The sequence below is a fragment of the Felis catus genome, chromosome B2 (genome assembly GCF_018350175.1).
Source record: "Felis catus isolate Fca126 chromosome B2, F.catus_Fca126_mat1.0, whole genome shotgun sequence".
Taxonomy (NCBI): domain Eukaryota; kingdom Metazoa; phylum Chordata; class Mammalia; order Carnivora; family Felidae; genus Felis; species Felis catus.
The window spans coordinates 78,046,969-78,119,057 of record NC_058372.1 but is presented as its reverse complement, the minus strand read 5'-3'; the positions used below and the strand labels follow the sequence as shown (position 1 = coordinate 78,119,057).

Below are 72,089 nucleotides of genomic sequence, written 5' to 3'. Positions count from 1 at the left end.
CATGAGATCATGATCTGAGCCGAGGTCAGACGCTTAGACTGAACCAGCCAGGTGCCCCTCCTCATGACTTTTTATGAACAATCCCTTTTTTTTCTGTCATAAAGCTTTTTATGTTTATGGTGTTTTTTGTTTGTTTTGTTTTTTTTTTGTTTTTTTAAGTAAGCTCTATACCCAACATGTGGCTTGAACTCACTACCCTGAGATCAAGCGTTGTATGCTCTACTGACTGAGCCAGCCAGGAGCCCCAGGGCTTTTTTGTTTAAATAGAAATAAATGAAATACAAAATTGAGTGTAGGTAAAATAGGGACCAGAGAGGTGCAAGAGAGGTGGCTTGGCCCTGGGATTATGGGGGTGGGGGGAGGAATATGTACAGATGTGTCCATGATGGAGGAGAATAGCATTGTCACTTTTTCTGTCTTCTCAATCACCTTCTCCCTCTGCAGAAACCTGTGTCCCCAATGGCACTCCTAGTGACCCTCAAATGGACCCTAATGCCATCCTTTGAGATGAAAGAGGGGTAAGTGTTCATACTATTCCACAAGTTGAGTTCGAGGTCTCCCTGAAGGGATGAATCATAGGTTAACTCTTTAGAAACACAGTTTGTGAATAAGAGCTGATGGATCGGTTATTGATTAAAAGCCATGCCAGAGATCTTTTTTCTCCTCTTCATTTGCAGACTCTCAAAAACTGACCCTCTCTCAACTCTTGCCCAGCTCCTGGCACAAGTAAATAGCTAAGTGCACGTTTATGTTTTATCACAGCGTGAGGGGCATTTGGGGCGAAAACCATATATTTGAAGCAATTTAGAAACTCATCTTAGGCAACTTGCCAGAGAGTTAAAACATTAAACGATTCCTTCTAGGTGCTCCATATCATCACTTACTGTTTTAGCAATGAAGTCGATGGAGGATTGCAAGGCTCCCTCTGCTCCTATCCCCCACTTGCTCATTCTCTCTTTCAAAATAAATGAAATAAACTTTTAAAAAATTGCTATGATTTTACTTCTCTCTAGATAATAAAATGGTGACACGTATCAACATGGATAGATCTCAAAAACATAATGTGAGGTGAAAAAGGCAAGCGTCAGAATAATGTATTCAAAATAAGAGCATCTATTTAAAGTTTATCTCTTATTTCTGAGTACAAAAGTGTAGTAAAATGAAGACTGGGAGGGTGTGCACTCAGGAGAGTGACCATCTCTAAGGAGGGAAGAAAATGGAACTGAAAAGAGAACAGAAGACCTACATTTTATCTGTGCTATTTTATGTGTGTTATTAGAATATATAAAGCAAACATGACCATGCTATGGACTGAATGTGTTCCTCCAAATTCATATGTTGAGATTCTAATCCCCAGTGAGGTGATGTTAGGGGCTGGGGCCTTTGGCAGGTAGTGGGGTCATGAGGATGGAGCCCTTGTGGATGCAACTGGTGCCCTTATTAAACACACACACAGACTTGACTTTGCTTTCTCCCTCTGCTCCCTGCCGTGTGAGGACACAATGAACCAGACTGTCATCTGCAAGACTGTCATCACTCTGGGTCTGCTGGTGCCTTGATTCTGGATTTCCCGGCTTCATGACTGTGAGAAATAAATGTTTGTTGTTTAAGTTACCAGTCTGTGGCATTTTGTTATAGCACTTTGAGCTGATTAAGACAATGACCAAATGTTGACATTTGTTCATTCTGAGTAGTGGACTATATAGGAGCTTCTTATATGATTCTCTGTACTTTTCTGTATTAAAATAAAACAAAACAAACACACAGGAACCAGAAAGTATTGAGCAAGATTAGAAGAATGAATCAGGTATATATATTTTTTCTGTCTGATCACTATAATCTCCAGCTATTTCATTCAGTTTTAGATCATAAAATAATTCTGAATTTTTTCCAAGAGTCAGAATAGCCTTACGATAGATAACTACTTACTCTATTGTATTCAAAAAGCACAGCAGCTGGGCTTTATAAAATTAACAGCTTGTGGACCCATCTATTTGCGGTCTACAAGAGACTCATTTTAGATCTGAGGACACCTTTAGATTGAGAGTGAGGGTATGGAGAACTATTTATCATGTGACTGGAAGCCAAAAGAAAGCTGGAGTAGCCATACTTATATCAGACAAACTAGACTTTAAATTAAAGGCTGTAACAAGAGATGAAGAAGGACATTATATAATAATCATAGGGTCTCTCCATCAGGAAAAGCTAACAATTATAAATGTCTATGCGCCGAATACAGGAGCCCCCAGATATATAAAACAATTACTCATAAACATAAGCAACCTTATTGATAAGAATGTGGTAATTGCAGGGGACTTTAACACCCCACTTACAGAAATGGATAGATCATCTAGACACACGGTCAATAAAGAAACAAGGGCCCTGAATGATACATTGGATCAGATGGACTTGACAGATATATTTAGAACTCTGCATCCCAAAGCAACAGAATATACTTCCTTCTCCAGTGCACATGGAACATTCTCCAAGATAGATCATATACTGGGTCACAAAACAGCCCTTCATAAGTTTACAAGAATTGAAATTATACCATGCATACTTTCAGACCACAATGCTGTGAAGCTTGAAATCAACCACAGGAAAAAGTCTGGAAAACCTCCAAAAGCATAGAGGTTAAAGAACACCTTACTAAAGAATGAGTGGGTCAACCAGGCAATTAGAGAAGAAATTAAAAAATATATGGAAACAAACGAAAATGAAAATACAACAACCCAGACGCTTTGGGATGCAGCGAAGGCAGTCCTGAGAGGAAAATACATCGCAATCCAGGCCTATCTCCAGAAACAAGAAAAATTCCAAATACAAAATCTAACAGCACACCTAAAGGAACTAGAAGCAGAACAGCAAAGGCAGCCTAAACCCAGCAGAAGAAGAGAAATAATAAAGATCAGAGCAGAAATAAACAATATAGAATCTAAAAAAATGGTAGAGCAGATCAACGAAACCAAGAGTTGGTTTTTTGAAAAAATAAACAAAATTGACAAACCTCTAGCCAGGCTTCTCAAAAAGAAAAGGGAGACGACCCAAATAGATAAAATCATGAATGAAAATGGAATTATTACAACCAATCCCTCAGAGATACAAACAATTATCAGGGAATACTATGAAAAATTATATGCCAACAAATTGGACAACCTGGAAGAAATGGACAAATTCCTAAACACCCACACTCTTCCAAAACTCAATCAGGAGGAAATAGAAAGCTTGAACAGACCCATAACCAGCGAAGAAATTGAATCGGTTATCAAAAATCTCCCAAGAAATAAGAGTCCAGGACCAGATGGCTTCCCAGGGGAGTTCTACCAGACGTTTAAAGCAGAGATAATACCTATCCTTCTCAAGCTATTCCAAGAAATAGAAAGGGAAGGAAAACTTCCCGACTCATTCTATGAAGCCAGTATTACTTTGATTCCTAAACCAGACAGAGACCCAGTAAAAAAAGAGAACTACAGGCCAATATCCCTGATGAATATGGATGCAAAAATTCTCAATAAGATACTAACAAATAGAATTCAACAGCATATAAAAAGAATTATTCACCATGATCAAGTGGGATTCATTCCTGGGATGCAGGGCTGGTTCAACATTCGCAAATCAATCAACGTGATACATCACATTAATAAAAAAAAAGAGAAGAACCATATGATCCTGTCAATCGATGCAGAAAAGGCCTTTGACAAAATCCAGCACCCTTTCTTAATAAAAACCCTTGAGAAAGTCGGGATAGAAGGAACATACTTAAAGATCATAAAAGCCATTTATGAAAAGCCCACAGCTAACATCATCCTCAATGGGGAAAAACTGAGAGCTTTTTCCCTGAGATCAGGAACACGACAGGGATGTCCACTCTCACCGCTGTTGTTTAACACAGTGTTGGAAGTGCTAGCATCAGCAATCAGATAACAAAAGGAAATCAAAGGCATCCAAATTGGCAAAGATGAAGTTAAGCTTTCACTTTTTGCAGATGACATGATATTATACATGGAAAATCCTATAGACTCCACCAGAAGTCTGATAGAACTGATACATGAATTCAGCAAAGTTGCAGGATACAAAATCAATGTACAGAAATCAGTTGCATTCTTATACACTAACAATGAAGCAACAGAAAGACAAATAAAGAAACTGATCCCATTCACAATTGCACCAAGAAGCATAAAATGCCTAGGATTAAATCTAGCCAAAGATGTAAAAGATCTGTATGCTGAAAACTATAGAAAGCTTATGAAGGAAATTGAAGAAGATATAAAGAAATGGAAAAACATTCCATGCTCATGGATTGGAAGAACAAATATTGTCAAAATGTCAACACTACCCAAAGCTATCTACACATTCAATGCAATCCCAATCAAAATTGGACCAGCATTCTTCTCAAAACTAGAACAAGCAATCCTAAAATTCATATGGAACCACAAAAGGACCCGAATAGCCAAAGTAATCTTGAAGAAGAAGACCAAAGCAGGAGGCATCACAATCCCAGACTTTAGCCTCGACTACAAAGCTGTCATCATCAAGACAGCATGGTATTGGCACAAAAACAGACACATAGACAAAGGGAATAGAATAGAAACCCCAGAACTAGACCCACAAACGTATGGCCAACTCATCTTTGACAAAGCAGGAAAGAACATCCAATGGAAAAAAGACAGTCTCTTTAACAAATGGTGCTGGGAGAACCGGACAGCAACATGCAGAAGGTTGAAACTAGACCACTTTCTCACACCATTCACAAAAATAAATTCAAAATGGATAAAGGACCTGAATGTGAGACAGGAAACCATCAAAACCCTAGAGGAGAAAGCAGGAAAAGACCTCTCTGACCTCAGCCATAGCAATCTCTTACTCGACACATCCCCAAAGGCAAGGGAATTAAAAGCAAAAATGAACTACTGGGACCTTATGAAGATAAAGAGTTTCTGCACAGCAAAGGAAACAACCAACAAAACTAAAAGGCAACCAACGGAATGGGAAAAGATATTTGCAAATGACATATCGGACAAAGGGCTAGTATCCAAAATCTATAAAGAGCTCACCAAACTCCACACCCGAAAAACAAATAACCCAGTGAAGAAATGGGCAGAAAACATGAATAGACACTTCTCTAAAGAAGACATCCGGATGGCCAACAGGCACATGAAAAGATGTTCAACGTTGCTCCTCATCAGGGAAATACAAATCAAAACCACACTCAGATATCACCTCATGCCAGTCAGAGTGGCCCAAATGAACAAATCAGGAGACTATAGATGCTGGAGAGGATGTGGAGAAACGGGAACCCTCTTGCACTGTTGGTGGGAATGCAAATTGGTGCAGCCGCTCTGGAAAGCAGTGTGGAGGTTCCTCAGAAAATTAAAAATAGACCTACCCTATGACCCAGCAATAGCACTGCTAGGAATTTACCCAAGGGATACAGGAGTGCTGATGCATAGGGGCACTTGTACCCCAATGTTTATAGCAGCACTCTCAACAATAGCCAAATTGTGGAAAGAGCCTAAGTGTCCATCAACTGATGAATGGATAAAGAAATTGTGGTTTATATACACAATGGAATACTACATGGCAATGAGAAAGAATGAAATATGGCCCTTTGTAGCAACATGGATGGAACTGGAGAGTGTTATGCTAAGTGAAATAAGCCATACAGAGAAAGACAGATACCATATGTTTTCACTCTTATGTGGATCCTGAGAAACTTAACAGAAACCCATGGGGGAGGGGAAGGAAAAGAAAAAAAAAAAAAAAGAGGTTAGAGTGGGAGAGAGCCAAAGCATAAGAGACTGTTAAAAACTGAGAACAAACTGAGGGTTGATGGGGGGGTGGGAGGGAGGGGAGGGTGGGTGATGGGTAGTGAGGAGGGCACCTTTTGGGATGAGCACTGGGTGTTGTATGGAAACCAATTTGACAATAAATTTCACATATTGAAAAAAAATAAAAAAATAAAAATAAAAAAATAAAAATAAAATTAGCTGCTTGTTAATCCTAATAAGGTGTAACTTTTGCTACTCATTAGTTTCAGAAGACAGATTTGCATTCAAATTTAACACATTATTGTGTTAAAGAAGAGACCACATCTTGATAATTTTTTTAAATTTTAGTATCTTATATGTAGTAGATGTTCAATAAGTATCTTTGAAATCCATGAAACTAATTTTTTTTAAGTTTATTTATTTATTTTGAGAGAAACAGAGGGAGTGTGAGTAGGGGAGGGGCAGACAGAGAGGGAGAGAGGGAGAATCCCAAGCAGGCTCCCCACTGTTAGCACAGAGCCCAACTTGGGACTCAATCTTGTGAGTCCGACTTCGGCTCAGGTCATGATCTCGCAGTCTGTGAGTTCGAGCCCCATGTCAGGCTCTGTGCTGACAGCTCAGAGCCTGGAGCCTGCTTTGGATTCTGCGTCTCCCTCTCTCTCTCTCTGCTCTTCCCCCACTCATGCTCTGTCTCTCTCTCTCTCTCTCTGTCAAAAATAAATAAACATTAAAAAAAATTAAAAACAAACAAACAAAAAATTAGCAACAAGAAAAACTTCCAGGAACAGTTATGTAGCAGTTTTATAATGTGAGTTATAGTTATTATTTTTTTAATTTGATATATTCCCATGGCTCAAAATTAAAGGTTTAAAGTGATATGCAATGAAAACTAAAACTCCATTCAACTCTTGATCCCCAGACACTCACTTCTCTCCTAAATAAGCAACCAAAATGACCAGCTTTTTGCATATGTCTGGAAAAGAGATATTATATACATATATAAGCAAATGGATATATATCCTTTTTTTCTCTGTTTATACAAATAGTAACATATTCATGGCTCTAAATACCATCTACAGATGACATTGATTAGACAGTCATTTGGATGTCTAATAAATATTTCCGAGTCAACATTTTCAAAATCTGAATTCCCGATCTTTCCTCCAAACAGGTTCCATCAGCGGCTTCCCTTTCAGTCCATGGCACCCCCAGCCTTCAGGTTGCTCAGTCATCCTTGACCCTCCTGTTTACATGCCACGTCTAGTCTATCAGAAAAGCCTGTTGGCTACTATGAAAACATTTCCAGAATCTGATCACTGCTCACCACCCCTCTCTTGTCACCCAGGTGATGGACACCAGCCTGTCTTCTGAAGGTCCCTGTCTCCCCTGGCCTCCCAGGGCTCTCTCTGCTTCCACTGCTGTCTCCCACAGCCTATTCTCCACAAAGCACAGGATGAAGGCCTTTAAATTCGAGGTCATACAATGCCACTCAGTGCCTCAGATCCCTACAGGGCTCCTCATTCCTCAGAATAAAAGTCACCATCCTGACATGGCCCTGCCTTGATCTGTCTTCCACTGTCTTCCTCACTTTCTTCCTACTCTTTCCAGATCCCTCTTTCCAGATCTCTTTCCAGATCTACTCTTTCCAGATCTGCTCTTTCCAGATCCCTCAACTCAGCCTGGCCCACCTCTCTGCTGCTCCCACACCAGCAGACACATCCCCACCCTCGGGTCCTTTACTCTAGCCCCCATGCTAGGAACTCCTCTCTCAGAAACTTGATGGAAACAAAATCCATCAAGGCTTTGTTCAACTCTTGCCTTAGAAGGCCCAACCTGAGGGGTGCTTTGGTGGTTCAGTTGGTTAACCCTCCAACTCTTGATTTCAACTTAGGTCATTTTCAACTCAGATCATGATTTCGTGATGGTGAGATCAAACCTCGAGTTGAGCCTGGCTGAATGTGATGACTGCTTGGTCTCCCCCTCTCTCTGCCCCTCCCCCATTCTTGCTCTTTCTCTCAACATAAATTAATAAACATTAAAAAAAAAAAAAGAGGCCCAACCTGACCAAGGTATTTTTATTTTTTTTCAATATATGAAGTTTATTGTCAAATTGGTTTCCATACAACACCCAGTGCTCATCCCAAAAGGTGCCCTCCTCACTACCCATCACCCACCCTCCCCTCCCTCCCACCCCCCCATCAACCCTCAGTTTGTTCTCAGTTTTTAACAGTCTCTTATGCTTTGGCTCTCTTCCACTCTAACCTCTTTTTTTTTCCTTCCCCTCCCCCATGGGTTTCTGTTAAGTTTCTCAGGATCCACATAAGAGTGAAAACATATGGTATCTGTCTTTCTCTGTATGGCTTATTTCACTTAGCATAACACTCTCCAGTTCCATCCATGTTGCTACAAAGGGCCATATTTCATTCTTTCTCATTGCCATGTAGTACTCCATTGTGTATATAAACCACAATTTCTTTATCCATTCATCAGTTGATGGACATTTAGGCTATTTCCACAATTTGGCTATTGTTGAGAGTGCTTCTATAAATATTGGGGTACAAGTACCCCTATGCATCAGCACTCCTGTATCCCTTGGGTAAATTCCTAGCAGTGCTATTGCTGGGTCATAGGGTAGGTCTATTTTTAATTTTTTGAGGAACCTCCACACTGTTTTCCAGAGTGGCTGCACCAGTTTGCATTCCCACCAACAGTGCAAGAGGGTTCCTGTTTCTCCACATCCTCTCCAGCATCTATAGTCTCCTGATTTGTTCATTTGGGCCACTCTGACTGGCGTGAGGTGATATCTGAGTGTGGTTTTGATTTGTATTTCCCTGATGAGGAGCGACGTTGAGCATCTTTTCATGTGCCTGTTGGCCATCCGGATGTCTTCTTTAGAGAAGTGTCTATTCATGTTTTCTGCCCATTTCTTCACTGGGTTATTTGTTTTTCGGGTGTGGAGTTTGGTGAGCTCTTTATAGATTTTGGATACTAGCCCTTTGTCCGATATGTCATTTGCAAATATCTTTTCCCATTCCATTGGTTGCCTTTTAGTTTTGTTGGTTGTTTCCTTTGCTGTGCAGAAGCTTTTTATCTTCATAAGGTCCCAGTAGTTCATTTTTGCTTTTAATTCCCTTGCCTTTGGGGATATGTCAAGTAAGAAATTGCTACAGCTGACTGACCAAGGTATTTTTAGTGGTGCACATTATTTTCTTCTTCACCCCCAGCCCTCTGGATCTCCCATGCCTTGCTTTACTCTTTCACCCATAAAACCTACCAGTGTCTGATATACTATATAATGTTCATGTTTGTTATTTACTGATTGTCTCCTTTAACAGAATGCAAGCTCCACTACAGTTAAGATCTTCATCTATTTTATGGACATATCCCAAGTGTCTAGTGTGATGCCTGACACATAGCAGATGCTCAAGTGTATTTGACGAATACATGAATGTATAACTAGATTATACTATGCATATCATTGGCACCTTTTCATTAAATGATGTATTCATTTATCCAGCAAATATATTTTGGAGACCTTGGAATTTTTTTACCAGCACATACTTTTTTCTTACAGAAGCTTATTATTTCATTGGCATTACATTGTTGGAAAGATATATCATAATTTACATAATTCACCCAACCAGTTATTTTAGATTAATTCTAGTCTTTTATTTATACCGATAATACTGTAATGATAATCTGGTCCATGCTTATTTTACATATGTGAGAATATCTATAGGATCAACCCCTAGAAGTGCAATTACTGGATCAAAGAGTATATGCTTTTTAATTTTAATAGTACTGCCAAATTGAATTATATAGAACTTGTACCAATGTACATTCCTTCCAGCAATGTATGAGAATGTTTGCTCACACTTTCATCAAGGCAGTTTATAATCTTGTTATCTTTGCCAGTCTGATAGGTAGACAATGTAGCTTTAATTTGCATGCTCCTATTTTGAGCAATTGGAACATTTTTCCATAGGTTTAACTGACATTTGATTCTTTTCTATTTACTATTTATATTTTTGATCTATTTTTCTATAGGGTTGTTGATCTATTTCTTACTGCTTCCTAGAAGTCCTTTATATATAGCAGAAATATTTGCCCTTTGTCTGTGATAGGAAGTGCAAATAATTTTCTTTGGTTTGTGGTTTGTCTTTTGGCCTTCTTCTGATTTTTGGCCTAGCAGATTAAAAAAAATTTTTTTTAGAAGTTGGGTGCACTGCGTTTGTTTGTTTAATATTTTAGAGAGAGAGATTGTGAGCAGAGGGTGGGGGCAGGGGCAGAGGGAGAGAGAGAGATTCTTAAGCAGACTCCATGCTCAGCGTGGAGCCCCACCTGGGGCTTGATGCCGCAACTCTGGGATCATGACCTAAGCCAAAATCAAGAGTTGGACGCTCAACCGACTGAGCCACCCAGGTGCCCCTGCACCATGTTTATTCATGCTTTTTTCTTCTGGGTTTTGCATCAAATGTTGATGGCCATCCTCAATCTGATTTATTTGAACATTCTCAAGTGGCTTCTTCTAATACATTTGCAGTTTCATTTTTACTTTTCAACATTTGATCCACCTGGAACATCTTTTGATGTGCTATGAGATAAGAGTTGATAACTTGGCAATGGCTACCCACTTGCCTCCAAGCCATTAATTAATTGAATAAGTCATTTTTTTTCGCTACTTCAAAGTGCCATCTTTGACCTAAGCTAAATGAATAAATGATATTAAGAGGATTCAAAATCAAATATTCTGTCGTTTGAGACAGTATTCTTAAGTTTTCCCTATACTTTTATATTTTATTCTTTCATTTAATTTTTTTAGGTTTATTTATTATTTTGAGGGGGAGGAAGGGCAGAGAGAGAGGGGAAGAGAGAGAGAGAGAGAGAGAGAGAGAGAATCCCAAGCAGGCTCTGAGCCACCAAAGCAGAGCCCAACACGGGGCTTGAACCCACAAACTGTGAGATCATGACCTGAGCTGAAATCAAGAGTCCTACGCCTAACCGACTGAGCCACCCCAAGCACCCTCATTTTATTCTTAATTTCTATTCTGTGCCACTGATTCTTGCGTCTACTCGTGCCCAGGACTCCTGTTTCAAGTTTTAATGGCATATAGTGAAAAGGCCCGTCCTCATAGGTACTGTTGCAATTTCCCTAAATATTCTTGCTGCTTATTTTTTCACTTGAATTTAGAAGCAGCCTAATTACCTTCCAAAAACAATGCCAGGACCAAGCCCAAGATCAACAACAAAAGCAACAACAACAACCCTGAGGTATTTCTCTGGGTTTCTCTTACATTCATGCTCTCCAGCTCCAATCTTGACTATTTCCTGTAGCATATTGAAATCACCAGAAAACAAACTCTTTCCTGTTCTGTCTCTGAGCTAATTCTTTCTGGGGGTTTGGTTGCAGGGGCAAGCATAGTTTCACCCGCACGACTGCCTTAGGCTGTTGTCCTGGGCTCTGAGCTTCAGCAAGGCTGTTACCTTTCTATTCATTTTTTCCTTATCAGTTCATGCGATAGCATAGTTTAAAGTGGTTTGTTCAAAATCATAATTATAAGGGACTTACCACAATATGCTTTTTATTAACTTCTTTTAGACAGAAGTCTTAAAATCCTGAAACAATCTTGCAGTCATTCCAATTCAAACTGTATGTTACGATTCTGTCCTTTAAATTTCTAAGTGTACTTTCCACTTGAGTTCTTAAAGGTTCAGAGACATGGCTGGTTTCTATGCAACCACTCAGGTGAAGTACATATTCTATCTTGCTGCTTTCTATTCCTTAGTGAAGTGCTTAACATCTGTAGTCAATAAACATACTCCACAGGGTGAAAGAGAGAAAAAAAAAAAAGAATTGAGTAAAAGAATTTTAACTTTTAGCAGTCTTTCATAAGATTAAAAATTTAAAAGCTACAATAAAAGAAGTTCTACCCATCATAAACTAAATATACTTTAAAATCCACAAGCAGTCAATAAGCTATAATTCACACCACACACACACACACACACACACACACACACACACTGAGGAAATAAGATATAATGAAGTTGGTACATCCTACAATTTAGAATAAATGCTTTAGGATCTGCATGGGAAATGCAGAACCATATGTGTCCTGTGGTCTCATTTTTATAGGGATGAAAAATAACTAACATTTGGAGTACTTCCTTTGTCTCAGGAACTATGCTAAGTATTCTACTGATTCCTCAATAAGACCTTAAATGTCCGGGTACAATTTTTATCTATACTTTGTAGATAAAAAAATATTAGGATTAATAAACAATTTGCCTAAAGCCAGCAGCTACCAGCTGGTTGACCAGAATTTACCCCAGGAAGCTAGGCTCCAGATCTCTATGCTGCTACTAGACTTAAATGAGATGCTAAAATGGGAGCATTTGCAGGGTTTCTTCCTAGATGGGGTAATTATAAATGATTTTTTAAAAATCAGCTTTATGAAAGTTTAATATACATAATAAGATTCACTAATTGTGTATACTATTAGATACACGTTTTTAAATATGTATTCAGTGGTATTATCATCACCAAAATTGTAATATTGAACATTTTCATCATCCCAAGAAATTTCTCTGTGCATCTTCACCGTTGACCTCTTTGCCCCCATAATTCCTGGCTCCTGGGAACCCCACTGATCTCCTTTCTTTCATGAGAGTTTTGCCTCTTCTAAAATTTCATATAAATTAAATCATATAGTAGTTGTCTTTCGAGGATGAATTTTTAATTTTTTTTTTTAACTTTTATTTATTTTTGAGACAGAGAGAGAGCATGAACGGGGAAGGGGCAGAGAGAGGGAGACACAGAATCTGAAACAGGCTCCAGGTTCTGAGCTGTCAGCACAGAGCCTGACGTGGGGCTGGAACTCACAGACTGCAAGATCATGACCTGAGCCAAAGTCGGCCACTTAACCGACTGAGCCACCCAGGCGCCCCTTTTGAGGATGAATTTTTAAATTTACCATAATGCATTGGAAATTCATTATGTTGTTGCATGTATCAGTAAGTTATTACTTTTTAAAAATCTTTTTGAGTTTTTATTTATTTTGAGAGACAAAGCAGAGGAGGGGCAGAGAGAGAGGGAGAGAGAGAGAATCCCAGGCAGGCTCTGTGCTGTCAGCACAGAGACCGATGCGGGGTTCGAACTCACGAACCGTGAGATCACGACCTGAGCGGAAACCAAGAGTCCGATGCTTAACTCTAACAGCGTGATTCATCCAGGTGCCCCGGTAAGCTATTTCTTTTTATTGTTGAGTGATATTGCATCGTATGGGTACACCACAATTTGCTTATTTGCCAATCGATGGACATTTGGGTTATTTTCAGTTTGGGGCAACTACAAATAAAGCTGCTATGAACATTTGAATACAAATCCTTGTTTGACATATGTTTTAATTTCTTCTGAGTAAATACTACAAATAAGACTTCTGGGTCAAATGGTATCATGTAGTCATATGATAAAGCTGTATTTATCTTTATACAAAATTTCCAAATAATTTTTCGAAGTGTGTGAACTATTTTGTATTGCCCCCAGCAATGGGTAAATGTTGTAGTTACGCTATATCCTTGTCTACACTTGGTATTGTCCATATTTAAAGTTTAGGCATTAGTGTGGGGGTATGTGTATAGTGGTATTTCATTGTGGGGTTTTCTATCTACAAATATTTATTGAAGGCCTATTATTTATCACGTACCATGCTATACATAGGGAGTAAAATGGTTAGTAATACAGAGTTGATCCCCACCCTCATAGAGCTTAAAGACCTAAAGGGGAAGACAAATAAGCAATTACGACAGAGAATGCCTAAGCAGTGCTGTATTATGGTGCCTCCTAACACAAAATATCTGCAATTTTGTACCCACCAAGACTTCTTTTCCATAATCGAAACATTTACATGCAAAGTTGCTCAGAGAAATAAGAAGAAGAAAAAAAAAAGACTTCCATAGAGGTGATTTTAAACTCCATATTAACAACATTCTTAAACATACTAGCTGTTTTGTCAGTATTTACATCCTGAAAATCAGTTTGAAAATACACAATCTTTTAGAACTCTGGAGACAGGGAACCTGGTATTTTTTAGAGCAAAGAAGCAAAAATATAAACACAGCATCAATCCTGATTTGTGCTTCTAGAATCCTATAGAATTAATTCTTTGTAAGCTGATGTTACTTGTGGAAAGTCTTTGAAAAGACAAGAGAAGTGTGGCCAATTTTCCAAACACTCATAAAGTTCTATGTAATTAGGTTCTGAAGATACACAGGGAGATGTACAACTTTTCAGTCTGGAAGCGGATGAAGACACGCTGTCAGATCACTCCATGACAACAGTTAGTAGAGTACTACCTGAGCAGAGGTGACTGCAAAGCACAGCGCAAAACAAAACAATGGCATGTCTCCTAGTAATGGAGAGAGCTGGGGAAGGTTTCAACAGAAGTGGCATCAAGATCCTGAGTGATGAATTATCAAGTCCAGGGGTAGGATGGAAGAAAGTATCCAGGTGGAAGTAATGAGGTATACTGCTACTTCACCTTTGTAAGTCATGACTTTCCCAGAATAGCAGACCAGTGCCTCTCAGATGTCACACAAATGTATCTGAACCAATAAAATAACGACAAAAATCTGGAACCTAGAGATTCTTCCATTCAAGCAAAATTACAGGAGAGAAGCCCTCCCAGAAAATCTGGACTGGGTGCGGCCCCACAGCTTCTCAGTTTACCAAGGCTGATATTAATCAGTTGTGACAACTGGGTAGGAAACTAGTACATTGTTTAGTAGGAAGGGACCAAAAGAAAGCAATCAGTGTGAACAACAGTGTAATTGAGAAAAGTCAACTTGGCAAGGGTACTTGTTTTGTACTGAATTTGAAATTTACAAAGCTCTCCTTCCAATTTGGAGGACTACAAAAGGAAAGAAGGTAAGTTTTTGTCTTGAACAAAGGACCCTGGTTTAGGAAAGAAAGGGAGTAGCCTAATTTGGTAAGGAAACATAAGCTTTAAGCCAATTCTCCTAAAATTTCAACAGGAGCCAATGCAATGCATATTCCATTCCATTAAACTAACATCCATGATGCTTATGAACTGGGATTCACCAGAAAATCCACTGAAATGTCACTCCAAGTACCATTACTTCTTTGTGAAATGGCTTTTCTTTCACTCTTTAGCCCCAGGGAGGTCCTTAGGCTTGAAAGACTAGTTCTTGTCATTTTACAATTAGATGCTGTGTGATCTTAAGCATTTGCAAGAGACTAATTTTCTCTATCTGTAAAATTAAGCCAGTGATATCTACTTCATAGGATTTTTGTAAGGAAAGTATGTCGAGTTCTGAGCACAAAGCTGTACCTAATAAAAAAACAAAGAAACAAAAATATACTAATCATCCCATCTTTCTGGCCAGGGTACTGCAGGCCTATGACCTGTAAAGATACCCTTTAGCAGTTTGACTTATGTCAGAAAGCCTGTTCCCCTGAATGTGTCCTCTACAGAACCATCCCCCCCACCAATAACATATCTGTGCATCTCAAGATATCCTGAAGCATTATTTTCTCCTTACAGTAGGGGCTGGGACTCCTCAAGATAATTAGAGAAAGAAGGCACAAGGGAAGATAATTTAACTGGGAATAAAATTTGCACTATGAACAAAATAAAACACAAAATTCAAATCTTAATCAGTTTGGAAAAATCATTTCAACTGAATATCCCAAAGAGAAAAACTTGATGCATATTGTTCCTTTTATTCAAAGGCTGAATGGTAAGCCACCTAGGACTTCCAGGTTTTTTCTTTCTTTTTCCTGTGTAGTCTCTGGTTGTTCCCATTTTGAAATGGCCATTGCTGCTTTCCAAGGAAATGTTCAGGAGGGCAGCTGCCTTGGAGGTTGGTCACCAGGACTCTTCGGCATTAAAACGTGAATATAAAGGCCTGCTAGAGGCCTTGTCTAGCTCTTAGAGGTAGGCAGGTCCATGGCTGTGTGCTGCCCTCTCTCTTAGTCCCAAAGTCTATTTTTGCCTGTCTTTTAAAAAGAGACCTTCCAAAAATAAAAATAAAAAATAAAAATAAAAATAAAAGTAAAAATAAAAATAAAAGAGCCCCTCAACAGATGCTCTATTCAATAACTATAAAAAGGCAAACTGGGGCACCTGATTGGCTCAGTTGGTTGAGCGTCCCTCTTGATTTCAGCTCAGGTCATGATCCCAGGGTCATGGGATTGAGCCCTATGTGGGGTTCCAGCTGAGCATGGAGCCTGCTTGGGATTCTCTCTCTCTCTCTCTCTCTCTCTCTCTCTCTCTCTCTCTCTCTCCCCCCTCTGTCCCTCTCCCCCACTCATGTTCTCTCTCTCTCTCAACTAAAATTTAAAAAAAAGGCAAATCACTTGTAGTCATTTAACACCATCTCAAAGCCTTGATCGTAAATGGTGAAATGGCCAGCATAGCCACGCTATGTCCAAACTCTCAAGTGCACCACTACTTTTTCCTTCTGGTGGTCCCATAACCAAGCAACTGACATCATGCAGGGAACCGTCAGGGCCCACCTGGAAGACCCAGGTGCCCAGCAGCTCAGGGGCTAAGTGAAGTTGGCAAGTGTGTTGCGGTGTGCAGTGTGGACCCTGGAGAGGAGCAGCAAGAGGGTGGAGAGCAGCTAGTGGGATCAGGGACCCATGATGGCAGGGCCCCAGAAGAGAGAGGAGAGAGCAGGAGCCAGAGAGCAGCAGGCCAAGAGTCTCACTGTGCTTTTTATTTGTGTTTCCCCAATATTAATTTTGAATAGCTTTTCATGTATTTAATTGCCATTTAAAAAATGTTTACTTATTTGTTTTTGAGAGAGAGAGAGAGAGAGAGAGAGAGAGAGAATCCCAAGCAGGTTCCATGTTATTAGTGCAGAGCCTGATGTGGGGATCAAACTCACAAACCATGAGATCATGACCGGAGCCAAAATCAAGAGTCAGACACCTAACCAACTGAGCCACCTAGGCACCCCTAACTGCCATTTGTATAGCTTCTTTGGCAAAGGGTTCAAACTTTAGTGGGAAGGACTGTTTGACTTCTTATTGAACTGTGAATGTTCTTTATATATTCTGCACTAATGCTCTTAATCAGATATATATTTTCCAAATATTTTCCATTATTTTGTGGCTTGCTTTCTGAGTTCCAAATATTTTCTAAATTCACTTACACTTTGTTTTCTGATGTGTGGGTTCTTTAGAAGTTCTTTAATTTCCAAATATTTAGGGATTTTCACATATCTGTTATTTTTTTAATGTTTCTTTATTTTTGAGAGAGAGAGAAAGGGAGGGGCAGAGAGAGACGGGGACAGAAGATCGAAAGCAGGCTCTGCATTGACAGCAGTGAGCCCAAAGCAGGGCTCAAACTCATGAACAATGAGATGCCTAAGTTGGCCGCCTAACTGAGCCACCTAGGTGCCCCTTTTTCTGTATTTCTAATTTAATTCAGTTGTAATTAAAGAATATATTTCACATACTTTCAATCCTTTTAAGTTTGAGACTTGGTTTTGGCCCATTTTATGGTCCTTATTTATGAATACTCCATATTTATTTGAAATATTAATTAGGTCAATTTGCTTCATAGATTTGTTCATGTCTTCTAAGTCCTTGTTGATTTTCTGTCTTCTTGTTTCACCAATAACCAAGAGAGGATTGTTGAAGTTTCCAACTATAATTGAGGATTCATTTATTTTTCCTTTCTATTCTATCAGTTTTTGCATCATATAATTTGCAGCTGTGATATTGAGCGAATACACATTTGTGGTTGCATGATCTCTTGATGAATCAATCTCTTTATCATTTTGAAATGTCCCTCTTTTCCTCTGATAAGATTGCTTGTTCTTAAATCTACTTTGCCTATTATTAATATAGCCAATCGACTTTTCTTTTGACTAGTGTTTGTGTGGTGTTGTCATTTTTCATCCTTTTACTTTTAACCTGTGTGTCTTTATACCTAACTTGGATTTCTTGTGGGTGGCAAATGGTTGAGTCTTGCTTTTTTATCCAATCAGACAATCTCTACATTGTAATTAGAGTGTTTATACCACTTACCATTATACCATTTACACTGAATCCATTTACACTGAATACCATTTACACTGTATCCATATAGCTGGGTAAACCTGCCATACTGATACTTATTTTCTACTAATCTCCTCTCTTCTTTGTTCCATTTTTCTCTCATTTTTTTGCCTTCTTTTGGATTAATTGAATATATTTTGTGGTTCCATTCATACATTATTGGCTTAGTTGCTATAACTATTTGCCTTTTGTTCTAGTGGTTGCTCTAGGGCTTACATTGTACATCTTTAACTTATCATGGTCAAATATTATACTACCATTTAACACGGGTGTGTAAGAGTCTTACTACACTATGCTTCCATCTTCTTCCTCCCATGTGGTGTAATTGTTGCCATACATGGGAGTGGGGTTTTTTTTTTTTTTGGCATTTTTTAAAGTTTATTTATATTTATTTTTTATGTATAATTTATTGTCAAATTGGTCTCCATACAAGACCCAGTGCTCATCCCAACAGGTGCCCTCCTCAATGCCAATCACCCACTTTCCCCTCTCCCACCACCCCCCATCAACCCTCAGTTTGTTCTCAGTATTTAACAGTCTCTTATGATTTGCCTCCTTCCCTCTCTGTAACTGTTTTTCCCCCCTTCCCCTCCCTGCTGGTCTTCTGTTAAGTTTCCCAGGATCCACATATGAGTGAAAAAATATGGTATACGTCTTTCTCTGCCTGACTTATTTCATTTAGCATAACACTCTCCAGTTCCATCCACATTGCTACAAAAGGCCATATTTCATTCTTTCTCATTGCCACATAGTATTCCATTGTGTATATAAACCACAATTTCTTTATCCATTCATCAGTTGATGGATATTTAGGCTCTTTCCATAATTTGGCTATTGTTGAACGTGCTGCTATAAACATTGGGGTACAAGTGCCCCTATGCATCAGCACTCCTGTATCCCTTGGGTAAATTCCTAGCAGTGCTATTGCTGGGTCATAGGGTAGATCTATTTTTAATTTTTTGAGGAACCTCCACACTGTTTTCCAGAGTGGCTGCACCAGTTTGCATTCCCACCAACAGTGCAAGAGGGTTCCCGATTCTCCACATCCTCTCCAGCATCTATAGTCTCCCGATTTGTTCATTTTAACCACTCTGACTGGCGTGAGGTGGTATCTCAGTGTGGTTTTGATTTGTCCTGACATGTTACTTCTACATATGTTATAACCTCCACAACACATTATTTGTCTTCAAATAGTCAATTATAAAGAGGTGGAAATGAGGGAAGATATCTTTTACATTTACTCACGTATTTATCAATCCTAGTGTTCCTTATTCCTTTATGTATATCCAACTTCTTATCTGATATCACTTCCTGCTGCCAAAAGAATTTCCTTTCATATTGATTATATTGCAGATGTGCTAACAATAGGTTTTCTCAGCTTTTGTTTGTCTGATATTTTGCCTTCATTTTTGCAGAATGTTTTACTGAGTAGACCTAGTTTTGTTTTTCTCTCTCAGCACTTTAAAGATGTCGCTCCATTGTTTTCTGCCTTGTTTAGTTACTGATGAGAAACTTGAAGTCAGCTGTGGTTCTTTGTTCCTCCATAGGTAAAGTATCTTTTTTCCTCTGGTTGCATTGTAGCTTTTTTCTTGATCACTTACTTTTGACAGTTTGATTGATGTGCTTCAGTGTAGATTTCTTTTTACTTATTTTGTTTGGAGTTTATTAAGCTTCATAGATCTGTGGCTTTGTATTTTCCTCAAATTTAGAATATGTTCAGCTATCATTTCCTCAAATATTTTTTCTGCATCTCCCACTTTTTTTCCCCCTGCAACTCCAATTACATGTATGTTAAGCTTTTTTTTTTTTTTTAATGTTGTTACACAGGTCTTTGAGACTTTTAATATTTTAAGTCTGTTTTCTTTTTTGTGCTTTTCAGTTTGGATTTCTATTGCAATTAACTCCAAGTTTATCTTTCCCTCTTAATCCCACACAGGGTATTTTTCATTTCAGATGTCATATTTTTCATCTCTACATGATTCATTTCACACACACACACACACACACACACACACGCACCTGTACCACAAACTACTCTTTGAAAGTAGCTTTAGGTGGTACATGCACATGTCCTCTTAACTCAATGGACGTTGACCTGGACCACTGCAGTCTCAGGAGACCATACTGTAATGGTGGACATTTAATCCTTGTGTCCATTTCTCCAGGGTAAACAACTGCCTCCTCCCCATTTCAACAGACACTCTGGCTTCTGTTCCTCCTTAGTGCAACCTTGCCCTTTGCACTCACTCTGTACCCTTCTGCATCCTCTTCCTTAGCCTTCCTGGTACCTCCCTGCTCCCCAGTTCTCTGCTCTCACACTCCACTCTCAGGTCCTCTTTCTTCAACCCAACCTTAGGGTACTGTCTCAGTTTCCATCCTGATGCTTCCACTAGCTTCCTATTTCCTCAATTTCCATCAATACCTTCTTTTCACTCTTCTCCCAGCATTAAACACTCATTCCTCAGGTGTTCACAGCGTCAGTCAAACTTCAGTCTACTGCCCCAGTTCTTCCAAATCAATCCCCAAACCTCCTAACCGCCTACCTTCCAAATTCCATTCATACCTCTGGATCTAGTCTTTCTTTCTCAATTCATGGAATTGCGGGAATTCATGTTGCTGAGGTTCTGCCAATACCTGCCTCCTTCCCCATCCTTACCATATTCCTGCCCACTCTTGTTCTTAGCCCTTGGGGTCATTATTACCTGCTTAGTCCCTCTTCTCTCTGTCTGGTTTTAGCATTTCCACTCTGCCCTGCCAGTCTCCATGAGGCCATAATTCTTCCTACCTTCTCTCTTTCTTCCCAAAGCATGATGTTTGCTTAAGTAAAGATTTAAATCAAATATCAAATAAATAATACAGAGAAGAGTTCTTAGATATGGGGAAATTATGAAGATGGTATGCGATGATTGCCTTTTGTTATCTGATCCAAGGAGCCTACAAAACCATATTAATACAAAAGAGTATATTTCATTTTTAGTTAATTATTTCAATAATAACCTCTTTTATTGCTTATCTGGAAATAATGTTAAATTATTTTTTATTAATTATGCAGAAATTAAGGGATAAAATGCAAAACAAAATGAGTGATAGATGAGTCTAGGCATTTCCTTAACAATATATTGTGCATATTGTTATGTTGCAAAGTTAAGATGAGTGACAAAGTCAAGATCAGTCAAGATACACACTTCAAGGGGCGCCTGGGTGGCGCAGTCGGTTAAGCGTCCGACTTCAGCCAGGTCACGATCTCGCGGTCCGTGAGTTCGAGCCCCGCGTCAGGCTCTGGGCTGATGGCTCAGAGCCTGGAGCCTGTTTCCGATTCTGTGTCTCCCTCTTTCTCTGCCCCACCCCCGTTCATGCTCTGTCTCTCTCTGTCCCAAAAAAAAATAAATAAATAAACATTGAAGATACACACTTCAAGTAAATTGAATTACCAAATACTACCTGTTGGCCAAGAAGTCTTCTCAGGGTATCAGTGTCTTTATGGAGGCAGATAAAAGCCTAGAGATGAGACACAGGGAGTGATTGGACATACCCCTTGGAGAGTGGCTTGTCTAAATTTCTCAGCAATAAAATTGTGGAGTTTATTCTCACAACTCACCTGTTATGTTTGGGATGCTCCCTGGCCAGAGTCTACTGAGTGGATATGTAAGACCAGAGAGCATGAAGCCAGACTATGACCCTCTGCAGCTTCCTGGAACTGAGTTACCACAGTTGCAAGATTTTCTTTTGTATCTTCCTGAGGCCTTTCCCAAAGAGGCTGTGATTCTCCTTGACTTATAAAGAACCCAGAGATCATATTTAATCAGATAGAAGTCTGTTTGCCTCAACCAACAGACAAAATAACCATCTACTCTTGGCCACATGACAATTTTGAGAAGAACAAAATTCCGTGAGAACTAGGAAAAATTTCCCTTCAGATTGTAGAAGTCACTTTGCTGGGAACAAAATTTGCATCAAGCCATTCCTTCACTAATGTGGATAGGACTTAGCACTAAACAAAAATATCAGTTAGCCTAGAAGGCGACTCATGGTAAATTTTAACATCTGCCAGTACAGAATAAAAAACATGAATTAGGGAATGGGGTTGTGAGTACATTATTGTTGCTTCTCCAGCCCCTGACAATATTATAACACATGTATTCACTATCTGTCTATTCACTTGGCTGACTTCTCCAAGAGTAAAGACTACCACCTATTTCATGTACTAAGAACCCAAGCATCTAACCTAGTACCTGACATACAGTAGGTTGCTTCCTGATGCATGTTGAATAAACAAAAGTAATAGTTAATATCCCATGTGTCTCTATATATCCCATATGTTTCTAGAGATTGTATTCTCTGGATTGTAGAGATCCTAAAAATATGAGATTTCTAATTGAAATCTATAACTCAATGGATAATTCTATTGTGTAATTAAATGATAGTCCTTCAAATGGGTAAATGATACAAATAGGCCTGCTTGGGAGGAGGTCAGCCTTTCACTCTTTGCAGATGACATTATATTCTATATAGAAAACTCAAAAGATTCCACCAAAAAAACTGCTAGATTGATTCATGAATTCAGCAAAGTTGCAGGATATAAAATCAATGCACAGAAATCGGTTGCATTCCTATACACCAACAATGAAGTGACAGAAAGAGAAATCAAGGAATCAATCCCATTTACAGTTGCACAAAAACCCATAAAATACCTAGGAATAAATCTAACCAAAGAGGTGAAAAATCTATACCCTGAAAACTATAGAAAGCTGATGAAAGAAATTGAAGATGACACCAAAAAATGGAAAAAGATTCCATGCTCCTGGATAGGAAGAAAAAATATTGTTAAAATGTCGATACTACCCAAATCAATCTACATATTCAAGGCAATCCCTATCAAAATAACACCAGCATTCTTCACAGAGCTAGAACAAATAATGCTAAAATTTGTATGGAACCAGAAAAGACCCCAAATAGCCAAAGCGATCTTGAAAAAGAAAACCAAAGCAAGAGGCATCACAATCCCAGACTTCAAGCTATACTACAAAGCTGTAACCATCAAGACAGTATGGTACTGGCACAAGAACAGACACTCAGATCAGTGGAACAGAAGAGAGAACTCAGAAATGGACCCACAAACGTATGGCTAACTAATCTTTGACAAAGCAGGAAAGAATATCCAATGGAATAAAGACAGTCTCTTCAGCAAGTGGTGATGGGAAAACTGGACAGCAACATGCAGAAGAATGAACCTGGACCACTTTCTTACACCAGACACAAAAATAAACTCAAAATGGATGAAAGACCTCAATGTAAGACAGGAAGCCATCAAAATCCTCGAGGAGAAAACAGGCAAAAACCTCTTTGATCTTGCCTGCAGCAAATTCTTACTCAACACATCTCCAGAGGCAAGAGAAACAAAAGCAAAAATGATCTACTGGGACCTCACCAAAATAAAAGGCTCCCGCATGGAGAAGGAAACAATCAGCAAAACTAAAAGGCAACCAATGGAATGGGAGAAGATATTTTCAAATGACATATCAGATAAAGGGTTAGTATCCAAAATCTATAAAGAAATTATCAAACTCCACACCCAAAAAACAAATAATCCAGTGAAGAAAAGGGCAAAAGACATGAATAGACACTTCTCCAAAGAAGACATCCAGATGGTCAACCGACACATGAAAAAATGCTCAACATCACTCATCATCAGGGAAATACAAATCAAAACCACAATGAGATACCACCTTATACCTGTCAGAATGGCTAACATTAATAATTCAGGCAACAACAGATATTGGTGAGGATGCGGAGAAAGAGGATCTCTTTTGCATTGTTGGTGGCAATGCAAGCTGGTGCAGCCACTCTGGAAAACAGTATGGAGGTTCCTTAAAAAACTAAAAATAGCAGTACCCTACGACCCAGCAATTGCACTACTAGGCATTTATCCAAGGGATACAGGTGTGCTGTTTCGAAGGGACACATGCACCCCCATGTTTATAGCAGCACTATCAACAATAGCCAAAGTATGGAAGAGCCCAAATGTCCATCGATGGATGAATGGGCAAAGAAGATGTGGTGTATATATATACAATGGAGTATTACTTGGCAATCAAAAAGAGTGAAATCTTGCTATCTGCAACTGTGTGGATGGAACTGGAGGGTATTACGCTAAGTGAAATTAGTCAGAGAAAGACAAAAATCACATGACTTCACTCATATGAGAACTTTAAGAGACAAAACAGGTGAACATAAGAGAAGGGAAACAAAAATAATATAAAAACAGGGAGGGGGACAAAACAGAAGAGACTCATAAATATGGAGAACAAACTGAGGGTTACTGGAGGGGTTGTGGGAGGGGGGATGGGCTAAATGGGTAAATGGCACTAAGGAATCTACTCCTGAAATCATTGTTGCACTATATGCTAACTAATTTGGATGTAAATTTTAAAAAATTAAAAATAAAATTAAAAATAAATAAATAAATAAATAAATAAATAAATAAATAAATAAACAAACAAACAAACAAACAAACCCAAATAGCCCTGCTTGGGAACACTGAGTTGGGAGTGAGGGGATAGGAAATACTTGTGCAGTATAAAGTGATATATCAAGGATACTGACTGTCTCTGGAGTTTGTTATGGGTCCTCCGCAGAAAGGTCTCAAAGTTTAGTGGCGGGATATAGACACCCACATGGATAAGAGGGAAAGAGACTATGAGAAATAGGAAATATCACATATGGTCAAGATTAAAAAAAAAAAAAAGCAGACTGACAGACTTTGATCCTCGAAAACGTTAAGACCTAATATGAAGTCGCTATGTATAAAAGAGTAATTTTAAATTCATTCAACTCAATATTAAAGTGTGTTTATTTGGAACTAACTAGAGTAAAGCCCACTTATTATCAATCCTGCAATTTGGAATCAGATAGCAATGGGTTGAATGCATCCGAACTTCTCAGGTAGTGTGACCTTATGCAAAATACCTAACCTCAAAGTGCCTGAAATTCTTTGTCTGGTTGCTGTGAGGAAGAGGTGGAATACTGCAGGTGAAACACTCACACACACTGCCTGGCTTATAATAACTGGACCACAAACAGCAATGCTTTCTTCTTGCCTTTTCTGAGTGATGTCAGCCAAGCAAGAGGAGTTTATTAGTGGCAACTGAATGTCAAACTCCTCTGATCTGTAAGTGAACCTAAGTTTTGCCGAATAGTGACTATCTGGTGTCAGTGTAAATAAGGCCCCCAAAACTAGAATATGCAAGATTTAAATAGGTCAAGCGGAATCCAAGTTAGATAAAACATCAAAGTGACTTCTTTGTAACATAAAGGTCCACTGATTACTAAATAGCCCAACTCCTGTGCTTTCTGACAGGATGGGTGGGGTCTTCTCCATCTCTCCTAGGGGTACCATGCATCTGTTTCCCAGCTTGTGGATCTATTTTCTCTAAAAACAAGATTTCTTGTTGTTGGTGGTGGAATGACTTCTAGAAAATTAAACTGAAGTCATTTCTTAGAGTCCCCAGATTAAGTTCCCAGATGGCTTCCAGGAATTAATATAGCTTCCTATATATCAGAAACCATGGGAACTGCATGCACTTCTATTTTATAGGTAGCACCTAAGACAGCTGAAAAAAAATGTACTCTTTAAGGTATCCTTAAAAGAATTTTCCAAAATGTTTCCAATTTTAATAACTTACATTGGGCTTAGTCTCTAAGGTCTATAATGGTCTCTTTAGGTATTGTACTCAAAGTAAATGATATCAGGAAAGTTAAGTGTTCTCAACTCACATTATGCTAAAAAAAATGGTTCACTCAAGGAATCTTTCTTTTTGAAAATAGTCTGATTTAGTCTCAATCAAGTTTCCCCAGATAACCTTGGAGTGTGTCCCACTGAGATTTCAAAAACATACCTCATTATCAATTTTCACTTGACCTGGAGATTCTCACCTTTGAACTACAGGCGATTGATCTCTGTTCAGGACCCCAGGGGGAATCTGCCCTTCTAGACTTTGGAGTGGTGGGAGGGAGCTATTGGGTATGCCCCTCCATAAATTCACCCCTGGGGCTTGGTATCTGGGAGAGCTCATCAAGCACATTGGAGAAAGTTGTCCAGTTCTTCACCCCTTCATTCTTGGCTCCCAGCCACGACCACTGGAACAGCCAAGATTCTGCACAATAATTCAGACTTGCCCTGATACAATTGGCAGCTACTCAGTGTTTACACAGGCACTAAATTAGGCTGTCATGCTGTAATTGTGGGAAACACATGGGCTTGAAGTCAAACAAGTTCTGTGATCTTCAGCAAGTGACTTTGCTTCTCTGAGTCTCAGGCTGTTCATTTTCAAAGTGGGGATCCTCGTAGGAAGCTTACAGGGTTGCTATCAGATTTCATTAATACAAGATTTAGGGGGCGCCTGGGTGGCTTGGTCGGTTAATCGTCCAACTTCGGCTCAGGTCATGATCTCACGGTCCGTGAGTTCGAGCCCCATGTCGGGCTCTGTGCTGACAGCTCAGAGCCTGGAGCCTGTTTCAGATTCTGTGTCTTCCTCTCTCTCTGCTCCTCCCCTGTTCATGCTCTGTCTCTCTCTGTCTCAAAATAAATAAACGTTAAAAAGAAAATTTTATAAAAAAAAAAAGACAAGATTTAGTAAGGAACCTAGCACACAGTCTGATACCCAGCACATGCTCAGTTAAGTGGCCATTGCTATATTTTCCAGTGTATCATTTTTTAATCCATCAGGGTCATCCTTATCAGTGCCATAGAAACAAAAGACTACTGAGAGGTCCCATAGAATGTGGCACTGGAACGTGGATGGAACTGGAAAATGTTATGCTAAGTGAAATAAGCCATAGAGAGAAAGACAGATACCATATGTTTTCACTCTTATGTGGATCCTGAGAAACTTAACAGAAACCCATGGGAGAGGGGGAGGAAAAAAGAAAAAAAAGAGGTTAGAGTGGGAGAGAGCCAAAGCATAAGAGACTCTTAAAAAAACTGAGAACAAACTGAGGGTTGATGGGGGGTGGGAGGGAGGGGAGGGTGGGTGATGGGTATTGAGGAGGGCACCTTTTGGGATGAGCACTGGGTGTTGTATGGAAACCAATTTGACAATAAATTTCATATATTGAAAAAAAAAGAATGTGGCACTGGAAATATGAGTGACATCTCATTTTTAGTCTACCATCAGCCTTTCTTGCTTCTTAGGGCCATTATGTATCCACTGTGAACTGTTAATTCTCAGGGGTATACTATCTGGAAAACATTCAAACTAGGAAGAACTATGGATTGAGGTGATCAAATCAGGGTGAAGGATTTGGGTAAGGGCAAAGATGACGTTCCTTCGGTCTGGCCCTGGGAGAGGTAAAGCTGAGTGAGAACAAGAGAAATGAAAGAAGACCCTCCTGCCGTGGTTGGTGCTGACTCCAGACTCTGAGGTGAGTGGCAAATGGGGGCCTGGGATCAGGTCAGTCTGTCCTGATAGGACCTCCTGTGATCACCCCCTATGACAGGATGATGATTAGCATTTTGTGAGAGTGGGCAGGTAAGTCCTCTGATGGATCCAAATTACTTTGAAAACTCTAAGGAAGCTGTTGGTTGGGATTGAGGTGGGAGCAGGGACTGTAGTATGGACAAGGAAAATATTAAAAACACAGATAATTTCATTTCTTCCAATCTGGTTGAAGACTAAGAAGCTAGGTTCCTTTTTCCAAACCAAAAATACATTGCCTGCTTTCTTTTCACATTACCCACTGTGTCACTGATGGCAAAGGAGTCATACTTAAGTGCGGCCATAAAGTGAATCCCTTCAGAAGACAGTTTCCTTCTGTTCCCCTATGGTATGTGCTCATATTTGAATCTGGTAGATGACTCCAATAATTCAGATACCACAATGTTAGGTATGACTTCCTCTGACTTCTACAAGACAAAAATAATGTATGGCATAGAGAACATACCATGTTTTTCCTGTCCTCATCACACAATCCACAAAGACACGACACAGACTTGCAGAGTACCCAGCAGACACCAAAGCCTTGGCGTTCAGGCTGAACAAAATAATGACTAAAACCATGGACTGAAGACCTACACTCTGTGGCTGTGACTATTACAAGCTGCATGACTTAGAAAGTTAACCCATCTGTGCCTGTGTTACTGGTTTGTACCTTTCACAGACTGCTGTGAAAATGAATGAGTCCTCTTACGTGCCATGTTCAGCGTGCCTGGCACACACTAGCACTTCCTAGTGTTGACTGCTGTTATTATCCACTGGATTCTGAAAAACCTTAGGTCTCTCTCTCTGTCTCGCTGCATCCATGTGCCTGTGCCTTGTAATATTTTGAACCTTAGCTCTGTCGTTAGTTGTGTGCTCTGGGAAAAATTATTAAACCTCCCTAGCCTAAGTTTCCCTCTATAAATAGGGGACAATAATAATTAGTTTCAAAAGTCATTGTGAGGATTGAGTATCAATGGTTTTTTTTTATTTAAAAAAAAGGTTTTTTTCAACATTTATTTATTTTTGGGACAGAGAGAGACAGAGCATGAACAGGGGAGGGGCAGAGAGAGAGGGAGACACAGAATCGGAAACAGGCTCCAGGCTCTGAGCCATCAGCCCAGAGCCTGACGCGGGGCTCGAACTCACGGACCGCGAGATCTTGACCTGGCTGAAGTCAGACGCTTAACCGACCGCGCCACCCAGGCGCCCCTGAGTATCAATGTTTTTAAAGTGTTTCACATATGTAAATATATGAACACACAGTAGTTTTTACTTTGTTATCTGTAAAAAAATAGGGTAACAGATGCCTGTCCTGTCTTTCTCACGGATTGTTGTAAGAAGAAAGTAAATGAAAAAGCTGCAAAGAGCACTATATAAATGTTAGTACTTCCAGCAAGCAGGCAATCAGTTAGTAGGAATTGCTCTGGTCCTGCAATATCAGGAAGCTACATACTGAGGAGAGTGTAGTCCATTATGCAATTGTAAACAAATTGCCATTTTTACCATTCGGAAATTGAAGAATGGTCAATGTAAACAAATCTACTTAAGGCTTGCTCAAGAACAGTACTTGTTAATTTACTGAAAAATGCTTTCCAAGTTGTTATTTCAAAGCCACCAACATAAGTTGGTGATGAACAATTTAAGGATGTTACATTAGAGTGGATAGATTTTTAGAGAAGTTAGTATGGCTTGGGTTTTCTTTCATTCGAATTTAGTAGATGTTGACATGTATTGATCCTGAGCATTGTGGTACTTAAGTTTTCTGCATTTTAACCCAAAGAAGGTGGGTTCAAAGCACTCTTGGGCTTGAGTATAGATACAAGAAGACTTCCTATTCCTAAAGCAGGAGACTGACCTCTAAAGATGTATTTTTCGGGGTGCCTGGGTGATTGAGAGTCCAGCTCTTTATTTCGGCTCAGGTCATGATCCTAGGGTCCTGGGATTGAGCCCTGAACTGGGCTCCATACTGAGTGTGGAACGTGTTTATGATTCTGTCTCTCCCTCTGCCTCTCTGCCCCTCTGCCCCACTCACGTACTCTCTCTCTCTCTAAAACGTTTAAAGAAAGAAATAAATAAAGATATATTTTTCTTTCACAACTGACCAATATAAATGAGTCCTCTCTGAATTATTTTATATAGGGCTCCCAGAATTTAAATGTTACCTTACTGGATTTGAGGGAAATTGCTTTTTTTCCCTACAATGCTGTTGCAGTTCACCAAAAAACAGTCTTTACTGGACGTTAACACACCTCTCCACAATGGGAACAATCTAAAAGGATGATCTTAACTTGTTTTCAATGGCAACAATTTCTAAAATAGTTACATGTCTGATGTAGACATGAATAAAGCCAGTTAACGGAAGTTTCTTTGGACTTCTTCCAAGAAACCTTCTCCCCTCCTAAATAGTTTTGGTCCCTCTTACTTTTTTCTCTCCTCAATTAAATTTAGAACTCAGTGTAGCCTGGAATGTGCTTTTTGAGTATTTTGGTTTTCCATCAAAATGCCCACAGCCTGTTGTACCCTGCACGTAACTGGGAATCAATAAATGGTTTTTGAGTTCATTTATTTAGTCTTCGGAACAATGGCTTTGTAGTGAAATTTCAGTTAAAGACTTCTTCTAATCAAGAGTTGTTTCATTCTCCTCAATAATAAGATTGGAAGGTGTTTTCTTTCTTTCTGGCAGAATAAAATCTGCATGTCCTGGTGAAAGCTTAGGAAATGTATAATTGATGTATTTTTGAAATGCTGCCCTTGTTTCCTGCAATTCCTCCTCCAGGAAATCCTTCCAATTTGTCATGATGCCTAGTTGTTTCACTATGGACAGCAGCTCCCCCTGGGTGTTAACCAGCTTATCCATCACATTTCCAAGTGTGGCCTGATGTGTCTTCTCTGCCTCTTGGAGCACTTCCTGAACCTCTTCTTGCTTCTGCCTCTGAGCCATACAATAGTAGACGTTCATTTCATGTTCTTTTTCTTTTATCAGTTGGCTCACGTTCTTCTTTTGATCCTTCATAGCTGTTATACCAGTATTCAAAAGTTCCTCCATGGCCATTCTACAAAAGATATGGATTTATAAGTTAGATGGGTTAGCCGCTAAAAACAAAAAGATGTTGCCTTTCACCTAAGATGGATGAGACATTATTGCATTGTTTAGATGAGCCACCAGTCTGAGACAGGCAGGTAGAAATGAGCTTTTGGACTGCATTAACTGTCAACAATTCAAAAATATTTTTCAAGCAGGGAGGTCACTCACTGAGTTTCCTGCTGGAGGCTAAGGCGAGGCCTACTAGCCGAGTATCTGGTAGTTTTAGGGACCTGAGTCCTCTCTGGCTAGAAAAATATGAATGCAATGTGTAAAAATGAAGAAATGTAGGGTCAGAGTTCCAAACCCCTAGAGAAAGTATTTCTCTGTATCAGTCCAGCACTTCCCTTTAGCCAGAGGGGAGGAAATTGTACTCATAGTTTTATCTGAACAATACTCTATGATAGTCGCCTGAACCTTTTGGTCTCAAAACACCTTTTCACTCTTAAAATGATCAAAGAACCCAAACGACTTTTGTTTATATGGATTATATCTAGTGGCACTGATAGTATTATAATTAAAAGTGAGACATTTAAAAAATATTCATAAATTTATGTAAGGTATGATTAAATCTATTAAATGTAATTAACTTACCTTTTATGAAAAATGTATTTTCCAAAATAAAAAAAAATGGTGAAGGCGTGCCTGGGTGGCTCAGCTGGTTGAGCGTCTGACTCTGGTTTTGGCTCAGGTCATGATCTCATGGTTCATGAGTTCAAGCCCCACTTTGTGCTCTGTGCTAACAGTGTGGAGCCTGCTTGGCATTCTCTCTCTCTCCCTCTCTCTGCCCCTCCCCTGATTGCTCTGTGTCTCTCTCAAAATGAATAAATAAACTTAATTTTTTTTAATTGGTGAGAAAAGTGGCATAATTTCACATTTCTTTTTGTAAACTCTTTACTTGTCTAGCTTAAAAGCAAGGAAGATGGATTTTTCATATTGTTTCAATCTGTTGTGACATCACACATCATAAAACCATAGAAAATGCCACTATATACTTGTGAGGTAATGAGAGTGAAAAGGCAAATAACATCTTAGTATTATCAAGAAAATACTTTGACCTCAAGAACCCCCTGAAAGGGTGTTAGGGACACTGAGCAGTCCTGGGATCACACTTTGAGAACCACTGCTGAACGAGTTCACAGACCTCTGGTTGTTATGTGTTTAATTATATGAAATTTATAGCAGCCAACTGTTTTGAATTCTTACCGTGTCCAAGGCAAGGCAAGTAAATGAACATCCCATATATATATATATATATATATATATATATATATATATATATATATATATATATATATTTGCACAATATTTCCTCAGAACAAATCCCATGAGGTAGATCTATTATTACGCCTATTTTACTGATGAGGAAACAGGCTCGGAGAGGTCAAATAATTTGCCCAATTTCACTTAATTAGTAAAGTGGCAAAATGAGCAACCTAGGCAGTCTGAGTCCAGGTCGAAAGCTTTTAGCTGCTGCAATATACTCTGGTGGATGCCTTTGGTTAACCTAGTTTGAGTAGAACCTCTAAAGATTTGAGAATCAAGTAATTTACAGATGTGATTCAAATATTTAGGGTTGTTAATGAAAATCCTCCCCCCCCCCCACCTCCTAGTCTAACACAATCTTCCTAAGACTTGGCATCTGCCCTTCTTCTAACTGCTTTCTTCTAAGATACAATTCTCTCATTGTCTCCAATTCTTTCAACTTGACTTTCAAACGTGGCCAACTTCCCCAATCTTGAGGTAAACATCAGTTGTCCCCTCACCTCTCTAGCTGCAATGCTATGTCTCTCTTCTCCCTTTTCCCACCAGTCAGGCTGTATCTATGGTTAATAACAAGGGTTAACATTTACTAAGTACTTACTACCTGTCCTGCTTTAGATTCTCTCTCTCTCCCCCTCTGCCCCTCTCCCCTACTCACTCTCTCTCTTAAAAAAAAATTAAATTAAGTATTTTTTAATACAAATTACCCATAATTTTTTTTTCTCAAAAGAGGGCCTAGAAATCATATCATATGAGGAAAGACTAAAGTAACTGGCTTAGTACTTTTTGTTTTTTTTCTTTTCTCCTCCAAATGAAAGCTTGGACAATCTCTCTCTCTTCTCAAGTCTCTTAAGGATCACTACGCAGAGAGTGAGAAGCCAAGTGTGGATGTGAGGATGAGACTGAGCATATTTTGGATCCACATTAGGAAGCACATGACAAGAAGAGGCATTCGGCATTTTAACCAACCACTTCAACCACCTGCAAAATTCCTGTTACAGAAGCACTCGGGAGGCTCCCCAGTGCCTGGCAGGCATCCAACAAAAGGGATGGCAGGTTCAACTCGATGACCTCCAATGCCCCTCTGACATGATGTGAATGGTTCATGCTTCTTTCTGTAAGTGGTGGGGTCTATCTGTCATCTCTAATTTTATGAGGCTCTATTCTTGGAATTTCAGAATTACATACCATATTTACATGTAGTGCTGGCCAGAAATGAACTATTTTTGAATAGTTTTAGTATGTGTCCTATATGTGTGTGTGTGTGTGTGTGTGTGTGTGTGTGTATGTGTGTGTGTGTGTGTGTGTATGTATATGATTCAGTCTGATATTTTATAAAATGGGTTCTCAGAGAAGAAAAATAGATTATTGGGGTGCCTGGGTGTTTCAGTCAGTTAAGCGTCTGACTTTGGCTCAGGTCATGAACATGTTTTTGTGAGTTTGATTCCCACTTCAGGCTTTGTGCTGACAGCTCAGAACCTGGAACGTACTTTGGATTCTGTGTCTTCCTCTCTCTCTGCCCCTTCCCTGCTCGCAGTCTGTCTCTCAAAAATAAATAAAGATTAAAAAAACTTTAAAAACGTAGATTGCTAAATAAAAAATAGAGACTAATATATAATAATCCAACCTCATTAGACTCTTGGGGAAAAAATGAAGCATGGAAAAACCATACCAGCAATTAATTTGTGCTTTGCTCTTTAGGGCCTCTCTTAGCTCCTTCTCTCACTTTTTTGGGGACACTGTTGAAATGGTACAAGATATATAGCTCACAAGTTTAAAGAATAATATCTGTCCATTCCTTCCCTTCTACCTATTAAGTGAACTTTTCATTTTCCCCATATATTTTGCTAAGAGTACACTTTTCAACCTCCTTTCTATGTCTATCAGTAAAAATCCTGGCTCTCTTAAGACAGGATGAACCAATGCTTCATTTCCCCATTTCTTCAATTCCTAAATTATAAAGGGATTTGTTCCCCAAACTCATTTGTCATCAAGTATTTAGGGTGATGTTGAAAATTTGCCTGATGTGCCCACAATAAGCTATTAATCCATTTTTTCACTTGAACTATAGGACTGTTGGCACTATTTTAATCAGTTTTAACCATTGTGTTGTAAGGAAAATATATTCTGATTATCTGCCTGAGAAGCTGGGAACCAAAGGGCACCTGGGTGGCTCAGTTGGCTAAGCATCCAACTCTTGATTTCGGCTCAGGTCATGGTCTCATGGTTTGTAGGATTGAGCCCCACGTCAGCTCTGCACTGACAGCGTGGAGCCTATTTAGGATTCTCTCCCTCTCTCTCTGACCCTCCCCCACTCATTCTCTCTCTCTTTCTCTCTCTCTCTCTCTCTCTCTCTCTCTCTCTCTGCCTGTCTCTCTCTCTCTCTCAAAATAAATAAACATTAAAAATTAAAAAATAAAAGGAAATTGGAAAGCTGGTCTTTCAGGATTAGTGATACCCTCAAACTGAGGCGACAGGCATTATATAGGTTTGGTTGTGGGCACATCTCCAGAGACCACCCTTCAGCAGTGCATTTATATCTCAGGGTTATTTGCATTCTTAACCTTCCCTTGGTTCTACATCATTACACTACCCACTTTCCCCTCTACATGTTTGCTCATTCTGTCCTCACTCTTTTTAGTCTTTCACAAATGGGATCTCCTTCCTTCCAAGTCCCAACCTAAGATTAACTGCCTCCAACAAACCTACCTCACCACACAGCTTGCACCCTTGTTACTTGACCTTTCCAGGGCTTTCCCAGAACTTACATGTTCTTTGTACCTGCCCATCTAGCCTTGGTGTGTGGGGCAGCCATGCTTTAGTTACTTCACATGTTGAAGAAATACCCTTATTTCCTCACACTAGAACTCAGGACCATATCCACAGAAGACACTTTATAAGCTCTGGTGAAATGAGAAGGGTAGTATAATGGAAGGTCATAAGCTTTGGTATCATATAGACCAGGGTTCACATCAGGCTCTGTCACCTCTCCTCTACATGACCTTCTCTACATGACCTCTAAATGAGGTTGCTCAGTCTCTCTCTTAAGTCTCAGGGTTTTCATCTGAAGATATGGAGAATGATAGAATCCCTCAGGAAGGGATATAAGAATTCAGTGAGAAGCACACAAAGGGCCTTGCATGTGCTAGGTGTTAAATAAAAGGTAGATATCATTAGGAATTAGAGCCATGACCACAAAAATTCCTGAGCAGCCACTTCATTCATGCCTTTGTCTTGGACTAGAAAACACTTAGAAGAACTTTCCAGGCAAAGCTTGCCTGCCTGCTTGCTTGCTTTTTTTTCTTCCTCCCCTCCTTCCTTCCAGCAAAAGAGTGTGGTGTCTCCTAGATAATCTATTTAAAATCTAATCACCCCAGTCCACAAAAACGTTTTCTGTGAATTTAACATATTTGTCATAATATGTATGTGTTCGGAATACTTAAGTCTTGATAGTTTCTAGTCAAATAAAAGATCTACAGTTGAATTCTAAACACTTGTCCTTCTCCATGTATTGGTTTCTGCAAATACTCTAAGAAACACTGGAATCTAGCAATGTCTAGAAATAAGATCTGATGTACTGCAGAGTGAGTTCTACTAATTAGAACAAATTTGAAACTTTGTTTAATAAATATATTTTTTAATTTTATTTATTTTGAGAGACAGTAAGGGAGTGGGGAAGGAGCAGAGAGAGAGAGAGAGAGAGAGAGAGAGAGAGAGAGAATCCCAAGTAGGCTCCATGCTGCCAGTGAAGAGCCTGACTCTGGGCTTGAACTCATGAACTGTGAGATTATGACCTGGGCTGAAAACAAGAGTCAGATGTTTACCAACTGAGCCACCCAGGCCCCCATGTTTAATAAATATTTAAAGAATGCATACCCTGTGCCAAGCTCTCTTCCAGGCATTTGGAATACATTAATGAACAAAATGGACACTCCGGTTGGATACACGTAAACAACAGACATGGCAGTTCCCTAATTTTAGTCAACTGATTTAATAAAAGGCAGTCATCGAAAATATTCTATTCAAACCTCAGAGAAGAAAGGGCCGGGGCAGCGGCGGGGGGGGGGGGGGGGGGGGGGGGGGGGGTTGTGGTGGTGAAGGCAACAGAGTGAGGGAAGGAGCAGACACTGCAGGTACATGAGGAGTGGTTCCAGAAGCTCCTATAGGAGGAGAGGATTTCCTGTAGATGTAGGGTGGGGAGAAGGGAGAGGAGGATACAACCTTTCACCACATTGGACCACAACTCATTTGGGAGTTACCGCCTTCTCTACCTTTCTCCCAGAATCCTCTTTTACCTTTTTCTTCTGCCTCAATGATGATTTATAGCCTATGCATGAAGAAAGGTACCACTGAAACAGCCACAGCTGCAGCCCTCATTTTTACTTATCTGCAAAATAAGATTCTTAGAGGACTTTACCTTTGGCCCTGCTCTAAACAGTTCTAACAAAGAAGATTTTTACCCATTAACTACACACGAATCGATTTGTTCGTTAAGTCAAAGAGCAAAGCAAAAGAGACAAGTCCTAGACTAGATGGCAAACAGAGATTTCAGTCCTGGTTCTGCTGCTGCAGCCATGTGATCTTAGGCAAGTCACTTAACACTTGGAAACTGTGGTTTTTCTCTTGGTCCCAATAATCACTAGGGATCCTGACTGTTGTCCTGTTAAAACTGGCCAATTCCATCAAATGTTCATTGAATCCGTAATAATGGTTACTTTGGGGGCACATGGGTGGCTCAGTTGGTTAAGCATCCAACTCTTGATTTCAGCTCAGGTCATGATCTCACAGTCATGAGATTGAGCCCTGCATTTGGCCCTGTGCTGAGGGTGGCGCCTGCTTGGGATTCTCTCTCTCCCTCTCTCTTTACCTGTCTCCTGCTTGTGCTCATGTCTGCTCTCTCTCTCTTTCTGTCTCTCAAGATAAATAAATAAACGTTAATTTTTTTAATGTTTATTTATTTTTGATAGAGAGAGAGAGACAGAGCATAAGCAGGGTGGGGGTGGGGGTGGAGCAGAGAGAGAGGGAGACACAGAATCCAAAGCAGGCTTCAGGCTCCAAGCTGTCAGCACAGTGCCAATGCAGGGCTCAAACTCACCAACTGTGAGATCATGACCCGAGCCAAAGCCAGCTACTTAACCAACTGAGTTACTCAGATGCCCCAAGAAATAAACATTAAAAAAAAATGATTACTTCGGTACTCTTAAAAACAAGTAAAAAGTATTTGCGATTATGTAAAACATAAGGCTATAGTTCATCAAAAGGGCACGAATGAGACAGACCCATTATTTAAAATGAAGTCCTTGGGAGACAGAGAGGGTAGGAAAGCAGTAAGTCAGGGCTTAACAAGTTTTGCCCTATATATTTCCAAAGTGTCAATTTTATTTATAGCGTGTATTACTTGTGTAATAAGAAAAAGACCAAAAGTAACACATCCATGCTAGTGTATGATATCAGCTAGAGGATGTGAAGATTGCCTTTTATGTGTTTATGGGGAAATATTTGTTGATTTCTCTCCTTAGCCTCTTAAAACTGGAGAATCAGAATGAAAAACACATTATTTACGATGGTAGTTATCTCTTGAGAGTGTGGAGAGGAAGGAAAAATGATTGAGGAGCTTCACGTGGGAACTTCAGAAGTGTTAGCAATTTTCGGTCTCTTCGGATGAGTGGTAGGTCATTGAATATTCATGTTATTTTTGTTTAAACCACACACACATACACACACATTATACAATGTATTATGTATTGTTCTCTATGCTTGATATATTCCATAATAAAAATGTAAAAACACAGGGGCGCCTGGGTGGCTCAGTCGGTTAAACATCCAACTTCAGCCTGGGTCATGATCTCACAGTTCGTGAGTTTGAGACCTGCGTTGGGCTCTGTGCTGACAGCTCAGAGTCTCCTCGAGCACTCACTGTCTCGTGGAGGAAACCAGCAACTTAATCGTGCAATGAATGTTTTATGCAAAAAAGGATTCTCTGTCTTCCTCTCTCTCTGCACCTCCCCCACTCGTGCTTTTTCTCTCTCTCTCAAGCTAAATAAATAAACTTTAAAAAATGTAGAAACATAGGGGCATCTGGATGGCTCAGTTGGTTGAGTGTCTGACTTGGCACAGGTCATGATCCCGCGCTTTGTGTGTTCGGGTCCCGAGTTGGGCTCTGTCATGACAGCTCAGAGCCTGGAGCCTGCTTCAGATTCTGTGTCTCCCTCTCTCTATGCCCCTGGGAAATATGTGCCTCAACCTTATCCCTTTCACCAAGTTGATTTGGCCAGAGTAAGATACTGATTTGCAAATGTGTTCTCTGGAATACCTTTTCTGGGCCTGCATTGCCTCCTGGGCCATCTGTCTCTCTTCAGCCCTGGCCTCCTCCACAGCCTGGACCTTCTCCCTGTGGCACTCCATCATAATCCTTTGGATTCTATGCACCATGCGTTGTTCTGCAGCCAGGTGTTCTCTCTGTAGTTCATCTTCCATGTTTTGGTGCATCTCTATCTTGGTTTTAGCTGCCATTTCCTTTGAGAAACAGTTTGACAGCTTTAGATGTTACAGCTTTGATGTCTAAAAATGCACACTAAGAGGTTATTCAAATCATAGTTCATTAACCTGCTGGAATGTGCACCTGTGAACACTGATGATTTAAAAGAAGAGTGTGTATAATATGGAAAACTTTCATTTATATGATGCACCAGAAATGTGCAAACTATATAGCATAAATATTTATTTAGGTAATATTGGAAGGGAATATGAAAAAAGGGAAAATAGGTCTGTCTCTTTTTCCTTGATTGCCCCAAATCCTATAGTGTCATATTATCTTTACACATAATTAGAAATACATGATATGATTCTGTTAGGAAGTCAGTCCTGGAAAATGACAGAAATAATGACTGTGCCTCCAAAGTGTCTCCTGGGTGTGGGGGCCGGGGGGAGCCTGAACTCAAAGAGCTAACAGTTGCCCATTACTCTAGTCACAGGAGCTTGCTGGCTGGTCCTCCTGCCATTTGGGCATTCCAGCTCACTAGCGTTGAGGGGTCCTCTCTTGTTCACTAAAGGGACAAGAACAAATGCTCCATTACTCCAGGGCAGAAGGACCTGTGGATGCCTTTGGCCAAGTAAAGTGAGGAGGCACTAGTCAAACCAGGACTCAAGAAAAACAGATTCTCAAAGAAAACCCTGTAACCATTCTGGAAATGCCAACCAACTCCACTGTGTGCCAGGCACCATGCTGGGCCCACACACTACAAACATTAGAAGGCTAGAATCTTCCTCCTCAAGGACTCACTGTCTCATGGAGGAAACCAGCAACTTAATCATGCAATGAGTGTTTTATGCAAGAAAGGAGGCAACAATCAATTCTGTCTAGAGTTTCAAAACATTCATTTGAACATAAATTTGTATCTCTATTTCAGGGATAACAAGAGAGCATAAAGAAATTAAGTTATTTCTCATAGTGAGTCAGTCAAAGAACTAGGAACAGAAAACAGGGTTCTTAATGTCAGTTTCTTGCTTCATTGTTGGCCGTGATGCTAGGGTCCTTCAAGAGATTCATCAGTGTATTTTCATTCCAGACACCCTGTACAACCTTCTAATTACAGTGAGCACGACTGCTTGCTTTCTCTCTCTCTTTCTTTTGAACTCTACATCTCATGGGAAACTGAAATCATTTTAGATTTGCAGAAAAAAGTGTCTCAACAATTAAAATGTTTGTTAGACTACAGTTTTTTTTCAAGAGAAAGAAAGTCTTCAACTTCTCACTTTGGCTACTTCAATGGTGAAAATTTTTAAAAAAATGAATAAAACAACAGAAAACAACTTTAAGAATCTCTCCAGAGTGGCCTCAGTTCATGTATTTAGAAAAAATTTTTAAGGGAAACATTGGCTGTTTAGAAATGCCAGCTAGGTTTTCCATACTACAGAAGGCTTTGTCTCTTAAAGGACTAGAACTTTTTGGTAATAAAACATTTTGAATGGAAATATTTCTAAATGTCTGTGACGTCTACCTTACTTCATAAAAAGAGTAGAGTGAACACACTTTAACATTTCTTGGTGATCTAGGCTGGTAGATAAAGGAGAATGATTGTATTGAGCTAAATACTTTGTACTACACTTAGTAATCGTTCAAGTTTATTGGGTTCCCTGTCTCGGTTATGAATGACTCCAGAGTGCTTTGCTTTTGGAGATCTGATACCTGGTTTTTGTAATGTTTCTTGTTCTTCACATGCTATTGTGCCGAGAACTCTCTGTTCTAACTGCTGTCTGTGAGCTCCTTTTTGTCATTTCTAGTTGCTGGCATTTAATCTATTTTGGATTTGTGAAGTTGAGCAGCCACATCTGTTGGGCTCAGGCTGTCAAGTAAGTGTAAATAACATTTGAGTGGGGAATGGAAAGGTTCTGCTATGAGTAATAAGCCTGAGTTTCTGTCTTGTAGTCAGAGGCCTTTATTTAAATTCCCAGGGGATATTTTAAATTATTTCTGGGTTTTCAAGTGTATTCTCAGTAATTGAAAGGGCTGGCTGAATGGTTGAGCTTTAGATAAATGAAGTAGTACATAAAATATTTTTATTTGAATCATAGAATTTAAAAATGACACCCCAGCCCTTTATTTTGGCTGGGTTCTGAACTTGGATTCAAAGAACTAAAATGGAGTCCTTCCTTTATGTAATGATGTATTAAAAGCAAAATCATTTTACTGCCTCACAAAGCATGTGGGATATATATTTAAAGCTACAAAAATAATTCAGTGACTGACTATTTGGCAGTGTTCTTATTCAATGGAAAGCCTCCCAGTTAAATTACTTTTACTGAAATGCATTTTGAGTAAATCAGCTCATATATTGAGATATTGTAAGAAACAGCCTCATGAAACCCATCGTATTTACTGTGCAGATGTTTGACAGACATTTATGACACAACGTCTCCCTTAGGAGAAGTTTCTCTCAGCTATCACATGCAGGAATATCTGGGCCTCTCTATCTGATTTGTTTTTACCTAATGGATATGGTGATTCATTGAATTTTCGTCTTTGCATTGACTGCCAGAAAGCTCAAGGCCCAAATAGTGAAAATTGCACAGGAACTCATGCACACATACAATTTTAAGTTTTAAATTCACTCCTGACTTTATTATATTTTCTACTCTGATTTTACCTTAGGTTCCATTTCATCATTTGCTTTTTAATATTATTGTATTTGAATAAGTTAATATAAAAATCTTTTCAAAATAATGTCTGTTCATTGGGTAAGATCTTGAAATTTTACTCAACAGCAAGCATCTGAGACTTATGCCAAATTCTTAATGTTATAAAAGAGTAATACATAGTGATTTCTACATACCAGAATTGAATGGTATTTGGTTTTAGAAGGGCTTGGTTTTCTGCTCTATATATTGGTAATCTTAAACTTTAATATACAGAAGAATCAGACAGAATGCTGGTTAAAAACCTTGCCCCTGACTCTGCAGGTCAGGTGAAGCCTGGGAATCTGCATGTTAAGCTCCCAGGTGAACAGATTCTGAGGCAGGTGGTTCATAGACACCCCCCTGAGAAGCAGTACTGATGTCTATGTCTGGGTATCCTACTGTTGAAACAATCCTATGCATCCCTCTTAGATAAATCACTCTTTTGTTATATAAAAAATGTCCTGAGATGGCAGTATAAATGTGAGTTCCCAAACCCTAGACAACTATTTTAGAAAGGTCAACCCCCTTGTAACTTTTCCCCTTTCCATTTTCTTAGGACTTCCTCTACTTTAGCACTAAGTGTATCAACTCCACTCAAAGACAATGAGGTACAGTCAATGTGAGCTCCTTGAAACAGGCATCACAGCTAAATTATCCTTCTATCTGCACAACATAATGCCAGGAGCAATATTCAAAATACTGGGGCACCTGGGTGGCTCAGTCAGTAAAGTGTCTGACTTAGCTCAAGTCATGATCTCACCATTTGTGAGTTGGAGCCCCACATTGGGCTCCATGCTGACAGTGAGGAGCCTGCTTGGGATTCTCTCTCTCCCTCTCTCTCTGCCCCTCCCCTGCTTACTCTGTCTCTCTCTCAAAAATAAATAAATAAACAAAAAAATTTTTAAATGTGCATACTCTGGCTGCAGCATTGGGGCAGGGTCCAGCTTTGGAGTTTCCCACCAATTTAAAGGGGTAGCCCTTTTAATTGGGGGAGGTCTTGGAGACTGGGGAAGCAGCCAGGGTGACTTAGGTGTTAGGGAGCTTGGCGAGTGGCTATCTATCAACTGATAGAGAAGTATTTAAATGCTTATGGTCATCCTGGCAGATGTCAGCTGAACAGTAGGCCTGCCTAGACATGCTAGAAACATTCTTCATGTTTTGAACTGAAAAAGGGAATGGGTGTGGACCACTGCAGCCAACCTCTTGGGAACCAGGCCACTGGTGCCAAGCAGGGAGGATCCCACTACCCTTTAGGAACCAGAAGCAAAGCTCCCTTTGCTGCCAACAAGTTTCCTGAGGACTAAATAAGGATCTGATATACAGTAGGTGATCATTGCTGAAACAATGAATAAATGGGGCCAGTGGTCCCGGTACTATTTGTTAATTATGTTCTTAATAAGTTAGGCCAAACCTGGGGCCAGACTTCTGCCATTTTCCCTCCAGCCTCTGACCATGAATTGTCACATCTATACCATGTCCTTTCCTATACCTCCTGTGGCCAACATGTAATAGTTCTATATCCTTTTCCTTTGATCAGCTTTTGTAACTGAGGTACTGAACTAAATAATGAATTCCTGGGCCTCTGCCTGGAAAGTTTGCTAGTTACCTACAATCGTGTTTTCGAACAGGTTACAGGTTACAAAGAGGACCCTTTGTTTTATGACCTTTGGCACTGCAGGAAATATTCAGTAGCAGCTCAGGGTCCCTCTTGGTATTGCAGTAAGTGCAAATTTAGGGAAAAGGATGCAATCAGAGAGCCCAGGAGAAGGAAGAAAACAGCCTATTTCTTCATTCAGCACCAACTTGAGCACTTCTAAGTCAAGGCCCTGTATGGGACACCGGGCTAGAGTGGTAATGAGAGACAAGCCCTAATGGAGGCTACAGTCGTGTGCAGGTCAGACATTCAACAAGTAATCACACAGTCTATTTAACTGCAGTGATGGGTGTAAAAGGGGACAGGGTGTCAAGGGCAGAGTGATTCAGGTAAAGTAGTGATGTTTGAGCTAAATCTGATGAGGTGGGGGAAGGACATTCTGACAGAGACCCTGAGGTGGGAAGGAGGTGGAACACTCAGGTTTGAGGACCCAGAAAAGGGCCATGAGAGAGAAGAGGCTGGCACAAGAGATGTGGTGGGTAAGGCAGGCAGGATGGCTCCTTTGGGCCTTGAAATCCCATCAAGGTTTGGGTTCAATACATCAGAGATTCTCCTGTACCCATTCATCACTGCTGACTCTCATCTGTGAGCCTAGCATCTCTTCTGTGAAAATCCTGGGTCTCCTGACCAACCTCCGGGAGACACCCATCAAGGTTTTACAGATTTTGTTTTTCTCTTCTCCCTTTGCCAGAGCTTTCCACTGATGTATGTACTCTTAAAAAGACAACAAACAAGCCATTATAAAAACCTGTAAGTCTTTTTGATGTTCTTCTTCCAGAATCTGAATACTCATTTTGTGTTTGTCATTTGCTTCTTCAAGTGCCTTCTCGATTGCTTGTTTTTGGCGTTTATCAGCCTTTGAAAGAAACAGTCCAAATTTATAAATATTTATATATTAATATATACACTTATATTAACATACATTTTTCATGTTTACTGAAAATTAGCAACCACGATGGGGCCCCTCATCACTTGCTCCGTTCCCATCTCAAACCTCTCCCAGAAAACTGGCTGCCTTAGCCAGAGATGCCCTAACACATCCCAACCTAACATGGCTAACATCACTGTTTTGTGAACTGCTAAAGAGGGTTTTAGCATAAGCTGCTGGGTTGTCTTTTATTTGGCACTTTATTTCTTGCTTGATTGACTATCAAAGTAATGTATGCTCATCGCAGAAAATCTGGAAAATACAGAGAAGTGGAAAGATGCACAAAGCAAGAATTTGCTGAGAAAGGAGGCTGAGCACCATCCCAGATCCCCTGCATCAGGTGTTCAGAAAGAGGTTCTATTATTTTATTTGAAGAGAGTGCCCAGATCATTAGATATGATGACATTCAAATTGTAGATTACTCACAAAAGCATTGCCTTATATTAGGGTGTATAATTGATGGTTTGCAATTAATTTGAATTTTACTATTATTGATAAAGATAGAGGACTACTAAGATTTTTATTCATATATCCTTTGCACTTGGTGCATTTTGCACTTTCAAAGTACTTTAATACCAAGCTTGTGCTGGTACTAATGCTGGACAGTTCCAACACCATTTGCTATGATGTCTATGTTATAAAGGAACTGAGAAATAATGCTCTAAGCACTGTGGCTTGTCCTGCCCTCATGGAGCATAATTCTCTTCAGGAAGTCGTTTATGTTATTCTTCAGGAAGAAGTGGAGGTGGAGGATTGAGATTTTGCTTATGTGTCTGGGATCTGACTATGAACCTCAATACACTCAAATTGCCCCTATGACCCTCAGCAGTCACGGGGACAAGGTATCAAGGACTTTGGAGAGAAGAGAGCAAGGAGAGTAGGCGATAATGCAGCATTTGGGGAAAAAAAAGAGCACTTGGTCAGGGGTATTTCACACTGCACAAATGTATGGTCTACATATTAAATATTAAGCAATAATAAACAATTATCAACAAGGGTGTCTTTTTTTGTTGTTGAAGTTTTAAGCCGATGAGAATAAAAAAAGCAGGAGTCATCCACACATAGGAGCAATTTAGAAGGAAGGGAGCTCCTAATGGTGTCTGCCTCTTACTAAGCAGCTCCTATGCACCTGACATTATTTCACTGAACTCTTTCAACAGTCCTATAGAATATTATTGTTCCTCTTTTACATTTGAAGAAGCCAAGACTGCAGAGTTGGAGAACTTGCCCAAGGTCCCACAGATAGCCAGGATTCAAAATCAGTTCTGCTTATTGTTTCAGACAAATCCAAAAAGTGAAAGAACTCTAAAGATGCATTTAGGTTGATATTCAGTTTCTTTTACCTGCACCCACACATCAGCTTCTGCTTTTGCAATACGTTCTTTGAGTATTTCCTCTTGGAATTGCTCTTCTTTATTCAGAATATCTGCCCCAATATCTGTGTATTTGAGGAAAAACAATCACAAGTATCCACAGACTGTTTTTTCTTCTTCACTATTACTTATTTATTAGAGTTATCTAAAAGATATACCCTTTTAGGAGATGCCTATCTTTTCTTTAAAGGGGTACACTTTTCCATAATTAATGAGAGGGAACTTACAGCACCGTTGGGTCTTCAGACAGTCTGTTCCTGTCATCACACTTGGGCCATACAATAGGCAACTGGGGAGGTAAAGTGACAGAAAGAGCATTTTGTGTTCCTAAAATAGGACAGTGAGGGAATATTCAAGTGATATTAGCACATTATTCTGCTCCTGTCTCCCTGTCCCTCTCTGGATGCTGGCGTTCTCTCCCTCGGGAAAGAGGCAGCAGAAAATGCTTTCTTCACTCTGAAACCTTCTTTCTTCATGTGCAGATCTTCGTGGTTTAGCCGTTTCAGTTGCGGAGTAAGGGGGCAGCTGTTTAGTACTTGTCTGTCAATGGTCTCATTTAATTTCCACATAATATTCCCATAATGATAGCCTCCCTACCCGGACAAAAAAATAAAAGCCTACATAGGTTAGAGGACTACACAGATAGCTAGGACTACACAGAGCGAGACCTGCAGCCAAGCTCCATCTCTGTCTGCCAGAGCGGACTCTGAGAGGTGGCTCAGGACTTATACGCAGGCTACGAGCCTTTTCAGTGCTCAAGTCACACACATAATGATCTTTCTCCCCAGTCCAACCTCTTACGCTACCTACCCTTCATTCCAGTTATTTCTCACATCTTTGATTTGTTGAATTATTAACTTTTCATGTGATTAGGTCTTGACAATCAACTTCCTAAAATTACAAAGCATGCCTTATATTGCAGTGTCTCTCTTATGGTGCTCAGCTTGGCAACACCATTGTAGACACATGTGGTTGCCCAGTATCTCTGCTCTCCCTCCAGTAACAGAAACCATTTTTCTCAAGAATGTCCCTCTCTCACTTCATGTTGTTCTGGGGGGGGGGGGGGTTCCTGCAAATCACTGCAGCCATCCTGCATGTCCCATCACATTGTCCCCATCCTCCAGGCCATAATAATCAGCCCAGGATTGGGCACATGCTCCAGCCTGGCTAACCAGGCTCTTCTCTAGGATTTTATATAAGGATGTAAGGAGAACATAGTTTTTTTTTTCCCCCCTCTGAGATTTCTAAGCTGGAGGTAACAGCCACATAGAGCAGTCTGGGACAACTTTTATTCTTTTCCCCTCTCCTGTAAGCCTGGTTGCAGGAGTAAACAATTAGGCCAACTCACTGAGAGCAAGTGTGGCTACACTGAAAGCCCTGGAGCCAAATCCTGCTTGGGTTTCTCTGTTAAAAGGCCAAGAAATTCTATTTTATGCATGGTCTAGTCTGAGTTGTGTTTCTGTTACCTGCAAATGAACATCCATGTTTGGTGGCATTAAGAGTCTATGATACTAGATTATCAGTGAATCTAAAAACAGAGGGCAGGGGATACTATAGTAGAGATGGACATACACTTTGTAGGCTCAACACTGTGCAGATATGATTATGAAAGATCTAGGAAGAAAGGTGACTGAGCATGGGCCATCAGTGTATTAAATTTCATAAAAATGTGATACAACTGTGGGTTGCTATTATTCTTTTTTAGCCTAAATCCCATTATTTTATATTATTCTCAACCCTGATTGTACAAGAGGATTCCCGCATAGCTTTAAAAAAAATACTCAAAAAAGAAAAGACTACTGATACAAAGAATAACTTGGATGGATCTCAAGGGCATTATATTGAATGAAAAAAGCCAATTTGAAAGTTATATATGATTTAATTTATATAACAATCTCAAAGGGGTAAGATTATAGTGATGGAGAACAGATTAGTGGTTGCCAGGGGTTCAGGTTAGGGTGTGTAAGGAGTAACACAAGGGAGTTCCTTTATGGTGACAGAGCAGCTCTATGTCCTGATTGTGGTGATGGTTATACAACCCTACACGTGATAAATTTCATGAAACTATGAAACAAGAAAAAAATGCACATAAGTTCTGTACCTGAGTTAATAGTATTATTCCAATAGCAATTTCCTGGTTTTGACTACATACTAGCATTATGTAAGATATCAATGAGAGAAACTGGAGGAATACATGGGAACTCTGTTGTTAACACTTGTGAGTCTTAAACTATTTCCAAATAAAAACTATTAAAATATGAAACAAACAAACATAAAAAACCAACACATGCTGAAGCCTGATTCTGAAGGTTCTAATTTAGTGGGTCTATGTTGAATATGAAATCCAATGACTCTGTATTTAGATATTTGTAGTAAAAACAAAATTTGTTAAATGTTTATTTACTTTGAGAGAGAGAGAGAGACAGAAAGGGAGCTCGAGTCGGGGAGGGGCAGAGAGAGAGAGGGAGACAGAGAATCCCAAGCAGGCTCGGCGCTGGCAGGGCTCAAACTCATGTACCATGACATCACGACCTGAGCTGAAGCCAAGAGTCCGATGCTTAACCAACTGAGCCACCCAGGTGCCCTGTAAAAACAAAAGTTTTAAAAGCTGTGTGCACTGCTAGGGTTGAGGACTACTGCACTATGCAATATTCATTTAACATTTATACAGACATTCCCACATGCTCTTGAGTTTACTCATTAAGAACATTGACTTAACAGTCAATGACAGGGATGCTGGGGTGGCTCAGTTGGTTAAGTGCCGACTTGGGCTGAGTTCATGACCTCACGGCTCATGGATTTGAGCCCCACCTTGGGCTCTGCACTGACAGCTCAGAGCCTGGAGTCTGCTTCAGATTCTGTGTCTCCACTCTCTCTCTGCCCCAACCCCACTTGTGCACTCTCTCTCTCTCTAAAATAAATAAACATTAAAAAAACTTTTTAATAAAAACGTCAATGACAAATACAGTTCACTGTATATAAAATATTAATTTCTACCTAGTTAGATTTAATTTTGCTTATCTGGATTCAGATATCTCAGAAGGCATAAGAAGTCAATCATTAAATGCATATCTAAGAATGGATATCCACTGGCCTGGGTGTAAAAAGCCAAATCATATCAGAGATTGTAATTAATAAGTCACACTAAACATTTACTAGAAGTTAAAGTCAGTTTGTGTATTGATGTTTTTAGAGGATGATTCCAATTTGACCTCTCCCTGTACTGTAGTTTTTTCAAAACACTCTCCATTCTTTAGTTTCTCATATTTTCAAAGATCAAGAGTGAAATTAAATCAGTAGTTTACCAGGTATAAAGGAAGAGAGGATCAGAGAAGTATCTGGAGAGTCCTTAGGAAAACATTTCTAAGGCTCAAAGTCAGACTACAAACTCTGATGGGGATAAGGAGAGAAGAAAACCTGTAATTACAATCTGATTTGCTTGTATAGTAAATATTCTCAGGTTATCTCCATGCTACCTATGTTTATGTCACCAGCTACTAGTAAAGGTTATAGCTTCACTATTTATTAAGGTGTTACTTGGAGGTATTTCCTCTACTATGTGTAAGGAAGTTGCCAAAGTATGGGCCAGGGCAAATAGAACTCCTGTTTACTATTATATGCCAACAAATATTTCATTAAAGCCTCATAACCAACCTGCTAGAGAGGTATTAATATCCTTACTTAATATAGGACTCCCAACATCTCTATAAGGAAACACACTGAGAGGCTAAGTGTACTGTCTAAGGTACACAACCGGTAAACAGAGAAGCTGGATTTCAACCCATATTCTTTTCATGCCAAACAGACACCCCTGCAAGACAAGCAACTTTGATCAGAAGAGCTGATAAAAGTCAATATAGCAGAAAGAATAGCACATAATGCTATCAAATATTAGAACAAAGGAAAACAGCATTTACTTACCCAGTATATCTTTGTGAGTGTAAAAGCGTGTCTTAAATGGCTTGTATTCATGGATCCGTTTGAAGGTTTCCCCCAAAGGGGCTGGTGGAATTATTTTATTACAAACAGCACAGCAAACAAAGCTCGTGTAATTCGGATTTCGGATCATAATTAAGATGTCTTTTACTATGTGCAGTTAAAGTACTCTTAAGATCAGAAATAAAAGTTTTAAGAAAATCTGGAAGTTTAAGGAAGCTAGAAGAGGATCAAGGTTTTAGGATGATGTTAGAGGCTGTTAAGGATGAAATGATTCGCCATGATTAGGTAGTGGTTATGTGCCTAATGGTAAAGAACGGTTCTAAAAGCCTTTGCCACATAAGGTATGGGCACTGGATTTGGGAAGATTTAGGCAGTGGCTCTCTTCCAGACTTTAGCACTAAACTGTTAACTTACTTAGCAACTGTTGCTAGGTAAGACAAGCTTTGCTCATAAAAGCAACTAGAAATAATGAGGAAAGGGAGCATGGTAGAGCCATTCATTTCCCAGATACTCTCTGTACTAGTTTCCTATTGCTGCTGTAACAAATCACCACACATGGCACAAAAACAGACACATAGACCAATGGAATAGAATAGAAACTCCAGAACTAGACCCACAAACGTATGGCCAACTCATCTTTGACAAAGCAGGAAAGAACATCCAATGGAAAAAAGACAGTCTCTTTAACAAATGGTGCTGGGAGAACTGGACAGCAACATGCAGAAGGTTGAAACTAGACCACTTTCTCACACCATTCACAAAAATAAACTCAAAATGGATAAAGGACCTAAATGTGAGACAGGAAACCATCAAAACCTTAGAGGAGAAAGCAGGAAAAGACCTCTCTGACCTCAGCCGTAGCAAGCAATCTCTTACTCGACACATCCCCAAAGGCAAGGGAATTAAAAGCAAAAGTGAATTACTGGGACCTTATGAAGATAAAAAGCTTCTGCACAGCAAAGGAAACAACCAACAAAACTAAAAGGCAACCAATGAAATGGGAAAAGATATTTGCAAATGACATATCGGACAAAGGGCTAGTATCCAAAATCTATAAAGAGCTCACCAAACTCCACACCCGAAAAACAAATAACCCAGTGAAGAAATGGGCAGAAAACATGAATAGACACTTCTCTAAAGAAGATATCCGGATGGCCAACAGGCACATGAAAAGATGTTCAACGTCGCTCCTTATCAGGGAAATACAAATCAAAACCACACTCAGGTATCACCTCACGCCAGTCAGAGTGGCCAAAATGAACAAATCAGGAGACTATAGATGCTGGAGAGGATGTGGAGAAACGGGAACCCTCTTGCACTGTTGCTGGGAATGCAAATTGGTGCAGCCGCTCTGGAAAGCAGTGTGGAGGTTCCTCAGAAAATTAAAAATAGACCTACCCTATGACCCAGCAATAGCACTGCTAGGAATTTATCCAAGGGATACAGGAGTACTGATGCATAGGGCCACTTGTACCCCAATGTTCATAGCAGCACTCTCAACAATAGCCAAATTATGGAAAGAGCCTAAATGTCCATCAACTGATGAATGGATAAAGAAATTGTGGTTTATATACACAATGGAGTACTATGTGGCAATGAGAAAGAATGAAATATGGCCCTTTGTAGCAACATGGATGGAACTGGAGAGTGTTATGCTAAGTGAAATAAGCCATACACAGAAAGACAGATACCATATGGTTTCACTCTTATGTGGATCCTGAGAAACTTAACAGGAACCCATGGGGGAGGGGAAGGAAAAAAAAAAAGGTTAGAATGCGAGAGAGCCAAAGCATAAGAGACTGTTACAAACTGAGAACAAACTGAGGGTTGATGGGGGGTGGGAGGGAGGAGAGGGTGGGTGATGGTTATTGAGGAGGGCACCTTTTGGGATGAGCACTGGGTGTTGTATGGAAACCAATTTGTCAATAAATTTCATATAAAAAAATAAAAAATAAATTAAAAAAAAATAAACAAATCACCACACATTTAGTGATTGAAAACAACACCATTTACTCTCTTGCAGTTCTGGAGGTCAGAGGTTCAAAATGAGTCTTATGAGGCTAAAATTAAGGTGTCAGCAGGGCTGGTTCTTTCTGGAGGCTTTACAGGAGAGTCTGTTTCCTTGCCTTTTTTACCTTCTAGAGGCCACCTGAATTCCTTGGCTCATGCCTCACATGATGTAGCCTTTTCTCCCCCTGTGTGCATGGACCTCTATGCTTCTTCCCCTGATCTTCAGCCTCCTTCTTAATAAGGATTAAGATTATATCAGGCTCATCTGGATAATAAAGGGTAATTTTCCCATCTCAAAATCCCTAACTTGATCATATCTGCAAAGTCCCTTCTGCCATATAAGGTAACATATTCACAGGATCTAGGAATTAGGATCTGAACATCTTTGGGGGTGGGGTAGAACAGGGGGAATCATTTTTCAACCTACATTTTCTTTTAAATGGTTTATTTCAAGGGGCACCAGGGTGGATCTGTCATTAAGTGTCCGACTTTGGCTCAGGTCATGATCTCACAGTTTGCGAGTTCGAGCCCCATGTTGGGCTCTGTGCTGACAGCTCAGAGCCTGGAGCCTGCTTCGGATTCTGTCTCCCTGTCTCTCCACCACTCACACTGTCTCTCTCCTTCAAAAATAAATAAACATTAAAAAAAATAAATGTTTTATTTAAAGAATTGATTTCTTTTAGCCCAGCAAAGGAGAAAAATTAATAAATTAATATATTTTAATTAAATTTTTTAATGTTTATTTATTTTTGAGAGAGAGACTAAGCATGAGCAAGGGAGGGGCAGAGAGGGAGAAAGAATCTGAAGCAGGCTCCAGGCTCTGAGCTGTCAGCATGGAGCCCAACGTGGGGCTCGAACTCATGAGCTGTGAGATCTTGACCTGAGCCAAAGTTAGATGCTTAACCGACTGAGTCATCCAGGTGCCCCAATAAATTCACATTTTTATAAACGTGATGTTTTGGTGCCATGGCAATAAAACTGGGAAACATCACAGTATCTTAAAGGAAAAGTTACTTTCCATTAGCACTCAAAATTAATAAGCCTGGTTTTAAAAATCGCAGTTAACTAATGTGTTGTCCTTGTTTTAAAATGTATAGTCCTGCATCCCAAGAACCACCTCCATGCCTAACAAATTGGAAAAGATTGGTTACCCTATGGAGGATAAGGCTACACCAATAAATAACTTCACAGTTTATTCAGGAAATTCTTGAAAACCAATTTATCAATTGAACAGCTTGCTCCTCTGGGCAAATAGCTCTCCTATCAGAATGGATTACTTCCCTGGGCAAAAAGGTGACTTACCACTTATTAATATTTTACTTATCGAGACTTGCTTCAAGACCTAATCTACTAAGTTTCTGAGTTTTGCCCAGTCTCAACCAGATTCTCACACTGAAAGACATTCCTTTAACCACTTGAGCCCTGATTCCAAAACGCTGTACATCTCTCGCCTGGACCATTCCTTTCTTAGACACAATGTCCAAGTGGCATTTTTCCCTCAGAGAATGAATGAGAACATCAATATACAGCCAGGCAGCCTATGACACTCTGCACACACAAAGCCTGTGCTGTAACTTGTAACCATCATGTAATAAGTATAATAGTTAGGTTACTTGTTCCTAAAATTCAGTGTGATTCTTCGCTCCCAGTATTTTTCACAGCTGTGCACCTGTCTCCCTGAATCCACTGCTACCTTGGTTCATTCCCATACATAGATGTCACATGGCTGAAGGCTGCTGTATTTCCTGCTGTCCTTCTGTGCTGTGATGGTCTCTTGATAGTTCACCTAAACAGTATCTCCCCCAACAAATAACAACTTATTCTGAATAATAGAGAAATTCTAAAAAATGATGGTGTAATATTAAATGCATAAGTTGAAAACAGAGGAATTCTAATTCTTTAACAGCCAAAGTACACAGGGAAACCAAAAGCAAAATATAATACTTTAAATTAAAAGGCATTTTACACTACTTAAGTGCATTTTAAACTATATGAAGTGTACTATATAGAGAGACATAGCAAAAGAAATATTTAGGGCTCAGGAATAAAGTTCTGATTTAGTTGTGTACAGATAACTCAGTTATTTAAGCTCTTTAATATCTACAGACAAGACATAATTACATTTTCATATAGCTTACAAACCACAATTAAGTACTAGAAATTAAAAATTCACACTATGGTGGGGCACCTGGGTGGCTCAGTCAGTTAGGCGTCTGACTTCAGCTCAGGTCATGATCCCACTATTTGTGAGTTCAAGCCCTGCAACGGGCTCTGTGCCTGTGCTGACAGCTCAGAGCCTGGAGCCTGCTTTGGATTCTGTGTCTCCCTCTCTCTCTGCCCCTCTTTCACTTGCGCTCTGTCTCTGTCTCTCTCAGAAATAGATAAACATAAAAAAATTAAAAAAAATTCACACTATGGTGATAAACTCTGCTTATACAGTTATTGTTATTTGGCAATAATAAATGAAACAAAATTTCATAGATGAGATTTATTACTGAGCCCCAATTATAGTGATTTGGAAAACAGATAAAAATCTACACATGCTACAGGTCCAAAACCCTTGTAAGAGAAATCTAAATTATATGCGGTAAACCCAAGAGAGTAAGAAGACCTTCTTTTCTTATTTGTTGGATAGTCCTAGTTCTAAAATAACCATAAGAAAATTTGGTTTTATGTTTATAATATCATTGTAACATTAATTTACAAAATCTAAAATAAATAACATTTGGTTGTAGTCAAATAAAAAACATCATAGCTCAGTATAACATACTTTTTTTTTTTTTTCAAAGAAAAACTCCAATTGGGTTATTCTCTCATTTATTTATTTTAGTAGTTCAGTGGGACTACCTTTTCAAATGAAATAAAATTCTGGACCAAAGTAGCTGAAATGGAACGCCAAAATATATGAGCCATCTGTGACTCTATAAAAATTATTTGTCTTGGGGGCGCCTGGGTGGCTCAGTTGGTTAAGCATCTGACTCCGGCTCAGGTCATGATCTCATAGTTTGTGGGTTCAAGCCCCACATCACACTCTGTGCTGACAGCTCAGGGCCTGGAGCCTGCTTTGGATTCTGTGTGTCTCTCTCTCTGCCCTCTCCCACTCGTACACTGTCTCTTTTTCTCTCAGAAATAAACATTAAAAAAATTATTTGTCTTGAATGTTGACTGTATGCTTCATAATAATTACAATTATTTTTTTTGTCATAAACATAAGTTCTATGCCAGGAAAAAATGAATGCCTTTCTCAACAGCAAAACAAAACTAAACCCTTAAAACAGTTGCAAATGCACAACTCATCTTAAATATTAAAAATACCATACAAATTTAACAGCACCGGCACTATATTTTTATTATATAGAAGTTAATTCACAAAAACAACTTCCATTCTTAATGGCACTTTCATACAAGGACTTCATGAAAGAAAAATATTGAGAAGCTCTTGCTGTGAACAAAGAATGGGGTAAGGGCTGCAGGATGAGATGTAGTCTAGTGGCCCGTTCACAACTGCTACCTTCCTTCCTCATTAACACATTCTAGAACAAGGAGCATGATACTGTGCACTCACAAAGTCTTCCATTAGAAGATTTCAGGGCCTTTAGCAAAGCTCCGTCTGCAGCATCCAGCACTGTTAATCCCATTTAGATGTTTTCCTCCTCATATAACTGTGTCCCTCACTATCAATAGCTTCGTAGAGATCCTTTGTATTCTCTTGGGATGCATGTAGATAACCAATATAAGCCACGCAAAGGGAAAGGGTTATCAGTCCAAAAGCCATTACAGGTTTGTTCTGTCAAAGAAAAGAAATTATAAATCCTCATTAAGACTTAATCATTTGAGGAGACCCAAATATCTGTTGTACTTTCCTCCTGACATACCAAGTCTTTACTGCCATACTAGCATTCCTATGGTGATATTTTCCATTATAACAATTTACCCAGTTCTTTATTCAATTAACTCAACTCCTGATAATTCAGAGATTATAGAAGGCTCTTGCTTCTCCTCTCCAGTCTGTCTCCTGCCTACAGCCTCTCAGGCCTGCATCTTCAGAAAGGTGGTGGTTGGGAGAGGGGCTAGGGAAATGAGACACAGAAATGGGTCTAGTGATCAAGTCTTCACTTTTACCTGTGTGACATGGAGAAGTTGCTCAACTTTCCTGAGCTCAAGTTTCCCTACTGGCAAACCTTCAATTAGTTAATCTTATTAAGAAGTGAGGAATGAAGTATAACATGCTATTCTTCTTGCCTGAGTTCATGGATAACTTGCAAAAAGCCTTCAATTTTCATGTCCTATATTAAGTGCGGCAAGAATGACAACACATACACTCTCCTCTGGGTACCTACTGTATAACCTTAAGAAACTGTGTGACTGGAGTATATAGCTATACTATGCTGTTCTATACTAAGTTTGATTTACTGCTGAAAAGTCCAAGACCCTGAGAGACTAAGCAATATAACTTTGACACTGGGGGAAAAAAAAGCCTTTAAGTATAGGAAAGATGTTTACAATTCCACAGAAATGTTTTGTTTTGTCTATACTATAACTCAGATCTTCCTGTGTGTTCATGCTCCCCAAATGAACCTTTCTTAGGTCAGTGTGAGTACGTGGTAGTGATACAAGTTTCAATTAGCATTTTCTGCTTCTGTAATACTTGCTGTATTACTACTATTTCAAATCTTGGGGCGCCTGGGTGGCGCAGTCGGTTAAGCGTCCGGCTTCAGCCAGGTCACGATCTCGCGGTCCGGGAGTTCGAGCCCCGCGTCAGGCTCTGGGTTGATGGCTCAGAGCCTGGAGCCTGTTTCCGATTCTGTGTCTCCCTCTCTCTCTGCCCCTCCCCCGTTCATGCTCTGTCTCTCTCTGTCCCAAAAATAAATAAACGTTGAAAAAAAAAAATTAAAAAAAAAATCTTAATCATCAAAAGAATAAAGGTCAAACTTTTCGACCTGGATGGACATATAACAAGGCCAAAAGCTCAAAGCAGTTTAAATCTATAAATCTTGACATGCACTTGGCAATTAAAACAACATATTAGTTCAAAGGTTTTAAAACATTCTACCTCTATTTAATTACTTGCTTGTTAAATTGACCTGTTTAACTTTAAAACAGTTTACACTGGCAACTATGTTATTAAAATTCTAACCAAGGGGCTTGTGCTGACAGCATGGACCCTGCTTGGAATTCTCTCTCTCTCTCTCTCTCTCTCTCTCTCTCTCTTACTCTCTGTCAAAATATATAAACAAACATTTTAAAAATAGATTTACTAAAATGCTAACCAAAGGGTGCCTGGGTAGCTCAGTTGGTTGAGCGTCCGATTCTTGATTTCGGTTCAGGTCATGATCCCTGGGTTGTGGGATCAAGCCCTGTATCAGGCTTCATGCTCAGTGTGGAGCCTGTTTAAGATTCTCTCTCTCTCCCTCTGACCCTCTCCTCTACTCATGCTCTCTCTCTCTAAAATAAAATTAAAATTAAAATCAAATGCTCAGTCTATGGGATTTCTTTAAAATAAATGAATGAATAAAATTCTAACCAAATCCAATACATTTAAATATATAATAATTTGATTTTACTTACATTTATGTAAAAATAAAGTTTATATTTATTTTAAAATAAAACTGGTCAAATATATTCAGTAATTTGCAACAAAAATATAAATGATTAGCTAACTCCCTTACAGTGTACTAGTGTATGTTTTGAAATTTTTCATACTTGCAATATCCCTTAGGTAAAAATACAATAAAGGCTAGAATTGTAGTCTATAAAAATGATCAGATTTTCATTTTGCTTTATTTCAATGAAAGGTCTTATTTATGTAATAGTACCTGATCAAACAATAAAAATTTCTTTCAAATTGGTGCAACTATTAAAATAAAATATTAAAGAGGAATTTGAGAAGTCGATCTATCAAAGTGCAACTGTATTCTGTTAAAGTTCTCAAATACCTCAAAATAATTAGTTTTATATGTATAGAGAAATAGCATTTAAGATTTCCCTTTCACCTGCTTTTATCAGAGAGGCCTTATTAGTCAACATAAAATTTTCATGACACAATCAAATGTGACAGGAAAATAAACACTTTCTATTTCTGATAGTCTAGTTAAACTGAACATAATGTCTTATCCTAGGTATATTTCTTACGGGTTTAATGAAGAGCTCTGGATTCACAGCCCGAAATAAGGTTGTCGTGCGGACTCCTCTGAGCCCTGGGTTTTTAAAGTCGTTCTCTTTGGGTGGTTCCTTTTTAAAGCCGGGAGACTCTGGTGCTGAAGACATCTTGACTAATGATGATTTATTACCTAGAAGTAAAATAAGAGACTTTTTTTTTCTTCACAGTTTTTCTGATAATGTTCTTTAAAAAAAAAAAAAAAAAAAGCATTCTACATGCATTCCTTTTTTTGAATTCCAGTCCAGATACATACCAAGAGTGATCGCCAATTATTTTATTACTTCATATAACATGTACTTTGTAAATGGTGCTCTAAATTTTATTTGATAAAATCGTTATTTTTGATCTCTTAGAACAAGTCAGGTGGGCAAAAGTTGTGTTCCTACTTTCACAGAAGCCTGGAGAATTGTTCTTGGTCTGAATCACATTGTATCCTGTTATATAAAGAGGAAGCTAAGGGTAGCAGGGGCCAGTGGATTATCCATACCCTTCTTTATTTCCTCCCATTTTCACTCTTCTTCACTTTCCAACAGCTTTGAAAGAACAGTGGCATTTTTCAATTTCTCCTACAGCTTCACCCCTGGCCCATGCTCATCAGCCTTCTTCTGGGGGACCGACCTAAGCATGAGTACCAAGCAGTAAGGGTAAGTAGCTATTTTCACTCCTCATTTGCCTGTCAGTGACTTTTTGGGAAGGACTGCTCTGCTATCTCAAGGTGAATATCCATTTTCCTCTTAATTACTCTAACTCTATCCTATTAAATCCCAATGTGTCTTTTGGTTTATGGTTCTGCCAGCTGGAGTGTCAACATTTTGTGAATATTTTTCTCTTCTAGGTACTATTAGGCAAAAGCTTATTCTTATCATTCCTGCCACCTAATGCTGGGGAGAGGTGTGGGAGGGTTGGAAGGAAAGAGGTAGGAAAAGAAAGCTTCCCAAGGTGGAAATTAATGACAATCTAATAAAATGTTCTGGGGAAATGCTGTAACCCTACCATACAGTAAATGTTATGAAACAAGAGTCAAACATTCACATTTAAACACTCACTGGGGCTTTGTTCATACAAGTATTCTTTAAGTTTTCCATTTTACAGACTTTATAAAGGCAATATTTTTGCAACTTTATTAGTTATGGAGAAAATTAGTTCAGTTTTTTCAAAACTGTCTTTGTTGAAGTGGTTAGTTCATCTATACCACTTAATTGCATAAACACCTCATCAGGAACAGCTACTTGAAGGGAAAGGACTTCTCAACGCTGTCTATACTTGCTAGGGCTTCTGAATTGTTCGCTGTTTCCTATTCCTTCATCCACTGGATGATGGTTTTCATTGTTGTCACAATATTCAACATCACTTTCTGGTTCCACTTTGATATTACTTAGCACTCATATATCAATTTTAGGATTTGCTAACTCTTGGAAAATAGTTCATAGTTCAACTGCTATCTCTAGCCACAAAGTCTTTAAACTCAAACTGGTCTGGGAGATGAGTTTCCCAAAATTCCCAAAATTTCACTATGTGGATGGCTCTACAGACCACCAGGTCTCAGCAATCATGCCAATAGCTTGCTTCATTTTATTTTCAGTTTTCCCTTCATCATCCAGATTTAGAAAGAGTTATTTCAGCAGTGTGCTTTCACTGTGAAAATTAACCCCCATCTTATGGGTGTAGAATGGCTGTGCAGTTCAATGGGAAAAACTCAACACATGCATGATCTAAGCATAGGAGTGTGTTGTAGGCAGAGCAACCGACTGTCTATCAGCAGGAGGATATTGTATTTTGCTCCTTTCATTCTCTTGCCAGCATTTCTCATTCATTAAATAAATGTCTCATCCTATAGGTATATGTACTGGCTTGGTAATCATAGGGGAGCAAATGAGCATTTCCAAAGCACTGAAGGTAAACTACTTGCCAATGACAAGTAGTCCCACCTTTTCCGTCCAAGATGCATTCAGCAGAATAGAACAATCATCAGTCTTTGTTTACTTCTTTTGCAAAGTCCACCTTGGGCATGACATATATGAGGTAGCAATTCATAGAACACTTCATCAGCATTTCAAACATTAGTCAAGCTGTAACTAGCAATTGTTTCGTTGTTGTTGTTTTATTTCTCTTGTATGCAAGTTACTAATTTTCTCCACTAGAACAGTGTTTTGTTTTGTTTTTCACTACAGACAACTTCTGAAACAATTCCATAACATGCCTGGTATTTGTTCAGTCAGCATACACTTGCTTGAAACTCATCATGCCCAAAGGTGGCAAAAAATCCACTGCTTCCTGCTGACCAGGAGGTCCGTCGACATGCCCATTTCCTGTATTAACTTCTTGATACCACACAAAACCAGCTGTAATGGGGACTTGGCATATGCTTCTGCGTTAGGCCCAGAATCCCTATAACTTCCTCCTCATTTATGGCCTTACCTTTCAATGTCAACAATACAGGGGGAGGGATGTAAAATTCCTTTGCTACTCCTCCTTTCTTATGAGAACAAACTACTCCTGTTGGTTTCCTTTCCTTCTATGAAAACTGCTAACATTTCTTCTTTCCCTCTCAACCATGAGAGCAGGGTAGATGGCATGTGCAAACATATTTAGAATTTAAGTAACAAATGGTGGTCACCAGATGCCTAAGCTAGGTGCCAGTGATGTTTCTACTTAAGCTAATAACATGATTGACTGTAATGTGGGGGAAAAAATACCAGAAAGAAGCAATCATTAAAGTGGAAGCGATATTACAGTCTGTAAATCAGCCATGCCCATAAAAAAATGTGAGGCAGGAAACAGTTAACACAATGTCCACGCTGTTAGGACTGAATCACAGCCTCACAGTATACCCCTAATTGAAACTGGGGCTTTAGATAAAAATAGTAGGAAGGCCTGAAAAAGCAAATATACAAAGGTAAGTCATTATAACCATAAACTGACAAAGAGACATTTTCCTTCAATTATTGAGAAATTGCTGCATGTATTTAAAACAAAGATAACCAGTAGAATATGGTTTAAAATTGTCTAGTGGGAAGAAAAACAAGGTAATGGGGAAGGTGGGTATAGACAGCACATACTGTAGAGCACAGAAGGGCCCTCAGACCGCAGTTATCACACACACTCTGTGTTGATGAAAATGTGCCAAGAATTGAGGATGATTAACTCAATACTTACCTCAAGTCCAAAAAATGAGAGAGAGAGAGAGAGAGAGAGGGAGGGAAATTTCACTATTTTAAAGTCAAAGGGATATAGTAATGTTCGATGTCAAAATTCAACCTATATGAAATGTCTATAAAAACTATAGGGGCAGCTGGGTGGCTCAGTCGGTTAAGCATCCGACTTCAGCTCAGGTCATGATCTCGCCGTCCGTGAGTTCGAGCCCTGTGTCAGGCTCTGTGCTGACAGCTCAGAGCCTGGAGCCTGTTTCAGATTCTGTGTCTCCCTCTCTCTCTGACCCTCCCCCATTCATGCTCTGTCTCTCTCTGTCTCAAAAATAAATAAACATTAAAAAAAATTAAAAAAAAAAACAAACTACAGATTAAGAGTGTTGTAACATGAATTGTAATAACTTCATTTTAGTTGCAAGATTCCTTGGTCTCCTCTCTTCCTTAGCAGAACCTGTTTCCTTTGTAATGAATCAAGGAAATAAGCAACCAAGGCAGTATTCCTTTTATTACAATCTCCAGACATCCATATTCGCCTTAACAATGCACTATGTATGTTAAACTTTTTACCAGAAATGACAATTAACGAATACCTGGGCTGGGGTGCCTGGGTGGCTCAATCGGTTGACCATCTGACTTCAGCTCAGGTCATGATCTCACAGATCGTGAGTTCGAGCCCCGCGTCAGGCTCTGGGCTGACAGCTCAGATTTGGATTCTGTGTCTCCCTCTCTCTCTGCCCCTTCTCCACTCACGTTCAGTCTCTGTGTCTCTCTCAAAAATAAATAAAACATAAAAAAATATATATCTGGGCTAGAAGCCACCAGAAGTGTTTATTAAAGGGACATTTACAAATTAAGGGATTACCTACTACACTATATGCTGTATTTTAAAAGATTTCATATACATAATTTCCATTGTTTATGATACTTTCTGCAGAGTATATAAGTAACATTTCCCGTTATATATCAGCCTTTTATCAGACAACATTTTCTATTATATATCAGTCTTTAAATAAGACAGCTTGGGGCACCTGGGTGGCTCAGTTGGTTAAGTGTCCAACTTTAGCTCAGGTCATGACCTCATGGTTCATGAGTTCTAGCCCCACGTTGGGCTCTCTGCTGAAAGCTCACAGCCGGGAGTCTGCTTTGGATTCTGTGTCTCCCTCTCTCTGCCCCTCCACCCACCCACACTCTGTCTCTTTCTCTCTCAAAAATAAACATTAAAAAAAAAAGACAACTCAATTTTATTGCTTTTTTAATGAGCCACAGTCACCGAAGATGTTACAATAGTTCTCCCAAAATTGTATGAATTTGCTTATACCATCTATTGAACTAACAAAAAAATCTTAAGAACCTTCTATACTTTAAATAAAAAATGTAGATTACTGAGGCCAAAATGGGCTTTAGTAGCCAAGAATTTGTTATATATAATAGAAGAAACAAAATACCACAAAATCTTTTCCATGTGTAAAGTTCTTTAGAATCTCTTCACATGCCTGACCCACAAAGATCTACATACATGGCTGGAGCAGAAATTCAAGATATGTTGGTTGAATAAGCACAGTATATAGAGTATAAAGCCTTAGTTGTTTATTCACAGATATGTTCATTGTCAAAACTCTTTGGGAAAACAAATATCTACATCAAAAGTAAACTTTTTTATTGATTTTATTGATTGATTTTTTAAAAATGTTTATTCATTTTTGAGAGAAAGAGAGAGAGAGACAGAGTATGAGCTGGGGAAGAGCAGAGAGAGATAGGGAGACACCGAATCCGAAGCAGGCTCCAGGCTCTGAGCGGTCAGCACATAACCCTATGCGGGGCTCGAACCATGAGCAGTGAGACCATGACCTGAGCTGAAGTTGGAGGCTCAACCAACTGAGCCACCCAGGCGCCCCCACCAAAAGTAAACTTTTACTGTAGAACTAAAAGCTGACTAGCTATTTTCAAGTGCACAGCTAATATAAATTCCACTTTTAAAAGCTGCGAAACTCATCAAAAATTCAAAGCACAGCAATAATCTATGGACATTACCACTCAAATGAACTGTACTTAAGACAAAAATTTCTATTGAACATCTAGCACACTTCTTTCAGAACTTCTTGTCTTCCCATCACTTTCTCCAACTTTTTTCCTTACTCTTTGTTTCCTACCGCAAGTAACCAGCACTTGCTTATTTGCATATGATATTGACCAATCTCTAGTTATACTAACTTTAAAAAAAAATTTTTTTTTAACGTTTATTTATTTTTGAGACAGAGAGAGACAGAGCATGAACGGGGGAGGGTCAGAGAGAGGGAGACACAGAATCTGAAACAGGCTCCAGGCTCTGAGCTGTCAGCACAGAGCCCGATGCGGGGCTCAAACTAACAGACCGCGAGATCATGACCTGAGCCGAAGTCAGCCACTCAACCGACTGAGCCACCAGGCGCCCCTATACTCACTTTTTTAAAAAAAGTTTATTTATTTATTTTGAGAGAGAGCACAGGAGAGGACAGAGAGAGAGGGAGAGAGAATCCCAAGCAGACTCTTCAGTGTCAGCACAGAGCCTGACATGGGGCTGCAACTCACAAACCATGGGATCATGACCTGAGCCAAAATCAAGTTGGATACTTAACCAACTGAACCACCCAGGTGCCCCTAGTTATACTCACTTTCAAGATAGGTTTATTTTTAAGCTAAGGGAAGAAATTTCATGTACAGTGTTAAAAAGGGAATCATACAAAACAAACACACAGAGTCTGGCAGGGATGATGGAAACTTGGCATTGCACTGCTCCTGGCTAAGCAATTTGGTGATTAGTTTGTGTATGGGACCACTTGGAAAATACTCCATAAATCAGGTATCCACAGGGCCACCCTGGTTGGTGAAATCTGTCCAGGAGCCCCTACTCTTATTTCTTCTTCATTTTTCCATCACTCATTTCTTGTTCCCTTATTGACAAATGATAAAAAACTGTTGTTTCTAAATTTTAAAGAAATAGAGTAGGATTTTTCATACGTATCTGTATAAATGATGTAAATTAAGCTGCATTCACTTCATATGTCCCACCCTGCTAAAAAGTTCTTTACCTTTTTCTTCTGCCCATCCTCTTGTGAAGGAAATATGAAGAGATAAAGGGTGCAATTCCATGAGGGTCATTCACACCTCAAAGTGTGAGGATGGTGCCCTCCTGGAATTAATAATACACAATGTGTGAGGCTGTATAAGATAGTCCAAGATAGTGCTAGACAGAGTCAGGACTGGTCGTTTTTTTGTTTGTTTTGTTTTAAGTAGGCTTCAGCACAGAGCCCAATGTGGGGCTTGAACTCACAACCCTGAGATCAAGACCTGAGCTGAGATCAAGCAAGAGTCAGAGGCTCAACTGACTGAGTCACTAAGGTGCCCCAGGACTGGTCATTTTTTGATGATTTTCCTTCCTTTAGCAAAATTCTTCCTCAGGGGGATGATCCAGAATGTATCTGGCAACTGACATAAAACAATTCATTGACCTAAAACTGGCATGACTGTCTATATTATACTATATATGGAAATTAGACCAAGATAAAAAGACTATGAGTTACTTTAGGGAAAAATTTAATCTTCAAGTATTCATTTTTGAAATCAGCGTCTCAATAGGAGATGTCAAAACAGAATTATCAGAATTACAGCATGTTAGTGAGAAGGAACCTTAGCAATAATCAGAGCCTTTCCTTTAACACTTAAGGAATTATATAAACCTAACCAAAAAGATGAAAAATCTATACAATGAAATCTATAGAAAGCCTATGAAAGAAATTGAAGAAGACACACAAAAAAATGGAAAAATACTTCATGCTCATGGACTGGAAGAACAAGTATTGTTAAAATGTCAATACTATCCAAAGCAATCTATATATTCAATGAAATCCCTATCAAAATAACACTAGCATTCTTCACAGAGCTAGAACAAACAATCCTAAAATTTGTATGGAACCAGAAAAGACCCCAAATAACCAAAGTAATATTGAAAAAGAAAACCAAAGCTGGAGGCATCACAATCCCAGACTTCAAGACGTATTACAAAGCTGTAATCATCAAAAAGGTATGGTACTGGCACAAAAACAGACATAGATCAGTGAAATAAAATGATAACCCAGAAATGGACCCACAAACGTATGGCCAACTAATCTTTGACAAAGCAGAAAAGAATATCCAGTGGAAAACAGTCTCTTCAGCAAACGGTTTTGGGAAAAGTGGACAGCAACATGCAGAAGAATGAACCTAGACCACTTTCTTACACCATACCCCAAAATAATAAACTCAAAATGGAGGACAGACCTAAATATAAGACAGGAAACCATCAAAATCCTAGAGGAGAAAGCAGGCAAAACCTCTTTGATCTTGGCCACAGCAACTTCTTACTCAACATGCCTCCGGAGGCAAGTGAAACAAAAGCAAAAATGTACTACTAGGACCTCAGCAAAATAAAAAGCTTCTGCACAGCAAAGGAAACAATCAACAAAACTAAAAGGCAACAGAATGGGAGAAGATATTGCAAATGACATACCAGATAAAGGGTTAGTATCCAAAATCTATGAAGAACTTATCAAACTCGACACCCTAAAAACTAATAATCCAGCGAAGAAATGGGCAAAAGACATGAAAAGACGCTTTTCCAAAGAAGACAACCAGATGGCTAATAGACACATGAAAAAATGCTCAACATCACTCATCATCAGGGACATACAATTAAAATCACAATGAGATACCACCTCACACCAGTCAGAATGGCTAAATTATCAATTCAGGCAACAACATGTGTTGGCAAGGATGCAGAGAAAGAGGATCTCTTTTGCACTGCTGGTGGGAATGCAAACTGGTGTAGCCACTCCAGAAAACATTAAGGAGGTTTCTCAAAAAATTAAAAATAGAACTACCCTATGACCCAGCAATTGCACTACTATTTATCAAAGGGTTACAGGTGTGCTGTTTTGAAGGGGCACATGCACCCCAATGTTTATAGCAGTGCTACTGACAATAGCCAAAGTATGGAAACAGCCCAAGTGTCCACTGAGGGATGAATGGATAAAGAAGATGTGGTATACACATACAATGGAATATTACTCAGCAATCAAAAAGAATGAAATCTTGCTATCTGCAAGTACATGGATGGAACTAGAGGGTATTATGCTAAGCAAAATAAATCAGTCAGAGAAAGACAAGTATCATATGACTCCACCCATATGTGGAATTTAAGATACAAAACAGATGAACATACAGGAAGGGAAGTAAAAATAATATAAAAACAGGGAGGGGGACAAAACATAAGAGATTCTTTTTTAGTATAAATGCTGCCAAAGTGAGCACAAGAGACTCTTAAAGACAGAGAACAAACTGATGGTTGCTGGAGGGGCTATGGGTGGGGGGATGGGCTAAATGGGTAAGGGGCGTTACAGAAGGCACTTGTTTGGATAAGCACTGGGTGTTATACATAGGGGATGAACCACTGGAATCTACTACTGAAATCATTATTGCACTATATGCTAATTAACTTGGATGTAAATTAAAAACAAATTAATTTAAAAATATTTAGGGAATTATAAAATTGACAAAATAATGAGATATAAAATACACTTGTTATTTTAGTTTCATATACCATGCTATCTTAATATGTAAGAAAAAACATTTGAAGTCTGGAACAAAACACCTTAAAAATAATTTAAATTAGAATAAACAAGTTTGGGTTAGAATCAGAGGGATTTATGTCTTGAGGGGAGGTAGCATAGCCTCAAATTACAGCTTTATTATTTACAAGCTGGAGGTCTTTGAATAAGTGACAACCTCTGTGGGCCTCAGTTTCCACCTAAAGGGGTAAAGTTATCTTACTGCATAGAACTGCTCTGTAGATTGAGATAACATTTTTTTTAGATAATATTTCTTTAAAGGATATAACAGATGTTCAGTAAATCGTCGCCATTATCTGCTTACCATCTAGTCCAATTCTTTTTTTTTTTTTTTTTTTTTTTTTAACAGAGAAACCTAGACCCAAAGAGATTGTGTCTTTGCCATTAGGAGTAAAATAATCCAGGTCTCTCAATGTCCAAGCCCACCCCTATTCCACCACTTGACCTCACCTTACTTCAAAATCGATAAGACATTGCATCTACAAGTTATTTCCAGAATTATGAAACATAAAATTGCAATCACTTAAATGTTTTAAATGGATTCCGTATTTGTTGTTTTTGGTGTAAAAAAAAATACTGTTTAAAAAGTATCTTTCCATCTCTTGAATTTACTTTACCTGAGTAAGGGAGAAAGATTTTCACAATGGCCTAGTTACAATCTGAGGGCTGTAAAGTATTATTAAGGTCTACTCCCCTCCCCATACTGTGGTACCTACATTACAGCTGGTTATTTCTCGAAGACAGATGTATCTGAAGCCTCCAGAAAAAGAAACTGCATTCAATTAAGTTTCAGACACGGTGTTGCAAAGTGGAACATAAGACTTTTTAACACAGTTACTAAAGGAAAGAGCACCTCCAGTGAAAACAATTACAACACCATTTCCCCCTAAACAGGAGTTTGGTGAGCAGGGACACCAAGTGGCTGTACAGGAAATGGGAGGGTTCTTGGGGTGGAGGTGTCCATGGATAGGGCACTGACCAGAGGCCCGGGCTCCTAGCACGTAAGGGGCGGGAAATAGGTCCTGTGGGGCCACAGATCCCCGAGACCGCTCAGAGCGCCCACGGAGTGCTCGGGAGAACGCCGTCAGGTCCAACGCACCTGGGAGTAAGGCCGCAGGGCGACCGGGCCCGCCAAGACCTGGCACCAGCGCGCGGTGGGGCTGCCGTCCTGTTCCTGCAGGCAGCCCGCGGCCCCGCCACCGGTCACCCGCCGCCGAACACCCGCCCCGAGCTCACCTGCTCCCTCTCCGCTCCGCCTCGTCTCTGCCTGCGGGAGAGAGCGGCCCAGCGCGCCCAGCCGGCTCAGCGCCACAGCGGCCCCTACAGCCTGGAGGCTGTGACGCCTAGGCTCGTGGACTGTGGGACCCAGGCCAGCCCTGCTTGGGTACCTCCTACGCCCTGGGGCCGCCTGCGGATTTGCCTGCTGGAGTTTGCAAGAGGCGTGTTTAGCGTCTTCCTTTTTTACCTTTAGTTTTCAGCCTCCTACGGTTCAAATAACCTTCCAGTTTCATGTGTCTGTGTTTTGTATAAATAAAAGGAGACATCACCTAGAAACATACACATTCATTTAATGGAAGGGGAAAGCTTTCTGAATCGGGGGAGAAGGCTGGGATTTGGTATCCTCCTTGCCCAGATTTTAGAGGCACAGTCATTCAAATGTACAGTTAATACTCTGCCGTTCTACTAGTGCCTTAACATTTCAAGATAGAAGACATTTGTAGCTATGGTTGTGATAAGAATAGATAAGGTTGTTGGTCTGCAGGTACTTTCCCGATTTTAAAGTTTGTTGGTATAGCAGTTGTATTAAACAAACAAAATAGAATAGCAGTATTACAAGAGGCTGGGAGAGACGCTGGTCCTTGTCTCACAGAGTGGAAGAATGAATCTGGTGGATAACAGAGAGTGAGCAAAGCAGTGAGTTTATTGAGAAAGTATGAAGCTCTCAAGAGTGAGAGGGGTCTTGACTGGGTAGTTAGGGAGGATTTTTGTCCCCTTTTATTGGGACCTTATCAGAAAGTTTGTGAGCCTCCACTCATGGCAGCTAGCCCAGGCAGGTCTGAATACGTTTATCTTTTTTTTTTTTTTTTTTTTTTCCTCCAACCCGTCTGCTGCCTGCCTCCCTGAAGGTCCCTTATCTCTCCCTGCCTAATGTTAACCCTTTCCCTACATAGCAGGTGCTCAGATTTGGACATGGATTTGTGTAAAGCTTGGGCAGATGAATTTTGAATTTAAAATATTTTTTTTTCAACGTTTATTTATTTTTGGGACAGAGAGAGACAGAGCATGAACGGGGGAGGGACAGAGAGAGAGGGAGACACAGAATCGGAAACAGGCTCCAGGCTCTGAGCCATCAGCCCAGAGCCCGATGCGGGGCTCGAACTCACGGACCGTGAGATCGTGACCTGGCCGAAGTTGGACGTTTAACCGACTGTGCCACCCAGGCGCCCCTTGAATTTAAAACTCGTTCGTTCAAGCCAAATTAACTTTATATTTGACTAGAGGTTTAATTTCTAAAAGTTCATCACCATCTGGTATTACTAGGCAATATTATGACAAAATAAGTTAAATTTTATTTAAAAGCTGTTTGTGATATGAAAAGGTGCTCGATATCATTAATCATCAGGGAAATGCAAATCAAAATCACAATGAGATACCATCTCACACCTGTTAGAATGGCCATCAATCAAAAAAGACAAGTGAGAAGTGTTGATGAGGATGCAGAGAAAAAGGAACCCCCTTGCACTGTTGGTGGGAATGTAAACTAGTGCAGCCACTGTGGAAAACAGCATGGAGGTTCCTCAAAAAAATTAAAAATAGAACTACCATCTGATGCAACAATTCCATTTCTGGATATATATCCAAAGTATATAAAATTACTATCTCAAAAATATATCTGCACCCCACAATGTTCATTTGCAGCATTTTTACAATAGCCAAAATATGGAAGCAACCTAAGTATTTGTCAGTGGGTGAATGGATAAAGAAAATTTGGTATATATGTGTGGTGGAATATTATTCAGCCCTGAGAAAGGACATCCTGCTGTTTGTGACAACATGGTTGGATCTTTTTTTTTTTTTTTTTTTTTTTTTTTTTTTAGAGAGAGAAAGAGTGAGAGTGCAAGCAGGGGGAGGGGTGGAGGGAGAGAGAACCTTTTCTTTTAATGTTTATTTATTTAGAGAGGGACAGAGAGATCAAGTGGGGGAGGGGCAGAGAGGGAGAGAGAATCCCAAGCAGGATTCTGCACTGACAGTGAGGAGCTTGACACAACACTCGATCCCACGAACCTCAGGATCATGACCTGAGCCGAAATCAAGTTGGACACTCAACCGAGTGAGCCACCAGGCGTCCCACGAGAGAGAATCTTAAACAGGCTCCATGCTCAGTGTGGAGTCCAAAGCAGGGTTCAATCCCCCAACCCTGGGATCATGACTTGAGTCAAAATCAAGAGTTGGAGGCCAACAGACTGAGCCACTCAGACACCCCATAACAACATGGACGGATCTTGAGGGCATTATGCTAAGTGAAGTAAGTCAGACAGAAAGACAAATACTGTAAATCATGTATATGCAGAATCTAAAAAAGATGAATGCACAGAAATAGAGACTAGACTGCTGGCTGCTAGGGACTGAAGGCATAAGACAAATGGGGAGCTATTGGTCAAAGAGTACAAACTTCCAGTTAGAAGATGATTTTTTTTAAGTTTATTTATTTTGAGAAAGAAAGCACATAAATGGGAGAGGGACAGAGAGAGAGAGGCAGAGAAAAAAAGCCCAAGCAGGCTCTTCGCTGTCAGTACAGAGCCCAATGTGGGGCTTGAATTCACAAACTGTGAGATCATGACCTGAGCTAACGTCTGATGTTTAACCAACTGAGCCACCAAGGCGCCCCAATAATTTCTGAAGATCTAATGCGTAACACAATGATTACAGTTGATAATACTGTATTTTATATGTGAAATTTGCTAATAGATCTTAAATATTCTCACTAAAAAAAATTAACTGGTGATGCTCTGTATAAATGTGTTAAATCAAGATAGTATACACTTCATATTTGTACAATGTTATATGTCAATTATATCTTAGTAAAGCTGGGGTGGAGGGGAAGTTGCCCATAAAATCAATACCAAACACAACACCAAACTTCCAGATTATGTTCAAAAGTCTCTCAAACAAACAAACAAACAAACAGACAAACAAAAAATGAAAGAAAGAAAGAAAAAGAAAAAGAAAAAAGAAAAAAGAAAAGAAAAGAAAAGGCTATTTGTACAGTAACCACAGAACAACTGCAGGCTACAAACATTCTTGTGTTGCATTATCAATATACCCATATTTTCTCCTTATCCCTCAGGGTTCCCCTCACTGATCAGCAAAATACCAAGTATCACTTAGAAACAAAATTATCTTAACTGTCATGATCAATCCAAAATGATCAGGTGAAAGAATGTGTAATAAAAGAGCATAAACTGTAGGTAAAGATAATAGAGAAAAGCCTAAAGGCCTTGCCAATGTCGTGGATATGAAAAAGGCAAGTGGTGTGGATAAACAATAGTTCTTTCCATTTTATCATGCTTTTAAGAAATTACTTTGAAGAATGATGCCAGTCTGAAATCAGCTTTTATAATCATTTTAAACAGCACCATCAATATTTAATAATATGTAACAGGAGATTTGGTATTTGCTAGGATTAGGAGATTTTATATTTTATGGGATGAGCTACATAAAACAAAAGTTCACCTGTGTGAAAATACATTCGAATTGACAAAATACGCCTGTTTTCATCAGGAGTTCATCAAGTGTGTCCCAGGGACAACACTAGTGGTCTCTGAGCCTTATCAGGGGAATCTCTGATGTGCTGCTTCCTTTTTTTTCAGGAATGAATGGATAGCTGTCTTATAATACTTAATAAAACTCATAAATTAATTTATTGGTGTTGGTTTGCTGTTGTTACTGTTGTTGTTATAAAACAAATGCTGGCTTCTTTTCCCCAGCATTAAGCCAACCCAATGTCAAAGTAGCTAATATCATTAATGTGGGTCATGGGGATATCTGACTCCACTGAATGCTTTATTAGCTGACAAACTGGAAAAAATTAGGCCATGTGTGGTATAATACAAAAATAATCCCAATTCTCCACTCCTCCATACTTTACCCCTCACCCCTGTGTCCATCCCTTATCCATGCCCTCCCACTCTGATTCTGGGGTCAGCCTTATGAATTATTTTGATTCATATGATACTAGCAAATATGACACAAGCAGAAGCTGAAAAGGTGTTTGAACTGGTGATTATGCCCCAACTAGCCCACTGGAGACAGCCAAGCCAAGTCATCCTCATCATTCCAACAGAGGCCATCCTAAGACTGGACATCAGTCAGCTGGGCCCGAGACATGTGAGCAAGCCCAGCCCAGGTCAGCAGAGCTACCTGCCAAGGTCAGACAAGCCTGCTCAGGACAGCTGGGCTTAAACAGGTGTGTTGGTTGTTGTGCAGCTTTATTGTGGCAATGGATAATAGATATCCACACACTCCACTGCAAATTCGCTGAAATCAAAGAGCATTTGCCTGATAGCTTGAGGAGTAATCTGCTTCCAGTAGGAATTGTAAGAAGAACAAATGTTTGCTATTTGTAAAAATTATATTGTGGTCTGGCATCATAGGAATATCTGTTACAGCAAGGAAATGAAATGTATCAAGTGGTAGGAAACATAAATAGGTTTAAAAAATTAGAATGGGGAACTGATATTATTTTGAGGATCACAATCTACTGCTGTTTTTCTTTCATATAACATTTTTAGGAAAACTGGTTTTGATACTTCCCACGTCAGGTAATCCTGTATTTACTTTTATTTCTAAACACTAGAAAAAAGAAAAATTAGGGGAACCTGGGTGGCTCAGTTGGTGAAGCGTCTGACTTCGGCTCAGGTCATGATCTCATGATCCATGAGTTAAAGCCCAGCATTGGTCTCTGTGCTGACAGCTCAGAGCCTGGAGCCTTCTTCGGATTCTGTGTCTCCCTCTCTCTCTGCTCTTCCTTTGCTTGCACTCTGTCTCTCTCTCTCAAAATAAAATTTTTTTTTTATTCTAAATTTTTTTTAATTGAACCATGGAAGCAAGAATCCATTATCGGTGCAGTTAGATTCAGTTTAGTGAAAAAAAAATTTGGAGCATTCAATGTGACAGGTACTATATGGACATTGGGAATTTAAAGATTAAGATATATTTTCTGCCCTTGAGGACCTTAAAGATTTGTGAAGGAGACAAATATAAAAATAGATCATTTCAACATAATGTGATAAGTGATAATACAATGATGTGCACAAGTTTCTTTGGAATCACAGAGAATGGTGTGTCGCTTGGCCTGGAGGGATGGGTGACTGAGCTGA

At 39.5% G+C, this 72,089-nt stretch overlaps 2 protein-coding genes across 7 annotated transcripts; both read right to left on the bottom strand.

Moving 5' to 3' along the window:
* Window positions 1-29,878: 29,878 nt before the first annotated feature.
* CB2H6orf163 (chromosome B2 C6orf163 homolog) lies at window positions 29,879-49,330 on the bottom strand. 2 transcript variants are annotated; one of them, XM_023254169.2, is made up of 6 exons: window positions 48,731-48,866; window positions 45,037-45,098; window positions 44,780-44,874; window positions 43,257-43,364; window positions 37,991-38,193; window positions 29,879-30,385 (listed from the first exon to the last, which is right to left on the bottom strand). In XM_023254169.2, exons 2-6 carry the CDS (start codon window positions 45,071-45,073, stop codon window positions 29,950-29,952), a joined length of 879 nt encoding a protein of 292 aa, XP_023109937.1. In that variant the 5' UTR covers window positions 45,074-45,098; window positions 48,731-48,866; the 3' UTR covers window positions 29,879-29,949. The 2 variants fall into 2 exon arrangements, with proteins under 2 accessions (XP_023109937.1, XP_011280773.2); XM_011282471.3 differs by lacking the exon at window positions 45,037-45,098 and having other exon boundaries at window positions 48,731-49,330.
* A 4,751-nt stretch (window positions 49,331-54,081) lies between these two features.
* Window positions 54,082-67,092, bottom strand: SMIM8 (small integral membrane protein 8). 5 transcript variants are annotated; one of them, XM_006931878.4, is made up of 3 exons: window positions 66,946-67,092; window positions 56,891-57,048; window positions 54,082-54,545 (listed from the first exon to the last, which is right to left on the bottom strand). In XM_006931878.4, the coding sequence occupies exons 2-3, from the start codon at window positions 57,023-57,025 to the stop codon at window positions 54,387-54,389; spliced, it is 294 nt and encodes a 97-aa protein (XP_006931940.2). In that variant the 5' UTR covers window positions 57,026-57,048; window positions 66,946-67,092; the 3' UTR covers window positions 54,082-54,386. The 5 variants fall into 5 exon arrangements, with proteins under 5 accessions (XP_006931940.2, XP_006931939.2, XP_019686493.2 ...); XM_006931877.3 differs by lacking the exon at window positions 66,946-67,092 and adding an exon at window positions 66,809-66,939; XM_019830934.3 differs by lacking the exon at window positions 66,946-67,092 and adding an exon at window positions 66,426-66,606.
* Window positions 67,093-72,089: the final 4,997 nt, after the last annotated feature.

Excerpts from the sequence above, each read along its gene's own strand:
- CB2H6orf163 (XM_011282471.3), bottom strand. The coding sequence starts at position 48,878 with ATGATCCGAAATCCGAATTACACGAGCTTTGTTTGCTGTGCTGTTTGT. Across the intron at positions 44,875-48,730 it reads CACTCACAAAGATATACTGG|ATATTGGGGCAGATATTCTG; the intron begins GTAAGTAAATGC and ends TCAAATACACAG. Across the intron at positions 30,386-37,990 it reads GCAATGCAGGCCCAGAAAAG|AATGGCCATGGAGGAACTTT; the intron begins GTATTCCAGAGA and ends TATCTTTTGTAG.
- SMIM8 (XM_006931878.4), bottom strand. The coding sequence starts at position 57,025 with ATGTCTTCAGCACCAGAGTCTCCCGGCTTTAAAAAGGAACCACCCAAA. Across the intron at positions 54,546-56,890 it reads CAGAGCTCTTCATTAAACCC|AACAAACCTGTAATGGCTTT; the intron begins GTAAGAAATATA and ends TTTCTTTGACAG.